This window comes from Suricata suricatta, chromosome 3, assembly GCF_006229205.1.
Source record: "Suricata suricatta isolate VVHF042 chromosome 3, meerkat_22Aug2017_6uvM2_HiC, whole genome shotgun sequence".
Classification (NCBI taxonomy): Eukaryota; Metazoa; Chordata; class Mammalia; order Carnivora; family Herpestidae; genus Suricata; species Suricata suricatta.
In genome coordinates, this window is record NC_043702.1 from 74340350 (window position 1) to 74412438 (window position 72089).

The 72089-nt window shown below is 35.8% G+C and overlaps 1 long non-coding RNA gene across 1 annotated transcript; it reads left to right on the forward strand.

Annotated features, from left to right (window-relative positions):
* The first annotated feature begins 39181 nt into the window (after positions 1-39181).
* On the forward strand, positions 39182-49772 carry LOC115286499. The gene is made up of 2 exons (XR_003906091.1): positions 39182-39274; positions 49352-49772. It is a non-coding gene; the product is annotated as an uncharacterized LOC115286499 (long non-coding RNA).
* Positions 49773-72089: the final 22317 nt, after the last annotated feature.

Below are 72089 nucleotides of genomic sequence, written 5' to 3' on the forward strand. Positions count from 1 at the left end.
ACTTGCTTTGATCATGTAATGTTAGCAGTTACACTAGGATTAGAAGCTTGAAATGTGTGTATGCAGTTGGGCTTGACTTCTGCTGTGCTTGCCTTTCCCTTTAAGAACAGGTTCCAGATAGCTGTCAGTCCAAGGAGAATAAGAGACATGCGGAACAGACCTGGACCTAATGTGTAATTTGGAGCCAAGTCCAACAAACCGAGCCTACATCTGCTGAGCTCCAACCAACTCACTTTATGGTTGTTTGGTACCAATGACAGCAGCTTCAGTATGTTGTTTAATACTGGGACCTTCATCAAAGAACAGAAATGTCTTCGTGAAATCTCCCGGAAATGCTGCCATGACTCTTATCAATAAACCTACTGACCCATTAGGGCAGATAGCATTATAACCTTTACTTTACAGGGAGAAAACATAGGCTGAAGAAAGTCAAGTGACTCTCCCAGGACTAGTTAGTGGAGGAGTCGGAATTCAAAACCATCTTTTATTCCCAATTCAGGGATCTCTTCCAAATCCTATTTGTGTTAGATATGTGGTGCAAGAACAAATTTCTGCACCAAATCGACATCAGCTGCTAAACCCACACATACAGCAGAAGATTTAGTACAATCTAATGTACTCGGCTGCTTTAACAAATGCTGAGGTATGCAGTGCTCCGTGGTTGACAAAACCGTTCCGAAATTAACTCAATCAGTATAAATGCGGTTCTCGAATTTCCCCCATAACTTTAGCTTTACTGTTAGTGTTTATCATATGACTTGTGAGTGCATCCAAGAGCTTATTCGGTGGCAGGCCCCTGGGATATGTTTGTTACACTTAAAAATATATATTAGACAGATAATGCTCTGTTCTGATGCTGCAATAAATCCCTTGTGTTGTTAATCTGTGTGAAAATATTTGAGTTTCTATTAACCAAACTGCAAGACATCAGCCCATATTTGCTATCTGATTAGAAATAAGTCATTGGTTCAGATGGCATTTATATCCCAGAAAGGAGGTGGTTGCTGTTAAGAAGCAGAAAAATGAAAATATTATTCCTTCCAAAATAGTTCTCCCAAGTTGCATGCATACACAAACAAAAGCCACTTTGCCTATTTTATTATAATTGCAGTAAGTTCCAAATCTTTAAGAAGAGATTTTTTGCTCCTGTACTGAAAACTGAGGTGCATTTTTACACTGAAAGGCAAGTGCATTGTATTCTCAATGAGAAAATTATACTCATGCCATTCATTGTGCACTGAAAATTAGAATAAAATTAGAGGTAGTTTTTGAAGGCATTAAAGGAAAAGTTAATATGATGCTTAAATAATATAGCTGTACTTCGTGTCAATCGAATGAATGGCTTATTTTTTAACTATAGTTTTTAAAAAGTAGGAAAAAAATCCTACTTAATATTCTACACATTTAATCATAAATTGTTGGAATTGAACCAAAAAATTATCTTTTATGAATCAAACTATTGAGTGATATATGGGCTTGAATGTTTTGGCAATAAGAAAAAAATCAGAGTTTTGGATACTATAATACATTATATGTAAAAGTCAGACATTCCCTATGATTCTTATTATATTAATATCTCTAGAAGTTGTTTTTCCTCAGGAAGAAATGTGTTTTTAAGACCTCACATATTGAAAAAATGTAATAAAACATTTGTGGAATTGGAAAAATGGAATATTTCATCCTATGTTAACATCCAAGGAAGATGTTTAAGTAATTAGAAACACAGTAATTTCCATCTGGAATGGTCTTTAGAAATAATCAAATCTACTGGCTGAGCCAGCCTGGGGAAAGCCAACAAAGGGGGTCAGATTTGGGTAAGCGTCAGTTAAAGCTAAAGGTAAAACCAAAGTGCAGGACCACGTTAGGGTCAAACCAGGTGGCTCTGATTGTCTCTTTGTTCATCTTCAGATGGGTAGGAAGAAAGCAGTAAAGTCCTGCCTACACCGGGAGTTTTATCTATTGGCTTAGCTAATGTAAGGGCATCTTCCTCATTTCTGTGTAGCTCTGTAACTCACAAGTCTGGCTTCACATAAAATCACCTGGAGAGCGCCACTCTTAGAAGCTGGAATTCAACTGTTCTCAGCTAAGGACTAAACAATTTTAAATCCCCCAGTGTGATTCTAATATGCAGCCTGAGGTGAGAATCACTGATAACCAGTCTAAGCCTGGGCAGAAAACAAAGTATAGTCAAGTATACTTTTAGCTCATTCATTAATTCATTTGCTTATACAATAGTAATTATTTTAACACTCAAAAAAATAATAGATCATATTGAATAAGTCTTGGCATATGCCAAGTTCTGTGTTAAGAGCTTCACTTATCATTAAAGCCTTTCACCAATTCCAAGTAGTTACTATCCTATGAATGAGACAATAGAGGCTCGGTTCACAGTGGGAGTATGGGGCGGTGCTGGGACCTAGATCGGCCAGAATCCAGAACGAGGCTCTTAATTACTCCCACTTGGCTGCTTAAATATCAATGGCTTCCAAAAACTCTGTTGAAAAGGCAAATTCAAGATAGTTTTCATGTCAAGACTACAACATGATGAAGGTAACTTAAATTCCTGGTTCTAAAGCTATATACATTTTGTCTTTTTGCATAACTTCAGTTTGACAAATGGGGCAAGTTGGGAGCTTGGGAGTATGGAGGAAGGCAGGGGCTCACTTGTATCTCTTCCAGGCCTTTCTTTCTTTTTTTTTTTTTTTTTTGAGACAGAGAAAGAGAGAGATGGAGGGGGAGGTAGATCATGAGCAGAGGGAGGAGATGGGGTGGTGGTAGGGGGGAGAAAAAGAGGGAGGGGGGAGAGAGAGAGAGAGAGAGAGAGAGAGAGAGAGAGAGAGAGAGAGAGAAAGAAAGAATCTTAAGCAGGCTCCATGCTCAACATAGAGACCAATGCAGAACCCAATCACATGACTCTGGGTTGATGACCTGAGCCCAAACCAAGAGTGGGACACTCAACTGACTAAGCCACCCAGGTGCCCCTTCTAGGCCTCTGTAACAAATGATGCTATTGCCTTTAACCAGTGGGTTAAGTTTTAAACAATAAAAAAAAAAAAACCTTAGCCTCTTAATCCTCTTAATAGTACTAAAGAAAAGAAAAAAGAAATAATCACGTCTAATACCTTATTTTACTCTGTAGTAGCTGTGCCAAAGTGATCGAAGTAACTTCACTGCTTCTGCTCCATGGTGGCAGAATCCAAATTCTACCAAATTCTCTCCATTATCTGATATAGTCTCTAATTAAGCAGAGTACTTACTGGTGTCTATGAGCTGTGTATTTGATAGTTGGTACAAAATAAAGCATAGGATGTAGATAATTCAATTCTGCTTTCAGTGTGGATTGATAATAACAAACCTAAATAAGGACCAGATGAGATAGGCAAAGAGGAGGCAGACTTCAAGCACCATTTCATCACCCTATAATTAGACAAATAGAATTTCTAACTAGAGGTGTCCATGATTAAGCTAAATAAAATGAAAAGCGACTCTTCAAAAATACTAAGAAGACAGGCAGAATGACAGTAAGGAATGACAGGAAGAAGAAAAGAAAAAGGAAAGATGAAAAATCTGTTCTAGAAAAATATATACCCTTAGGAAACAGAAGGAAAATATATGTAAATTTATATCCTCTAGGAATGGAAAACAATCAAAAGAATATCAAATGAGAATAAAAGAATGAAGAGGGGCACCTGGATGGCTCAGTCAGCTAAGCATCAGACTTCAACTCAAGTCATGATCTCAAGGCTCAGGAGTTTGAGCCCCTCTTTGGGCTTTGTACTGACAGCTCAGAGCCTGGAGCCTGCTTCAGATTCTGTGTCCTTCTCTCACTCTGCCCCTCCTCTGCTCATGCTCTGTCTGTCTGTCTCTCTCTCTCTCTCAAGAATGAGTAAACATGAAAAAAAGAATAAAGCAAATGAAAGAAAAACTTATGTCATTAAGAAATAATAAATAAGTGAGATGCAGTAAGGAATAGAGTCAGTAAACTGGAAAAATAATTTTTTTAATGAGGAAGAGAAAGAGAAGATAGTAAAGCCTCTTGAAAGTATAAAATGGCTATAGAAAACCAATATTACACTTTAACTCAAACTATCTCAGAGAAACTGTTATTATCACAATGTTTCACATTGTTGAAGCTAAAAGTCAGTTCCCAAACTTCTTGTTCCTTGACTAACAAAATCTCTTAACTCATACATTCATTCTCTCCAGTGAAACATATCCCTTATGTTTCCAGGATACCCTAAGCCTTACCATTCTCTAATTTCACTGACCTCTGCTTTTCAGGGTCTTTGTTGGTTCTTCCTCAACTCCCCAACTCCTTACTATTATGTCTTAGAGCTCAGTCCTTCTCTTTTACTTCTCCCTATCTACACTCACTCTCCAGGTGATCCCTGGTCTCATGCCTTTAGTTACGGTCTTCTATTTGATGACAGAATTATCATCTTAAACTTAACATGTCTAAAAACCAGTTCGCAATATCCTCTCAAATTGTTTGCTCTGAAGACTATGCCATTCAAGTTAACAGCAACTTTTTTCCTGTTGTTACTGAGGCCAAAAACTTGACATGATTCTTGATTCATTCCTTTTCTCTTACACAATATTTAGTCCATCAATTAATCCTCAAAACATATACAGAAGCTCATCACTTTTCACCACTCCAACTGCTATTACCCTAGTCTAAGCCATTAGTATCCTTCATCTGGATTATGGCAATAAATTCCAACTGCTTATCTCCTTGCTGGAGTGAAAAATGCAAGTCAATCTTAAAATACAAGTCAGATTATGTCATTCCTACATTTGAAACTCTCCAGTACATTTGCATGTTATTCATATTAAAAGCCAAAATCCTTATTAGGACTTTTGAATAATTTTGGGAGCTGACCCACCATTACCTTTGTTGACTTTATCCCCTGCTGCTTCCCCTCTGTCATTCAGCTTCAACCACACTGGCATCCTCACTAGTTTTTGAATATGCCAGATATTTTCCTGACTCAAGAGCCTCATAATTTAAATCATCCTTGTTTGGACTATTTCCCTCTAACACATAACATGTCAAACTCACAAACCTCTATTCTCATTCCTTCTTGATCAGATGGAATGTTATATTCCTGAGGGTCCCTGCAGTTTGTTGGGGTCATATGACTAGTTATAGGCAATGAGGTATGAGTAACAGGAAGATCATTTCTGGGCTAAGCCCTCTAGGATGCTCTTGTCTTTCTTTCCTCCTGCTATGGTGAATATGAAAACACTGTTGATTTGGGGAAGCCATAAAATTGCAAAATTTATAACAGAAGAAAACACAGGCAGAAAGCCAAGTAAAGCAGAAAGAACACTAGGTTTTGAAACCCAAAAGAATTTAATGTAGGAGATCAAGTGATTATGAAGCCGATACAAGTGCTAGGGGAGCAACAGGCAGAAGAGACCACTGCTAGCGTTGAGGTTCAGCACCACTGTGAAGGAAAGCACCACAGAGGAAAGAAATTGCTCTACTACAAGAGAATTGTGAGGAACTTGCTCAGAAATCACTGATACCCTGCATCAGTGGAGGACTTTTGCTTCAGGGAAACACATAATGGCTTCTGCAAATCCTCACAGTTGCAGGAGCCCACCAAGCTTTGTTATGACACTTAGAAAATGGCTTCTGACTTCTTTCTTCCTGTCACTTCTTACAAGAGTATGTCTCCTTGGCAAAATGTGGCAGAATTCAGATTCTTAGAGACAAGAATGTCTGAGACATGTAGATCTCACATTTTTGGCTCATCAAAAACGGAGGCAGATCTACAAAGGGATAAAGTTACCAAGACAAAAAGTTCCCTACCTTGGTTATTCAACATCCATATTCTAACCATGTTATCTTTGTGTAAAAAATACCAAGAACGTGCTTCTGCCTACCATAATGCAATTAACTCTTGTAAAAACAAAAATGTGCTTACTTCCTTTCAAAGTGGAGACCCAAGTCCTATCTTCTCTGTAATGATTATGCCTTCCAGTTTAGTTACAATTCCCATTTATAAAACTACAATTTAAGCTGTATATTAAATCAACAAAAACACTGTTCTAATGGTAGGAGAGAACACCAACTACTAATTTCCCCCTTTCTGAAATTGAAAATGGTTAGGAGGCCATAACTGGTATTTTTTCTTCCATCTTATACCATATGTTTTAGGTATCTTACTTTTCATCCATCACCTCAACTGGTCATGATTTTTACTTAGTAGACTAAATCAAATCTTCATTCTTAAAGTATTGGAGACTGGGGGCACCTGGGTGGCTCAGTTGGTTGAGTGTCTGACTTCACTCAATTTATGATCTCATAATTTGTGAGTTCAAGCCCCGCATCTGGCTCTGTGCTGTCAGCTCAGAGCCTGGAGCCTGCTTCAGATTCTGTGTCTCCCTCTCTCTCTCCCCATTCCCCACTCATGCTCTGTCTCTCAATAATAAATATTAAAAATTAAAAAAAATAAAAATTAAAAAATGAAATATTGGAAACTGTAGTGGACCTGTCCATATTTGTTTGCTGTGCAGAGAATAGGTAATTTTTAGGCATGGAACTACTATCCCTAGAAAGGCCTGCTTGTAATACTTGTCATCTAGTGTCTGGAAACTTGGATTTGGGGGAAGATTCAAACTATTTCCTAATAATAATGGCTCACAGTTCCCAAACTATTTGTACAATGTTATTTATGCTGAATTCTTGCTTTCTTTGTGGAAATCTGTAGTTTTGCTACATGTCTATAATGTGCATAAGCAATAAGCCCCCAATAAAAATTCTGGCACTGAGTCTCAATTGAGCTCTGGTAGATACTATTTCACATGTTCTTATAGCTCATTGCTGGAAAAATTAAGTGCATCCTGTCTCACTCTACTGGGACAAGATTCTTATAAGCTTGCGCCTGATTTCCTCTGGACTTCATTTTATGTGTCTTTTCTCTTTGTTGATTTTTCTTTGTATCCTTTTGCTATAATAAATCACATATGTGAGTACAAGTATATGCTGTGTCATAAGTGTTCTCCTGGTGAATCACTCAATGTGAACAGTGTCTTGGGATCCCTACAATGTTGCTGTATCTTTCATTATTTTTGAAAAATATATTTAAAGCTTATTGCCCAATAATAGTATTTTATGTAGTCCCTTTAAATAGCAATTAGACTTGTTAAAACTCTCTCTTATCTTTCACTATTATTTTTTTTTTACTTGAGCAAATCAAATGTTAAGTGTTTAACTCAATGACTTTGGTAAAACAGATCTCAATAAACAATGGAGTTGTGTTTCAATAAATCCATTGCAAGTGAAAAATGCATTTTACACACCTAATGTACTGAACTTTAATGCTTAGCTTAGCCTGCCTGAAATGTGCTCAGAACACTTATATTAACCTATAGTTGGGTGAAGTCATCTAACACAAAGCCTACTTTGTAATAAAGTGCCTAATACCTCATGTAATGTATTAAAAACTATACTGAAAGGGGAAAACAAGAATGATTGTATAGGTTCAGAATGATTAAGTATTAGCAGTTATTCACCCTTGTGGTCCTGTGGCTGACTGGGAGGTTAGGCTAGCCATCACTACTCAGCATCAGGAGAGAGTGTCCTACTGCATACCACTACCTCAAGAAAAGATCCAAATTCAAATTCAAAATATGGTTTCTACTGAATGCATATCATAATGCACCATCATAATGTTGAAAAATCTAATTTGAACCACTGTAAGTAGGGACCATCTGTGTATATGTAACTCACTCATATCAAGATAACATAGAGTTCTAACCCCTCAGAGGGTTCCCTTATGTGCCACTCTGTCAATACCTCTAAAGATAAACATGATTTTAATACCACAGATCAGTTGTTTATGTTTAAAAGTCATGTATGATAGAGAAAGTACCTTTCTGTTTTTGGCTTCTCATTGTATCTGTAAGATTCACTGTTTTCAAATATTTGTCAAGAGATCTTAGGAAATTCTCCTTAGGTCATATATGTAGTTTGAGAATATGCAGAGCAACAGACATAGATGCATAGGGTGCTATAAAAATCACCCACACAAACAACCTTTTTGTACCTTTAGGAGATGCTGAGGCCAATTTAAGATGCATTTGATCTTGGGCTCCTATATATGCCCAACTTTATGATGTGATAAGATAATACCCAAGGATAATAGACTTCTTGGAACTCCCAGAGCTCAGGAGTAAACCTAAATGTGTTTCAAAAAAAAAAAAAAAAAAGAATTATTACTTGACTAAGGCATGGACTTTTTCCAAATTCAAAGGATCTCTGTTGTGATTCTACTTTTGTGATTTACAAAAATGACAACATATCCAAGAATAATTTCCAAAAATTTCAATTATCATTAAATCTGCTGGGTCAGAAAATTCCAATGCAGAACATGTCACATGTATCTAGGACAAGCTTCCAAGATTTTTTTCTTGCTCTGGAATCTTCTCAAAGCTGGATTAAATATTAAATGGACTGTAACACACTCAAATATGCTATATATTGATTCTAATTTTAAAAAGTCCCACCAAGATTTTAGTGTTGGGAATATAATGTGCAAAGTAGCTTGTACTTGGAGGTAATATTACAACATAAGCCTTGTATTGAATCTCTAGAAACGTCTGTGGTAGTGGCACAAGAGTTTTAATGAGGCTTAATCTTCTCCACCCTCTAGCACACATGTGTCTTATACAAGCACCTAGGAAACCTGTTCATCATTTTTAAACAGTAAAATAGCTCCAATATAATAGACTGCACATGTGTCCCCAATATATGTGGAATAACATGTTGATCAACACTGCTGGGTACTAGATTAAGACAAACTATCACAAGCAAGGTGATGAAAGTGTAGCTGTCCTGCTAAATGAAAGCAAATTGCTTCTGGTGGTCTTTGCTAATCAATAAAGAGAAAACAGTTTTTTGCCAGATCAATAGCTGCATACCAGGAACGATAGCCTAAGTTGATTTAATGCAACTAGAGGAACAATGTCTGAAATAGTAGCACAAGTTAAACCCAAACCCAATTATGTTTATGAGAATGCATTTTCATTCTCCAAGAATGCATTTGACTTCAGTACTGACCAAAAAGGATCACCCTACACATGGCTTTCAAGTCTTTGAAGATGGAATCAATCTGATTTTTCCAGGGACAACACTGCTTTTTCTTTTTAAAAATTATAATATACAGCGGATCCTGGGTGGCTCAGTCAGTTAAGCATCCAACTTTGGCCCAGGTCATGGTCATATGGTCCATGAGTTTGAGCCCTGCATCCAGCTCTGTGCTGACAGCTCAGAGCCTGGGGTCTGCTTCAGATTCTGTATCTCCCTCCCTCTCTGCTCCTCTTCCACTCATGCTCTCTCTCTCTCAAAAATAAATAAACACTAAAATTTTTTTAAACTGTAATATACATAACTACAATGCTCAGAAATATGTTCTTGATACATTTCTAAATCCAAACTCATCAATTAGCTGCAGATAAATAGTACTAGGACTTCCAACACCTACTTTGTGCTCCCTTCTAGTCACTGCCAATCCTACAGGTAACCACTATCCTCACCTCGAAAAATACAGATTATTATTCCATGTTTATATAATTTATATAAAAGGAATTATATAGGGTGTATGCTTATGTATCTTGCTTCTTTTGCTCAATATTGTATTTGTGAGAATGAGTCACACTAGTGTGTGGAGTTGTAGATCTTTAACTTCCATTGTTGTTTAGCAGTCTCTTATGTAACTTTATTACATCTTATTTAATCAATCTACTATTAATGAATGTTTGGGCTAATTCCTGTTTTGGCTAATTCAAATAGCATTGCTGTTAACATTCCGATACATGTCTTTGAAGACCATCAGTATACATTTCTGTTGAGTATACACCTAGAAATGGAGTAGCTGGTTCATAGGGCATGTATATGTTCAAAGATATTAGACATTGTTATACACTTTTCCCCAAAGTGACAGCACTTTTACTATTCCCAGCAGTGTATGGAATTTCTGTTCCATATCCTCACCAACACTTATTTTCTATCAATTTCATTTATATTCCTTCTGGTGTCTGTACCATATTTCAACAAAAAGTTCACTAAAAATCTAAAAAAAATTAAGAAGAGAGTTAAATTATTTTGTGATAATGGTATTCCAGCAACTTGTTCAGATCAGTGAGCATGATGGCCCCGCAAGATAGTCATGTTCTAGAAAAAGTTTCTTCCATCAGAAGTAAACTTTTCTCTAAAGGACAAGATAGTAAATATTCGAGGTTCTGTGGCCATGTAGTCTTTCACAACTACTCAACTCTGCCACCACAGCATCATAGCAACCATGGACAACATGTAAATGAATGGATGTGGCTATGTTCCAACACAACATTATTTACAAAAACTGGTGGTAGGCCATGATTTGCTGACCTCTACTCTAAACTCAAGTAATATTCTGAAAAGGATTTGACAACTGTGCAGTTACTGTGGCATATTTTTCACATTGGGAATAGTAATATTTATCTAGGTGTCTCCTACCATTCTTTTTGTAGATATGAAATCTTGAAAAGGAACTGTTATTTTCCACAAGACAGAATGTAAAAGGATACGTCTAAAGGACATATTGAAAATGTACTTTTATTTCTACTTCTTAATTTTTGTAACTTTTAATGTCACAAATTTGTACTTTCAGGTGATATCTGAAGGTACTTATATTTGGAAGCTGACAGAGAGATTCTATATATGGTAAGTCATAATTTGCTTTTTACAGGTTTGGTGTTTTCTACATTGATCCAAGTTGTTACTGGATCCAAGAGAGTTACTAAAGCTCCAAAGCTTTGGTAAATTACTATTAATTATTATATAGATAAAAACAGTGTACTATTATGGGTGAATGCCAGGCTACATAAAATGTTTTTAAGGTGGAAAGAAATAAATTAACTCTGAAGAAGAGGTGAGTATTTATTCTTCTGACACTACCAACAATAAAATCCATCAAGAAAAAACAAACAATTTGAGAGAATCAGTGGGGCCAAAACAAATGTGTGTTCTAATGATGTTTCACGCCATTTGTCACCATTCTTCATGGTAGAATGCTTAATAGAGCTCCCTGATACCCAAGTTCAATATTTTAATATGTAACACAATGTGATTCTCAAGCAGAAAAAAAATAGGTTAATCACCACTTTTGTAGCACTTAGCTGGAATAAAATACTCTGCCTTCCCCTATGAAGCAATGAAGAGTTCATGCATAATGATAGTCAGAAGAGGCATAATACAGACACAGTAACTCACAACTGTTACGGAAAAAGACTAGGAACAATGAACAATGTGAAAACAATATGCAGAACACTTATCTATAAATTCACACTGATAGTTACCATAACAGATTTCATCATTTTCCTCCCACGAATATCATTTGTGTATTATCTGTGTCAAATTTTAACTTCTCCCAGGATATCTGTAAAATGATGTATAACTTTTCAAGTATTTTAACTATTTTACTGGCCTGAGATATGCATGCATTTTCATTCTGAAGAGGACATATTGAGGTAAGGCTTCAGAGCACGCTGCCAATTTCACCAAAAACTCCTACAGGTTGATTTTTTAAAATACGGATTTCTGGTTTCTGAAGGACGGTGGTAGCCAGATGTGAAGGGTAATTGTTTCCTGTTACACACTTTTATCCATTTATTTGCTTCATTCTAGCATCACTCATTTGAAATGAAAATACAGAAGCTCTCAAGAGATATCAAAGCATTTGCCACTGAAGATATACAGATCCTAGAAAAGTAGTTACTCTGAAAAGATTAGAAATGATGGAAAGTGGCAAGAGATATTTTTACCATTTAGTTCAAAGCCTACATAAGCAGATTGTACCTGGAGGCATAGAGGGCATCCTTGGAGCAGTGGTACAATTTGAGAGGTATCACAAGGTCAAAGACATTTCTCTCACTGGCCTTACTGTTCTATTTATTCCTTCCAATAAAATACTTAATTAGATTAGAAACACTAGAGAATCATGAGAGATTAGAATTATAACAGACATTAAACAATATACAGTACAATTAATTAATTCCCCTCCAAACACTGAAAGTTATTGAGATGAAGATCATTTTGAACTGGATCAACAGAAATTTCTTAAGCTGTACAGTTATGTGCATACAAACCGTACTATTGATGAAAACTGTATTTGCTTTTCTAATTTCCACTACCATTATAACTTATAATTGCTGACCACTTCCTATGTGTTAGACACTGTACCCAGCCCTTCACCTGTGTTTTATTTAATTCTTCCAATCACTTAATTAAGTTGTGGAAACTGAAGGTTAGGGAGTTATAAGATGTTTTCAAATGTCACACAACTATAGAATCTCATAGCCAAGATCTGAATCCAGGTTTGCTACTTGTCTGAACTTGGGCATCACTAAGTATGCTATACACCTTGATCTACATAAAAAGTATCTAAAATCAGTTAATGGAATTTTGTAGTTTTTCCTCAAGTTAAGTATTCTCAGTTTTGTTTTGTTTTTCTTTTTTCCTAACCATTTAACTGGCTTTAATAACATCCTTCTTTCCATTTCTGGAGGATCTCTAAGTGTAGAAATTGTAACTAAACATAATAATCCAGACATTTTCTAATTGGTTCAGCATAGAGCAAATCATGCCCTCCCTTCTGGCCACTTCATTTCTAATCAAATTAGACAGGAGTCTTCTTACTTTAGAACAATTTAAGCTATGCTCTTCAGCCATGGCAACATTTTTTGTAGGAGTATGTGTAAGAATCAAGAAAGGGACTTGGCTTTTTCTCTAATTACTTTTCATATTATTATGCACATCAAACAATTTTGATCTACTCAATATTTCAAAATAACAACTCAGCTGCATGTAACCTATGTCACATTATCCAGCAATCTGCAAATTTCATGAGAAAGTCACCTGAGGTCTCATCCTATCATTGATGCAAATGTGAAATATAAATTTCTAAAAACTACATTATCAATTTGTATCCATATTTATTTGAGAGCAGGTGTTTTGACAGTCTTTTGAGGATGGAAAAGCATGCATAGTTTGTCCTAGTGAATGTGGATACATCAAGTACAGTTGGAAATCTGAGCTGGAGTTCAGGAGGGAAGATAACATGCTGATTGAGGAATGCGTATAAAGGTAATGGCTGGGTTACAAAATGGTAAAGGAAGTGAGTATAAAATGAGAGGTAAATGTTACTAGAATATGATAAAAATCAGGGTAATCAGAAGTAACAAGAGAAGTTTAAAGAAAAGAAATTGGAGACTCAAAGACAATAGCATTAACACCTTCCACTATTAAACAAATGCCATAAATATGGCAGAAAAAAATAGAAATGTATAAGAAGGGGACCCATAGGCAAGTCACCAAACTATGCTTTGATGATCTCAACATAATTCTCCAAAGAAAAATAGCATATGGTGCTGATACTATATGAATACTGTATATGTCATAAAAGTAAACATTCAACATGATGCTTAGTTGTTAGGGCAGGAATGTGTATTAACCTTACTCAATAAAAAGTAGTTCACACCGTCCAAGCCTAGTAGATAGGAGAAACAGCTAGAAGACTTTCAAAGATTATCTCCTGAAACTGAAGATTGAGGGGTAGTGACTTACTTGTGCATATCTGTGTAGGAACTTCATGTTCTATGGCATTTTAAACCCAGACCATTTTTCTCTTGAAGAAAGATCTGACACCATAACTTTGGTATATATCTTCTAAATGTGAACTTTCAGAATGAGTCTCAGATCCCGGCACATGGCCACTAGATCTCACAGTGGGGAAGATCATGCTGACTGATAAAAGGCATTTTTAGTAGGATGTTGAGAACAGAAAACAGATTGCAGAGTGTCACAGAGTGGGTGATGGAGCAGAATGAGGAAATAGATAGTGAATCAAGAGTACTCAGAGAAGGGACACTGAAGGGAAATTGAAAATGGTATGATAGCCGGAAGAGGAATGTTTGGTTGTTTTTTTGTTTGATTTTTGTTTTTGTATTTTTTAATAATGGGAAATATGGAAATGAGCATATTTGCAGATCCAAGTGAATTAATACTGAACAGGAGAATATTAAAGAGAGGAAATAATAGGTTAAAGAACATTCCAGAGATTAGAGGAATGATAACAAGAAAACTGCAGAGAAGTAGTAGTTTAGTCTCCCAGATATCTCTGACTAATGTTATGATGACATAATGCAAGGTCATGATGAGGTCTTTTCAGAACAGAATCCAATATTTACTTGTTTTTTCTTAGAAAGGTATCATTTATCAAGAAAATTTTACCAGTTTATGTAATTCCTGCAGAACTGAGGCTTTGTCTTGTTTCCCCCTTTACAAAATTTCTCTATCCATGTCAGGTTGGAACATGTTTTTTAGCTGAATCAAGGATTTACTGCAGTGTGTACGTCCTTAGGGAATTTGGTGGATGTGTGCCATTTTGTGTGCGGACTTGTCTCTATGACCTTGTCTTCCCAGAATCAGAGGCAGGGTCTTTCCTGCATCCTTTAAGGTAGGAAAGAAGTTACCTAGCCTCGCTAAAGGCTATTCTTGGCAAACTAATACTAACTGTATCTGGGTTTTATGTACAATGTACCTCTAATCACTGTTTTAACTGTATGGACTCATGATGAAAACAGCAAAATGATAAATTATTCATATACAGCCACTTCTCATAGACTAGAAAAATATTATGGTCCTGTGTGAGAGAAAGACGCTGGCCTAGGAACATACTGAATGTGGGGTAAGTGGGCAGAAAGGTAGGAAAAAAAACACCTATAAAGCCAACTCAAATTTTCATGGTCACCCTTACTGACTCTGTATGCAGCAGTCTAGAAATGCATTTATTCATGTTTAAATCAGAGGTGATAACATTTAAGACAACCTATGGGCATTCTGTAATTCTTTGAAAGTGGATATATGTTTGTGAAAAGTTTGTGTGCAGAGAGGAATCTGTAATTGCATAGTCTTACTATCTGCACATTGAGCATATTTTCACTCTTTTATACTAACTTTGATCATATATATATTTGTACATTGATACCTGCTGTTTACTGTCTTCTACTTTTAAAAATTCTCATCATTTTTTTCCTCTGAGTAGGGGGTGAAAACTTTAAGATTTCCTTTGAGGTAGTAGAAATAGGCACATTTATTTTCTCTCTCTACAGGACAAGAGATAAAATAGCTGTTATCTTTCCATTCTTCATGTATCACATGGCATGACACAAAATTTACCCATTTCACAATGCACTCCACTTACACTATTTTTAAACTTCTCTTCCCATATCTTTCCCTGTATTTATTTATTCACTCATCCATTCATTCAACAAATAATGTTTTCTTAATGAAAGATGAAACATGGTCTCCACCCATAGTCTTATAGGATGTGGGTAGAAAAACAGGTAAAAAACACACAAAACAATAGCATCTAGGACAGATGATAAATTCTACAGATGAAAAAACAACTACATTGTGGACTTCAAAATAACAAAGGATTATACTGGAGTGGATTTGTTTTACACGTATGAGAGTATATCAAGGAAAGTTTAACCAAAGTTCATGAAAGAAGCTGAATTTGGACTGAAACTGAGGAATGAAGGGTGGGAGAAAGGGGATAATAGGAAAAGAAGGCACATGGTAGATTTTTCCACATTATATTCCAAATTCAAAGGATGTACATAGTAATATGCAGAATTACTGATCTGTTGAGGTCTAGATTACTGGTAAGAGAGTAGTATTATTAGCAATTATTTTTAAAAAGGAAAAAAGATTTATGGGGAAAAAAGACCTTACATTTATTTTTGGATATGCTGTGTCTAAGTTGTGGGAAGGTTATTGGATGAAGACAATCTCAGAAAAGGACCAGAACTGGACAGATTTATTAAAACTGAAGATACAAAAATGAATGGTATGTACTACTCATAACAAGTTCATGTTTCTGGAACGAATCATGTTTATATTCTTATTTTCCAAATGAAGAAATTGAGGCAAAGAGATATGCCATTTAGTGGGTCAGTGGTACAGACAGGAGAAAAACACAAATTCAGAATTCTCTTCATCAAACTACTATTGTCTGAAGTTTTAACAGTCAGGATTTGATCAAAGAGAGAGAATCACTATAAGTATTAATAGAATTAGAGATCTTTATAAAACTTAGACTTTATACAATCATGATAGCTGCTTAGGTAATTGTGTATAATGCCATTGCCTCTTTATCTCGTGTTTTCCTAAAGTCAGCAGGGCTGAAATTTGGGAAGGATAAATAAATTTATGGAAGGAGAAGAAAAGAAAAGCCAAAATCTGTGAGGACAAATGGGAACCTCCAAAGATAAACTGGTACCTATGCCTATTTCTCACAACCTCCAATTATGGTGATGCAAGTGGGATGCATCATAAGCTGGCACTCTTTCCCCCACAACTGGTCATACATCTGGCCCAGAATTGAGAGAAGCTAAAGAGATCCAACAGGAACCAGGAAGCTGCTAAAACAACCATTTCCCCACACAAACAAGGTGAACCAACAGATTATCAACAATGTGCATGAACTTCAACAGTGCCTGGCTCCGTCCTGACCTACAGAGCATAAAGATATGACTGTTCCTTCACTTCCATTTTCCAAACTCTGAGTTAATTCCTTTTGTGGTTTATTGAGAAATATAGCAAAGGGGGATTCTGGGAAACATAGTTCTTATTTAGCTAAATTGATATAACACAAAGCCACCAGTTGATCCCTTGGCAATCTAGCGCCATACTTGAATCACCTTAAACCATGTTCTTTGAATTGCACCTAAAAGTTCCAAATAAATACAACAGAAAAATTGTGTTTCTATTTAATATGATGCAAATATATCAAATACAACCAGAAGTGTGCTGGCTCTATCCCCCCGAAAGTGTATTAACTCCCTTTATCTATCTTTGGATAATGCAAATTCTTCTTGTAGCTAAGTCACTCTCTCCTTTTGGTATCTTATAGTTTAAATAATGAGATGTAACATTAGCTACTACAAATTTGTTCTATGTTAACACTGAGATGATAGAAGAAGAAAACTGAATCACATTTCACGTACACATTCATATGAAATAAGGAATACTTAAACTACTATAGATTCTGGCTTTTGCAACTGATCATGTGGATGAGCCAATACTTATAATTTTCTTTGCCTTCAGTAAGCACTTCCATTGAGCATAAGTCTTTGCCAGGTGGGGTGCCCCTGATCTTCATTTCTTAAGGGTTTGGGACGTTAGTAGCACTGCCTGTAGTGGATCAGGAAGTTGGAAAGGGACCACTAGGAAAATTTTCATCTGTTTGCAGCCAGATGTTGGCAGGGGTAGTAGTGAGCTGCAGGGTATTGTCCTGAAGAGGGTCTACTTCTAGAGACAGCAGTTGATACTGCAGTTCAGGGGGCTATCAACCCCACTGACTATCCATGACCTTCTTAGACTGCAGTCTCAGTAGGAGTGGGAGGTAATATTTTTTACATGGTGGCTGGCATCCTAGTGTAAACATTCTAATAGAACAAGAAGGAAACAGTATGGCCTTTGATAACCTGGCTCAGGAAGCTGCATGTGTCATTCATTCCACTGTACTCTGGGGCTCAAAGAAATTACCAGACTGACCTATTTCAGCGGCAACAAGCGCTGTTGTTGTCGTCGTCGGTTTTTTGTTGTTTTTTTTTTTTTTTAACATTTCCTTTTTAAAGCTATATTCTTGGCTGGAAATTTCTCCAGTTTGGTTTATTAGATGTCTCTGTGATCTTTGATATTCCTCTTTGGTGCATCAGGGGTTTATATGCAGCACTTTTTATCCTTGTTTCGTGTTTTCTTAACTTGGTGTTTGTCTATCAATTGCGAGCAATTACAATACCTTCCGAACGTCGAACATTTGACTAGACCCTAGCCAACTATTTTTTCAAGCCAAGCTTAACTGGAATCTTTTACAGCTTTTTAAGTTATTTTTATTTGGGGAAAGTGGGCTTCTTTGTGCGATAATCATTATTTATAGAAACCAAGATATACTATCACACTGACTTTCTATTTTAAACAAAATGGAAGTTACCAGTTAACATTGAAATGGGTAACCGTCTATATATTAGAATGATTGACAATAAAAAAAATTAAAAAAAATTAAAAAAAAAGATTAATCCTCGACAGGCACGGCATGGATGAACACAAACTCTTCTGGTATATCATCCCTAACTTCTGATGGAAGAATATTGGGTATATCATCCCTAACTTCTGACGGAAGAATATTGGAAAACCAGGGACCACATTTTATATAACTATGATAATGGTTTGTGAAAACTTCTGTTTACTTAGACCACACACAGTTTTCCAATTACCTGTATTTTTTTAAGTATGAGCAATAGTGCTTATATTGTTTTCTCCTCGAAGAACATATTAGGTTTGTATCTGTCTTTATCAAGATTCTGCTATTTTTTGATTCAGCTTTAATTCTAATTCATTTATTTCTTCATTCACTCATTCAACAAATCTTTATTAAGGAGATTTAGATTCCAAAAAGCATATCCAAATACTTTTTCTAGAGGTGAATTTTCCCTTTCTTGAGCCATCAAGTTATTTATTAACCTCAAATTACCCTTATCTGTAGTCTCCAATTATAACAATTTTATGTTGTTTTCCTTGCACCACAATTGTATGATATTTTTGAAATAGAGTGAAAATATCTTATATTTCCACTCCTAAATTTATAGTAGTTTATATAACATATTTCGTTGGATAGAATAGATAGCCAGATGGCTGACTAGCTGTCTTGTTTGGACAGGTGGACAAATAGATGGACAGGCTGATAGGTGGATGAATGAATAAGGAATATAAATGATTTCATTTTCAGTTATCAGAGTAGAAATTAAGATCTTCTTTTAACACTCTGATTATGTAAAAACAAAATTCAAAAGTAGCTTTGCTTTTGCTACTGTAGTATGAAGTAACACTTAGATGAAGTATATTAACCAGCAATACAGAGGCTACCGGCTTCCATAACTCCCTTTCTAGAACTCTCATCTCTTTCAGGGACATGGGTCAGAAAGATGAGGCTAAAAGATGAAATGAGAATTCTGAAAAAGTTGAAAGTCTATTATGGAAAATGAAAAAAATTCTGTACATTAACCTAAGTACAATACCTGGTAAGGAATTTTTTTATCCTTTTTCTTATTGGCTAAATCAATATATACTAGTCAAATGCATATTTTGTGTCTGGTACCAAAAGTACTCTTAAGGTTAATGCACACCTACATCTGGACAGGTATATGTATGTATATGTATGTTTTGTGAATGTCATCTATCTTAGGGTTTGCTAATGATGTCTATAAAAATTCAGATAACATAATTATAAATAATACATATCATGGAATTAATTTTGAATATCAGCTGGAATGAATCAGCTCAGCTTAAAGTGAAAAACAGAACTTTATTCTGCAAAACCAACATTTAAACCTGAAAGTAAATAAGCAAAAAAAAAAAAAAAAAAACATTGAAAACATATGTCCTATTAGTTTAAGACAATTTTACTAATAGCAAATATCTATCAGTTCCAACTAAATGACCACATAATTGTGTTGCATTTAGTGTATTATCATTTCAGGCCCAGAACATCTCTATGTGATCATTGGAGGCATCCAGTGAACACTTAGAACCCAGGTTCAATGAATCATATTATACATAAATGAATGCAGAAACATATGCATGTTTGGAAAATGTATTTATGTAGGCAAGCTTGCTCTGTGAAATGTTTGTGTTGTTACCTTCCTAAGAAATGCTTCCTTTAAAGATGAGATAGTCTGTGGTATGAACAATTAGTGATTCCAAATGAGTCAAATTCAAATTAATACTGACTTGGTATTCATCACTACACTTGTATGTGTGATGAACCGTATTGTCTGATTCAGAATTCTACTAAAGAGCTATGCGAGGCCCTGTTATTCTGGCTTGTTCCTAGGAGAACTCCATACACAGGGTAGTATTTAATTTTTCTAGATGATGAGTATGACATGCGGTCAGATAATGAAGTTAGGTGACCTTGGACTCAGATGCCATTTAATTCCTTAGAGTAACACTTCTTAGACGTGACTTAAAACCCCAAGCTGGGACTCAAGAAAAAAGTGAGATTTTGAGTGACTGAGTTGAGCTTGCAGAAGACCGTCTACTGTTTTAAAGTATCACACCTAATTTAATGCAATTAAGCCTGACTGACACTTTCTTTTCAGGAAGGAATTAGAAGCAAACTGGCAATGAGAAAGAATAACTTCCCTTACCCGGAACAGACAGCTCTCCCCAGGGTGAGGCTGAGCTCATTAGCAGGGCAGGATGTCGACAAGGAAGGAGGAGCACTCCATATTGTCAGCTGCTGCCGTTTACTTTATTATCCTAAGCACAACACTGTCCCTGGGTGTGGAGTGGGGAAGATTGTCCTTTGGGGGGAATTCTTTAATTTGATGAGATTTCTTGCAGCCATACTTCAAACTGACACACAAAATGTCAATCAGTTACTTTCAGGTAATGAAATCGATCTATTGTATTTCTGTGCAGCACACGGAATAGCTTAAAGCTCGGTAAACATTTTCTTTTCACTGTTTTTCTGACGCGGCCAAAATTAAATAGTGATTTATTGTCAGCACATTACAAGGAAGCTTACTAACTGAAAGTATGTTCTTTCCACATTGGCCTCTTCTTACCCACCAGATGAAACCTCGAAGAGTTCAGTTTTATAATATTGTAGTTACCGTACCATACCCCTTTGCTGATTTTAGTGAGCACATTTTATATGCCTCTGGCTACACCTATTTTGTATTATCTTTACACTTTTAAAAGTAAAATTAAATGGCTATTGAAACTTCTCAAATCAAGCAGGTCTATGGAAGATCAAATATTCTGACAAAATTATCTGTAGTCAATGTCTTACAGCAAAAGCAATCCTGGAGCTTAATTTTACTGTTGCTATGAAAGAGTTCCTTCTTCCCACCCTTGCTCTTGTCCTTGTACCTTCCTTCCACAAGTCTCCCTGACACACTGACGGGTGAGCTGGGGAGCCCTCAAAAGGGTTGCTATGGGAATGGATGGCTTGAAAGTTCCTACTTAATAGTCTCACTCAAAACAGTATTGACTTTTCAGACAAAATGGTAGAAATCCAGCCCTGCATAGAGAATGAGGGCATCCTCAAGACGTTGTCCTTTGCTTCTGCATACCTAATAAACATACTTCTGGTTTGGTAAATACTTTGTAAACATTTGTTTCACGTCTTATAAGTAGTAAACTCTGCTCTCTGAGCTCAGCTCAAATAAATGATTTAAATAAAGATCTTATAGCAAGGCACGTTGATTATGGAAGATGATTACTATTTGGACAAAATGAACAAATTATTCACTGCAGTGTATTTTCATGAGAGAACGCTCATTATAATTAGATAAACAAATTGCTGCTGAGGAAAATCTGAGTGACAGGATGCTCCATCCTATGGAAACTATACTTTGTTAAGTCCATAGAGCAATGTTGTTAGGCTTGACTTCCTGGTTATCAGAGAGATCTAAATAGTCATGACATAAATCAATCTGTCACTGTCACAGGCTGAATTCCCTAGGAAGCAGAGGTGGAGATTAGTGGGATTAATTTGCAATGGTCTAGTGGACAATACTTTCAGTAGAAGCACCTGTGGGGAAACAAAGAAAGCTGAACTGGGCAGACTGAATAGTTGAACTTTGGTGCAGTTGCAACAAAAACCCTGCCAATCATATTGAGAAATCTGGAGCTGGGGTGGCCTTTGAGACTTGTGCCAGTGTGGAGCAGAGACTAGACTCTCCTACCCCTGCATCGAGTCATTACACGTGCAGTGGCCTCTTGAAATGCTGGTGGGTCATGTCCCATTACTTTTCATAACCCAATAATCTTTATGTCATAATTTAAGAACCTTTGGGTTATTCAACTCTTTTCATTCAGAGAGTAACTCAGCTAAGAGAAGTTGGCCATCAACACTACTAGCAGTTGAGAAATGAGTGCCATAGTTCTGGAGGAGAGATCTGTGCAAGGTCACAACATTCACTACCTAAATAAAACTGAGTACACATATCCTTGGCATAGTAATCCTACTTGGGAGAATCTATCATAAAAAAATAGGGGGGTAATATGTAAAAATTTATATGTAAAAAATATATCAACAGTTTAATAATAAAAATTTTATAAAGAAACAGGTAAATCTATTTATTTACATCTATATCTATCTATTTGTATCTATTTATAAAGCTATTGAGATAAGTTAGATCTATGTATACTACTCTGGAAGGATCTTCACAATATACTGGGTATATTGTATAAATGAAAAAAAGTTGCAGAAGTATGTTTGTTACAAACGTATTTGCATTATCGTTTTTGTAAAAAGCAAGCAAGGTTTAAATTTTGCATTATTCAAGTGGCCATATATGCTTGTATGTTCATGGAAAATAGCATGGATGAGTTTATACCAGGAGCTAATATCAATTATTTACAGGGTTGCTTGGAGACTACTAATTGCTTATTTGTATTGTTTTTCTTATTACAAATTAGTATGCTTTCACTGAAAAAGGAGGGAAATTGAAAAAAGAGATTAATTAAACTTAGGGATTCTATGTGCCTCAAAAGGTATGTTTGAGAATTTTAACGCTGACTGTGAATCAAAGAGATTATTTTTTTTCTTTGTGTTTGTAACCTTCTTCATGTCCCACTGGTTTTGAGCAGCCAGGCATTCTTTCTCCAGAAAATGTACATAGTCAGATGTCATATTAAGATAAATATCTATTAAGTACAACATTAGGGGACATGGATCTCTCAAGAGCAAAGTTAATTTTCCCCTGTTCTAGTATAACTTGATTGTTTTACAGTTGAAGAAAATAAATATCAGGCAGGTTAAGTGAATTGCTCAAGTCACAAGTTTGTTACTGGCAAAGCAAGGTTAGATCCCAGACAGCTCTTCCTCCTGTCACATGAATCCAGTGCTGGGGATCTGTATTCTTCTACAGATATTCCCATAAACACTTCTATACTTGTCCATTTAAACCTATCCCCTTAATTTCTTGGGGTGGATTATATTACTGCTCCCAGGTGTTCACTCCCTCCTCTCCCTCCTCTGTAAAATGGTTACATATGCTTTTGTGTTGTTGTTTGACCTGCAGAACCTCCCTAATGTTAGAATGCTGGTCCTTCCCACAGTCACACTTGGCCGTGTGACTTGCTTTAGCCAATGGGAGTAATGTGACTATATCTCACCTGAGCAAAAACTTTAAGAACAATTTCAAAGGTAGGCTCTCTTAGTCTTTTCTGCTTTGAAAATAGTATGTCCCAAATAGGGTCTGCTCCCTTAACCTGGCCATGTGTTAAAAAGGCACACAGAAGAGACATGTGTCAGTTGAACTACAGCAATTGGCAGATAACATCAATGAGAAATGGTTTTGTAAACCACAGCCATTTGGGGGTTTGTTATCACAGAAGAGCTAATATACTCTATATCTGTTGCTCCCCCTAACCTTTTTTATCTCAGCAAATGAATGCCATCAACACAGTCCACTTAAGCCAAAGCCATCTTTTAAGTATGTAAATTACACAGCATTAGTTCCTTGCTTAAAACCCTTCCATGGCTGCACACTGCACTTCAAATGACTTCCAAAGTCCTTACGCTGGTCAACAAAACCCTGTGTGATTTGCCTTCACTTCCTGCTACTCTTCTCCTTGCTCATGCTGGTCCTTGTCCTACTTATCTTCTTTCTCTTCATAGAATATGCCAAGTTTGTGCCCTCTGCCTGGCTCCCTGCTAGTCATATTTCTGGTTAACTCTTTATTACTAGATCTCTGCACATATCATCTCAAAGAGAGCTTGTATGACCAACCTGAATAATGTTGCTTTCAGGTCTTATTGATAATTTACTGTTATGCTTATTTTCATATATTACAATATTTATGCTCTCAGATAACTTGTTATGCCCTTTAAGGAACCTACTATAGTGTCTTTATACTGTAAAGTATAAGTATTAAGTAAGTACTATACTTAATTGAGTATTTGTCTTGCCCCTCAACTAGACTCAAGAGAGGTTGGATAAGATTTGAGTTTTGAGGAAATAGGTAGAATTTAGATAGGCAGAGAAGATGTGAACAGAAGTGCAGAAATGGTAGAGCATTTCACTTATTTTTGTGCTCTCTACAGCATTTACCATAAGGTCTCTCTCAAAGCAGACATTTAATACATGTTGGTTGAATTAAACTGAAACCTAAATGCAGATTTAAAAAGAATGCAGAGAGCAATAATTATAGTTCCCTGGGTTTTCACAAAAATGTTTGATTTTTTTCAGATATAGACTCTGGCAACTGGAGTTAGGGCCTGGCAAATATATATACTAATACCTGTATAAATGCTACAGGAATTCCAGCTAGAATTGATGGTTGCATTTCACATCACAACTGCACTTTTATGCAAGAGAAGTTGTTCATCAAATCTTGTTGAAATATATATATACGTATATATACATATGTATATATATACATATGTGTATATATATATACACATATACGTATATATATGTGTATATATGTGTATATATATATACACACACACACACACATAATGGAATTTTGCAATAGGGCTAGGTCTTTTTCTATTTTATGTTACATTTTGTCCTATAGGAAAAAATAGTGTATATTAATACATTAAATTATGATTATCTTTGTTGTGAGTACAGTATTCTAAATATATTGAAATGACAGATACATGCTTTAGAAGGCACAAACATGGACCAACATATGGGTTTATTTTGCTTGCATGGTATTTAAAACTTGTTTCAGCAAATATTCAACACTGAAGAAATTTCACAAGTATGGATTTCTGGATTGCCATGAAAAATAAACAAGATCTGGTAACACTGAACATGCATTCCTACAGTGCCATAATTTGCCACTAAAGTGTTTCCCATTTTGGATAAGGCATGTAATCTCCAAATGACTTGCTAAGCTTTTACCTATCTTGTTTCTGAGTTTGGGACTCCAACAATTCATATGCAGTACATGCTATCATATTTAATAATAACTAAATAAGAATTACTTGATAACTTTTAAATATGCCAATCAAATAAAAATACTCACTGGAGGTTTATGAGAAAAATACTTTGGTGTATGGTTTTCAGAAATATAAATGAATGTTACAGCCAATACCTTGATGTAGCTGGGGCAGGAGAGTGACTCTAACGTACTGTGCTAAGACTAATATGGTCATATAAAAATATGATTAACCATGTAAGAGAGTCAGGGACAAATTTACTGATAAGTACTACATCTAACGGGAAGTACAAAAAGGAAACACCAGGGCCTAAATAATTGGCCACAAGCAGAGGTGGGATGTGATCTTGACTTTGAAGGAATGGGTGAGATTTACTCAGCCAGGACTGTATTAAAAGTGATGCATTTTAAAGAACAGAGGGTAGTTAGGTCAAGAGACAGGATGAAAAGTTTATATAAAATAACAGAAAAGTTGTGGCTAGACAAGTTCTATAAGACAGTATTTTAGGGTGTCTTGAATAAGATAGTGTCTATGTCAATTTATATATAATTTTATGTGAAAAGTCTAGAAATACAGCTGCCTTGAGATCACGTTCTTTAAAAATTCACTTCGAGCCTATGCTGCAGAAGGTAGACTTGGATATATTAATAGATCAGCCTGGATTTTCTACATCAATTGAAGGATGTTGGCAGGAAAATGGAATCAATACCCAAAGCCAGCCAGGGGCTGTATGTAAGGCTCTGAAGGGTACACAGGGAAGGGATAATAAGAGCCCAGGATTGTTATATCACAGTGAAATCTGCCAAGTTGGTCTCAACCATATGCCTAATTGGTTTATGCTATAAGAGACTAATTGGAGATTAAAAAGGAAGTTAAACTTGAGAAACTTGGTTCACAGAGCTATTTTAGTCTAAAATGTGTAATGAATATAATTCCGGATGTAGAATGTTGTCTATGGAAGTGATGCGGCTTGGTAACTGAGAGTTCAGTCTTTCTAGTCAAACAGACATTGCCTCCTGGCGGCATGCTCTCGTCTTCCAGCACTTTGACCTTAGCATGTCATGCAGTCTTTCTGTACTACACAGTCTTCTTTTATACATATAATTTTTAGTGTTTATTTACTTTGAGAAAGAAAGAGAAAAACAGAGAGCACGTGAGAGCAGGGGAAGGGCAGAGAGAGAGGGAGAGAGAGAACCCCAAGCAGGTTCTGTGCTGTCAGTGCAGAGCTTGATCTCACAAACCGTGAGATCATGACCTAAGCCAAAATCAAGAGTCAGGTGCCTAACCAACCGAGCACCAGATACCCTAGTAATTCACATTTTCCAACTATGAAACAGATAAAATTATTATCTACTTCATAAGATTGTTACGGAATTCACTAGGGACAATGCATATAAAATGCTTCGTACCACGCGTGCCATCTAAGAAAGCTCATTATTTTCACTTCTATGGCAACATCTCCCTATCATACATATCTTAATTCTCTCCCCTCTTCTGCTCATTCTGGACAGCGCCATAACACACACTTCTAATCTTCTAACTCTCCCCTTCAAAAATGTAAGAATTCCCTCAGTGCGGAACAATAATATTCTCCTTTATTTACCTTGGACTTTCTACTTGAAACCTGTCTTTGCTGTGTATTTTTCTAGAACATCCTCATATTACCAAATTGAGCATATTTTACATTTTCTCAATATGCTGTGTGTTTGCTATGGTAGAGCTGTTAACTTCATGGAGATATATCTGAAGGGTGACTATTTCCTGCAACCCTAGTGCAAGTTTCATGCATCCCCTTTTCAATGTTTCCTCCATTTTCTTCATCATTATCTGGTCATTATCCAGCTGAGAATCTGGGTTCTTGCCATTGCCTTCTTATTTTTCTTTCCCGCTGCTACAATAACAAGCCTTACTTTCTTAAAGCTGCAGTAGCACTTCCAATAATATTCCATCGGCACCTTCATGCTTTAGCCTCACATCTTCAACTTCACTCCAAAGTCTGATTGTTGCCCATTTCAAGAAATTTTGACCCAAGATTTGACATACTTCTCCTTCTCATCTCTGACATGACCACCTACCAAACTGCAGTAGCATATTCAAAAAACATTCTCCACCATGATGGAATTTTTTCCTTACTTTTTTCCCCTGACTAGTGGCTTTAAAGTTACCTAGATGACGGGGCACCTGGGTGGCTCATTGGTTAAGCACCTGACTCTTGATTTTGGCTTAGGTCATGATGTCACGGTGAGTTTAAACCCCTTAGGGGTCTGCATTGGTGGTGTGGAGCCTGCTTGGGATTCTTTCCCTTCTCCCACCCCCGCCCTTTCTCTCTGCCCTCCCTCCTCCTTTCTCTCTCAAAAATAAACTTAAAAAAACTATCTAGATGACATTTACAACAAAAATAATACAACCTTATTGCTTATGGAATCATTTGCCTTGAGGGTTAATAGAAGAATTCTATCACTATTCTAACAACAATTCATTTATTTCTCTTGCCTAAGATTCAACAAACATTGAGTGCCTAGCACATTCCAGCTATAGCATGGGTCACAGGAAAAACAGATTATACAGACTCTATTCTCACATTACCCACAGTTCTGTTTTCAGACAACTCATACCTAAGTGCACCATTTTTCAAACTTTTTGATTATATCCATTTAGAATACTTTTTTATGTGATGACCCCCCCACATATATATAAAGGAAGCACAAGTGGTCAGATAAACATGCCAAAAAAAAAAACCAGTTGCAATGTACTGTGACAGTTCCTATAATTGAAATGTGTGCACACTGCCTAGTTTTTGTATCCATCTTATTCTTTAGGATTTGTAGAGTAGGTGCTAAATAAATACGTGCAGAATCAATAAACCTGTTGGTAGGATTTTTAAATTAGCTCTTTATTACTAAGACATTTCAAATTTAATTCATAACCTAATTAAAATGTTGAATTGGTAAGACATAATCACCTTTTTTCAACATAGCAAGCAATACCTTTTGTTGATAAAGATTAAATGAAATACTGATAGAAAATTTCTATATATAAAAACACTACCTAAATGGACTTCTAGTGATCTCTTGAATTATATACCCTTGGCTGTAAATTTGCTCACGTTGTGGCATCTACCTTACGCTCACCTCCTGGTTTTCAGTCCCCTTTCTCCCTCTCCCAATCACACAAATCATACTACAAGTATATGAGCATTCATCAAGTATTCTATTAATAGGCCTGAGATTTTTCTTCTTATATGAATTAACTAAGATTTAAAAGCTGCCAGTTTCTACATGTCCCAGCTTCTATAAAATGTCACATTTCCTTTTCCTCCTGACATAATACACAAATATTCAATTCCCAAATCTTCAAGGCACCAATAATTCTAAATGGCTTTGTGTGCACTGTTCTACCTTCACTTCGGCCATTTTCCCTGATATTTAGGGTAGCAGTTTTCAAATACATGGCTACAATTCTTATGTTTATGATTTAGATCTATTTATTGTTAGTCATAAAAATCTCTCATTTTAGAGCATTTCAACATCATTTTGGCAGCAACAGGAAAAAAAAGGCATGAAAATCTCTTGAATCAAAGGATCAAAAGTGACTGTTAGAGAATACCAAACTTTAAAAATATAAATGAAAAGTGTATCTGTGGAATCATGTTTTAGTTAAGAATCAACTGAATACTTGAAGAATGAGAAAAATCCCTGCTTTCTATCTCTTAAATTCATCAACTAACACAAAAATGTTTAATGTCTCAAATATTTGGGGATGAGTAAATTACATGTGATAAATAAGCCAATTCTACAATCTAAATCTGTGCTATTCCTCAAGAGAAATCAGAGCTGTGCTGGCCTATATGGAATTCAAAGAATTTGGTATACAAAGTAGTTATTTCAATAATGGGAAACCCTAAAAAATTAGAGACTTCCCAGAGAATACCTAATTACCCTTATGAAATCAATCTATCCTCAAACTGTACTAAAGCTTGGAAAAGTGGAGGACAGTTCCATTATTTGGGGATTTGGGAAGGGAGCATTCTACGAGTAGTCTCTGGATAGCTGAAATACTGAGACGTGAGAACTTGGCAATGAGCTACAGAGGTAGTAAGAATAGCAGAACTACCACTATAAAGCAAACTCTTCTTTCCAACTCAACATCCACCGAGATCATCAAGTAAACTAAGACAAGTACTTTTGATTCGCAAAAGTGATGTAAGACATCAAGACAATGCACAAAATATGCTCAATAGACTCTATTTGAGATGATTGGAAAGCAAAAGATTTTTCAAGCCCATTAATTATATAACTAAAATGGCAGAACCCAGTAGCCTATTATCATGAAATAAGCATCCTCAGTAGCCTATTATCATGAAATGAGAAATAAGAAATACTTCTATGCTTCCACTGTTTAAAAACCCCTCATAGAAACAGTGTGATCCATTTCATATAAACACTGTGGGTTCTTCCTCAAAAACTTCAGTTACATAAGCTTACTTCTTTCTGACAATTTGCAATGGCATTTGTGTTAACTTTTATCTTGTGGGAATCAGCCTATAATGATGATTGTCAAGATGCCTTTGAATCCAGATTTGCCATTCAATGTATTTTCTGTAATTTATGACATTTTTGGGTATGCTGGTTTGATAAAGACGTATTCTATGTGTCCCTACAAACAATTTAGTAACTTAACAGTTATAGAAAGTCTTAACTATATAAAAGAGAGTACTATAATAAATTTCCATGTATTTATCACATAAAACTCAGTTTCAACACTTTTCAACCTTCACTAATTTCATTTCACCTCTTCCCCTACTCACCACCACTCTCTATCACCCTACCCATAAAGAACTCATCTAATACTTCCATAATTTGTATAATATTTTAATATAGCTGGAAAAATCACTCAGTGTACATTTCTAATAAGACCTTTTAAAAATAACCATGATGACATTATTCATATGAAGTTAACAATAATATTTTATTAACACTTATTCCATGATAAATTTTCTATATATAGTTGATTTTTCTTTCAAATCAGGATACAAACAAGATCCATACAATTGCATCTGGTTAATACATCTATAAGTCCCTTAAAATTTATAATAGTTCTTCCTTTTCCTCTTCATATCAATTATTTATTGAAAAAATGTGTCCAATAATATTCTCCATATTCTCACTTTAGGATTTAAATTTGACTGTTATTTATATTGTTTCTCCACCTCTCATATTTCCTCTAAACTCAGAATTAAAGACTTAATCAGAGGTAGGTTTAACTATTAGTGGAAATACAGCACAGGAGATGCCAAGAATGTTTTAGCACATCTTATCAGGAGGCATATAACATATAATATATAAATTATATATAAATATATAATATATAAATTGTCCAACTGGACAAGACTGCACAGTTGGTTCAGTTGTTCAACCCCATTCCTTTAGTTCTCCATCAATCTTTTGCTTAATATTTGAGCAGTCTTTGATGACCATTGCCTAAATCCATTAGTTAGTGTTGCTAAATGATAATTTCTCTATCATCCTTCTTCCAGGTGTTTATTGCCTGAAAATCTCTTTTCTCCTGGGTGGTTCAGTCAGTTAAGCGTCCAACTTCGGCTCAGGTCATGATCTCACAACTGGTGAGTTCAAGCCCTGCATTGGGCTCTGTGCCGATACTTAGGAGCCTGGAGCCTGCTTTAGATTCTGTGTCTCCTTCTCTTTCTGTTCCTGCCCACACTCCCACCCTGTCTCTCTCCCCCCCCCCTTAAAAATAAAGATTTATAAAAATTAAAGAATGTTTTCTCAAATATTTGTTACTATGAAATATTTTCCAAAAAATGTCAGAAAAAGTATTAGGTTGTTTCCCTTATTTATTTTCAAAGTAATGAATAGGTGCCCAATCAACCTCCTAGTATGATGCTATTTTAAAACATTATTGTGGAAAAATTATTATGAATACATGTATATATATTTTAGGTGTTTTGACACCTTGTGGTTTTTTATGGAGGGCATCCTCAAATTATCTCCTCTTTAGCAATTGGAAATTATTTGAAATCAGATCTCTTCTTGTTTTTCCAATTTTATCTTAATTTCACACAACACATAATTATATTCATAAGTATTTCAATAAGCAAAAATTTTGTAAAATACTTTTTCAAACATAAGCACAATATTTAGAGCCAAATAGTTTCTCAATAATTTTTACCCAAGGTCATGCCTTTCCCAGGGAAGCCAACATCTGATGACCAAGTAAGAAAGGTTTACAAAAGTCCACCTATTTTGTCCCAGAGTGGGACTCTCTAAAGAGAAATTCTGTCTTCAAAACTCCCCAGTGGGTTAATGGTAACTTGAATTAGTTTTTTTTTTCAAATGTTTTTTGTTTTATTTTTGAGAGACAGACAGCATGAGTAGGGGGAGGGTCAGAGAGAGGGAGACACAGAATCCAAAGACAGGCTACAGGATCTGAGCTGTCAGCAGAGAGCCCAACATGGGGCTCGAACCCATGAATTGTGAGATCATGACCTGAGCCAAAGTTGGACACTTAACTGACTGAGTCGCCCAGGCACCTCTGTATTAGTTTTTCCTGTCTAATCCTGCTTCTTCCTTCTGCTCATCACATGTGTTGATTACTAATAAATACTAATAAATTACTAATAAATAAATTTTGGCTCAATTGTTATTTTAGCAACCTCTTCCAGGAAATTCAATCCATGGCACAAATATTCCATGAATTTGGACCTCAAATTACTTGATTACCTGACCCAATTGCAAAGATAATCCTTCAAAGTTATATTCTACCTATTATATTTCTGATCCATAAGCTCACAATTATATAGATATATATGTGTATATGTATATTATATATGTAATTTAGACTCTTACTTTTATTAACAATAGCTATACCCAAAACTTTTAAAAAGGAAAAAATTAATGAACATCTGAGTTTTCTATTGCCTCTTGATGAATTCTTTGATAACACAGTATTAATCTGAATATAGCTGTTTCAAATTTTTGAATGACATCAGAATTTCAGATTCAAATGGTAAAAAAATAGAAGGAATTTCTAAATACATAGGGAGCTAATTACATTTGGAAAAACTGGTGACATTATTGTATTTTTTTAACCAATGGCAAAAATACAAAGGAACACATATCAATCATAAGTATTGGCCTTTCTACCTGTAAATTGTTTTATAAAATTATTATCAAGTTTGAGTCAACTGTAAAAAGCTTCTACACCTTTGATACTGGGTTCAGGTATATGAATATGCCATATTATAATAAAACATATCTGTTTAAACACTCAGAGAGATCACCAACATGAAAAATTCAGTAGATCTAACTTTATACATGACTTATGAGACACATACAACAAAAATTTTATTTATATGTAAACTGGAATAGAATTGACTAAAAGGAGGAAGAAAAAAATTTTGAAACGATAGCTCCACCTGCTTCTGTCTTTGGTTCTAACAATCTTTTTCACCATTTGGAACTTCATCAGCTAGAAATGCAGAATGACACCCCCTAGTACAAAAATAATTATGTAAATGTTATGTTGAGGTTGGCAATCAGAAGCAAATATACAAATAGCAGAATGCAAATACCATATCCTCTCTCTTGATAAAACTGTGTGATCACCACCTAATATATTTTAGGTAGTGGATACCATCAACCTAATGGCATTTATCTATTCTGCTCACCTTATCAGGATCCTAGCTTCCTCACACACTCCATTTCTCAACACTTGCCCAAATCTGTTATCCTAAAGGAAACGAATACATACATTATTTGATACAGTGTTTCGCCAGCACCATGGCTAGCACCAGTGCTCATTAGTATGGTCTCCATTGTCCTTCCAATGTACAGAATGCTTTCCATTTCAAGACTATTGTCAAGTTAAGAATCAAAAAAAAGTATTTAAGGGCTGTGTGCAGGTGAACTCGGGATATTCTCCACCAGGAAAAGAGAATGGCATATTGGGGTAGTGCTAGACAAGGTATTATCTATTCTACTGTAAGCCATTAAAGGATCTTTTCATTCACTTGCCATGGCCCTGTTACAATGCCAACAGATGTTCCATGTAATCTGTATGATCCCTGGCTTCTTTCACCCAATTTGTTCTTGCACATGTTCATTAAAATTTTTTCTTACCCTGGAAAAAGACTCTATCCTATAAATTGATTCTCACCCCTGGTGCTTATCAATTCTCCAGACTTGTCTCTTACCTTCTTATACCACAGCATTTCTGCTGGGTTTTTTTTTTCCCTTTAATTCTTTGTTTTCTCATATCAGACTCTTACTCTGAGCATTAGCTAAAAGCAGTCTCACCAATACAAGTTTTATTTTAGGAGATACAAATGTGCACCACACCCATGTTTCCATCTTAAAATTCTTTAAAAAAATTTTTTATTAACATTTATTTGTTATTGAGAAACAGAGACAGAGCATGAGCATGGGAGGAGCAGAGAGAGGGGGAGACACAGAATCTGAAGCAGACTCCAGACTCTGAGCTGTCAGCACAGAGCAGGATGCAGGGCTCAAACCCATGAGCATTGAGATCGTGATCCAAGCCAAAGTCGGATGCTCAACCAACTAAGCCACCTGGGTGCCCGTCCATTTTCTAATTCTTAAACCTAGATGGGAAACCTACCTTTTAAAAATAGTTTAAACACAGCACCTCAGTTAAGAAACTTTGTAATCCTAATAGTATTCATAGTTCTAAATTATTTCATTTCATTTTGTAAGTCTTTTTCTCCTAGTTGCTAAACATTTATTATTGGAATAAATAGTAATTTCATTAGAAACAAAGATGCCTCCAAAATCTTAAAATTGTAAACTTCTAGTGAATAATATTTTTCATAGTCTATTAACTTTTCTTAAAATTACTTACATATGCTTTAAAGCTGAGAGAAAATACTATTTTATTTTTATTCAATCTGTCAGCCAACACCTATGGGGTAGTTCACTGTGTGTAGTGAAGTAGAGGAAGAACAGATAAGGCATCGGAATTCCCGAGTCAAATTTTATCTTCACCATTTATTATCATATCCCAAATGCCCTCAATCTATTCCATACTTGGTACTATTACCAACAAAACAGAAATAAAGATAATATTTTTCTTGCATACCTCATAAGGCAGAGGTCAAATGTGATCATGTAAATGTGAACTCATTTTGTAAAGTGTAAAACTCTCTCCACAAATTTAAGATTTTAGTAGCATTTTGTGTAAAATGCTGGAATGGGTGCTGGTTGCCCAGATACCTAGTGTAACCACACGTCTCCTTGCCACTCCTTAATGTCTTTTCACTGCCTCGTGTTTGGGTGGGAAATAAAAAAGTACACATGAGAAAGGAAGGGAGAATTAAGATCCTGTGTGAGTCTTGGCAGGAACATTTGGAAACAAGTGTACTGTGAAACAAGCATTTATCCCACCTATAAAAATGCGTTCCCTAATCTAGCTGTCCCTGAAAACCCCTGGAGTCATTTTTTCCAAAATGTGCTTTCTCCAAACTATGATCATCTTAATTTAGAAATACTGATGAGTAAAAATCAACTCTATATGTACATATGATGATAGATTTAACAAGTCAATGAAAAGTATTGTGCTTGTGCAATTTTAGTCTTTCTCTACATTAAAAGAAACATACTATTCTGTTTGAAATCTTTTTATCTCAGAATTTTGTCATAACTTAAATGGAATTTTTGTGCTATTAAAGAAAAAGCTTCTAAAAATCAACAAAAATCAGTTCATTGTATACTGGGGAGAAAAAAAAAACCTGTCAACTATACTCCAGAATATTATTATTATAAGACTATGAAATTACACTATTAAAAAAGAAAAAATCTATTTGGTAAAGGCATATTACATTTAAAAGGCCATTAAATTTTAATGTGTAAAATTAAGTATATAACTCAAGCTTTGAGCGAAGACACATCCAGTCTCTTGCTCAGCAGAGAGCATTATACCATGAAGTACCCATTTTTCTTCATATTCTTATAGGATGTAATCTGAAGTAACCTTGCCTCTAACTCTTTACAGTTAATTTTTATAAATGTTTTTAATTAGGGAAAATGTTGCACTATAGTGAGGATCTAGGAACTTGCAGATAGAGTTTTCTCTGATATGAATTTTAAAAGCAGCAGCACAATGACAAATGTTTCAGAGCAGTGTTAAAACAGTACAAATGGGAATATAAGCACAGCAAAGGGGTAGGTAGGGTATCATTCCAACAGATTTTGCCCTATGGACACATTTGTTCATGAAGCAAAGTGGACAGAAAAAACAATATAAAAAGTTCAAGAAGTGGTCTTAATAGTACAAATTAGTGCTATCATTGGCTTAGCCCCAATCTGCATGTAGGATTTTCATATGCTTTGCCTGATCTTGAAAACACGCTTATAATACCATGTTGGATTTTTATTTTTTTTTAATGTTTATTCATTTATTGGGGTGGGGTGGGGGGAGAAGTAGAGAGAGAATCCCAAGCAGGCTTTGCATTGTCAGCATTGAGTCCAACACGAGGCTCGAACTCACAAACCATGAGATCACGACCTGAGCCAAAATTGAGAGCCGATGCTTAACTAAGCCACCCAGCCACCCATGTTGGCCTTTACTGTAGGAAGAACCTACAGGACTAGTGAGACTGAGGGTATAGCCAGTGAGCCAAGAAGTAGGCACAGCTTTGATGGTGGTGGTGGTGGTGGTGATGGGGCTATGAGGTAGGGGTGTCAGTTTTATACCTTCTATATGGAGGGGAGACCAGGACACATAATTCATTACATACAATTTTCCCTAAAGCCTGGATAGCCACAGTTGCGGGAGAAAAACAAAACTCTGGAGATCCTCCTTCTAGGGTTGTTCACAGCTCCATTTTCCTTCCCATTTATCTTAATCTGAACAAAAATTGAATTCCCACCCTTAAGCTTCAGAGATAAGGAGAGGATTTTATAAAATCTAATTGAACAATAAAAGGATCAAAGATGAATGCATTCTCATTGTTCAGGTGGAAAAAAGTTAGGGAACTGAATTCTCATTCAGAATGTTTATCTCTTGTGTTTTGCGTATATTAGATCAGATCCTATCAGCGTTAACAAAATTATTTGTATTACTTATATATTAAAACAAAATTTACATATTGTTCTTATATCCAAACTTACTAAAGTTTCCCATTTAAATAACTAATTTATATATGCTTTGCTCTTCTATTTAAAGTCATATCATCTAGAAATAATGATGGTGTCTTTCTATTTTCAATCCTCACAGTTTTTATTAGTCTTACCAGACTAGCTAAGATCTCCTGAACAATGTTGAAAATAAACTGTGACAATAGACATTCTTGCCTTCTGATTAAGAGAATGTTAAAATAATTTAAGAATAATTGTTCTGGGTTTTTGTTTGACATTCCTTATCTCTACTGTAGTTTACCAAAATTTTTACAAAAAGGGACTATTGAATTTTACCAAATATTATTTTCATCTACTGAGATGATATGCTAATATAATAAATTATGTTAAGTGATTTTGTAATATCAAATTGCCATTCCATTGTTGGGATGAACCAAATCAATTTAGATGTATTTATCTTTTGATATACTCCATATATAGTTTGCTAATACTTTTACATGTTTTTATCTACAGTCCTATTGAGATTAGACTAAAATGTCCCCGTCTTTTATGTTTTTCTACCCACTGTTACTTGATATTAATATCTAAGAGTAATCTTTAGAATTTTACTATTCTATAATTCAGAAATTTTGCATAAGACTGAAATTGCTTGTTCTTTGAAAATTTGATAAAATATGAAACTGATGGTTTCTTTGGGTTTTTTTCTTGGTGGTGTCTAAGATTTTAAATATAAATATTTAATGTTCATAGAACTATTTAGACTTTTTTTGAACCTTTAATCAGCTTTGTTAAATTATTTTTTCCAGAATTTTCCAATTATTCAAAGTTTAAATATTTATTGCTATATAGCTATATATGACATTCCTCTCACTCTTTACTGTTGATATATCTGTAGTTTGACTGCTTAAAGACCCGAATGTGTTGCTTATTTTTGCCTTTTCCATCGTTTTTCCAGGTCAGTTTTATTAGAGGTTTGTCTAGTTTACTAGTTATTACAAAGAAATCATTTTTTTTCTTTTCTGGGTCTACTTTTCATGTTTTATTTTCTATTAATTCCTGCTCTTAAATTTTGCATATCTCTACTTCTAATTGCTTCTTTCCTTACATTTTTCTGAATTATTTATTCAAACTTTTTTCTTTTTAAACATACAATTTAGCGTTTGAGAATTTAGGCCTCCTTCATCCCACAAATTGCACTAGTATTTAAATTACTAAATTCTAACAATTTTTATGTTCACTTGTTAAACTTATTGGCCTATTGCTAGATATGTGCTGCTTAATATATGGTTTTTATATATGTTATCAAGTTCTAATATAAATGCATTTAATTGGAGCACTGTTATGATCAAACCCACGTTTGAATTTTGTTCAGAAGTACTTTATATCAAGTTCATGAGCAATTTGTTTAAAAGTTTAGTTATACAGTAAAATAATATGTGTCTTAATTGTGGGTTCCATTAAGGTAAACTTATCATTGCGTTGCTCAATAATTGTTGAGTGTCTGTCCTGGGCTGCTGTTCCACACAAATGTGGAAATCTCCTGTACGGTAAATTTCTTTTCCTTCCTATAGTCGTGTAAAATTCTGCTTATAGATTTTTGAAGCTAGGTTATTAGGTACATACAATCTTAGAATTGTTGTAAATTTCTGGAGAATTAAGCCTTTCATCATTTTGTAGTGAAAATTACTTTTGATTTTAGAAATGACTTTTGTTGTTGGCATGTATTTTGTCTGAGCAAAATAGCTACTTTTTGTTTAGATAGTATTTGTTGGCTACATATATTTTCATTATTTATATCTTTCCATGTTCTTGTATATTAAATGTCTATTGTAAACAACTTACAAAATTGGAAATGTGTTTTATTACAATTAACATGTATAAATATGCAAACACAAAATAAGACTACCTGAACTTAGTAAAAAACTTGAAAAACACTGAAGATTAAAATTATTAAAAGGCAACAAGCCTAGGAATATGTCTCCTAGAGTAGCCAAGAAAAGATTAGAAAATATAGTAGTCCCCCTTTATCTGAGGAGGATACATTCCAAGACACTTCATGCATGGATGCCTGAAACTGCAGATGTAATGCCCAAGATTTCGGTATCACCCCAAAACCAGAAACCGCCAGGGAGACCGAGGCACGCATGTAAAAGCAAAGGGCAGTTTTATTACCGCTTAGGCTCGCCGGGCCTAAGTTCGGTCTCACAGCCTTCACCATCGCAGTGGATCCGCACAGAGAGCCCTGAGCAAGAGCTGAGTAGGGTTTTTACGGGGTTTGGGAAGGGGGAGTTACAAGAAATTGTGACACAGGTACAGTGATCCAATCATAATGGTACAACAGTATTGGCAGCAGCTCTAACCATACACATTGTTCAGAGCATTCGTTACTTTTAGCGGGACCCAGTCACAACATTTAGGGTATCTTTGAAATTAACCAATTACAGAGCGAGTTCAGGGTCTTGTTTGGTGACTATGGGGTTAACTTTAACACTAGGTAACAGGGTCCTATCTAAAGTTCCCATCTGCAGGTCACACCCTTAGGAATGTGGGGTGAGGTAGCTGGGCTTTCCTGATTGGATACCGCAGTGGTCTGCTTTTGCCCCCGGTAATGTATAACCACCAAATGGCCAAATGGTCCCGGAACCACTGACCTTAGGCCTTCTAGTTTAGAGGGGAAACAAAGCCTGTCATGGCGTGTTTGGTTCAGCCTTACACAGACAGTCCCAAACCCTACATATACTGTGTTTCCTACATATACATACCCATGATAAAGTTTAATTTATAAATTGGGCAAGACATTATCAACCATAAGTAATAACAGAACAATAACAGTGTACCATAATAAAATTTATGTGAATGTGTTCTTGCTCAGAATATCTTACTGTTCTGTATTCACCCTTCTTGTGCTGCTAGGAGATGATAAAATGCCTATGTGACAAAATGAAGTGAGGTGAACAATGTAGGCATAGTGACATAGTGTTAGGCTGCCACTGACCCGACAATAGTCAGGATGAGGATCATCTGCTTCCACGGTTGACTGCGGGTAAATGAAACCACAGAAGCCAAGACAGCAGATGAAGGGAGACTGCTGGAACAAGAGAGTCAGGGCTTGAAAATCCAGGCTTTAAAGCATAGCATGAAGATAAGGTAATTTAAAAAGCTTAGTACCCCCAGCAGGATAAATAATATAATTAACTGGAGAAAATAGAATAATCCAAATAAGTATATCCAAATAAATCTAAATAAGTATAAAAGATTGATATGTGATTGAAGTGAAATGTTAAGCCCTTTGAAAATGTTATTAAAGAGAATTTTATGATATAAATATTATAAATAGGATATTATAAACAATAGTTGGAATATACTAATATAAATAATTGGTTAAATAATTGGATAAGAAATACACAATTTGATTTGTAGTTTTTCTCATGCTATATTCTCCAAAAAGATTTTTTTTAAGTTTATTGTAGAGAGAGACAGAGACAGAGACAGAGACAGAGACAGAGCATGATCAGGGGAGGGACCTAGCAAGAGAGGGAGACACAGAATCTGAAGCAGACTCCAGACTCGGAGCTGTCAGCCCAGCCCATGAACCATGAGATCATGACCTGATCCAAAGTCTGATGCTTCATCGACTGAGCCGCCCAGAAGTTCCCCAAAAAGATTTTATATTAGAATGCCAACAGTAATAAGAAAATAATAGAAGTCAAAGAAAATATGAGTATTTTCTAGGCATGACAACAAAAGCAGAAAATCATAGGGTATGATAGGGAAAGATAAGGTACAATAGGCAGAGAGGAAAAGGTTAGAATCTGAGGTCCCTGGTTGGGAAAACCATGCACTTTAGAACAATGCTGGGAGTGGCTGACCACAAGCAAACTCCCTCAGGCTTAAGGTTCCTCTTTCGACACCAGGGAGCCTGGTGGCTCTGTCTGGAAAGCTTCACCTCAGGTCATGATCTTCCGGTTTGTGAGTTCCAGCCCCGTGTGAGGCTCTGTGCTTCTGTGCTGACAGCTCAGAGTCTGGAGCCTGCTTCAGATTCTGTGTGTGTGTGTGTGTGTGTGTGTGTGTGTGTGTGTGTGTGTGTGTGTCAAAAATAAAATAGTAAACATTAAAAAAAAAAAAGAATGTTAGCAGACACCTATTCCCCCTCAGTTTCCTCTAAGGAATTAGATAAAGACTTAACTAAAAATAAGTAGTATGCCATAGAACATATGACCTACAATGAATGGTATGGCCATAAAGCATCCCTCATATAATGGAAATAAGCCAATCAAAAGGGAGTGACCAGGCATTTAGAGTTACCTAGCCAGTAAGGGTAGAACCTGAGAAGAAACAAGGGAAAAGGAAAGAGGACCCCCAAAACCTATAAAATCGAATCCCTTGCCTACTGTGGTGGGTATTCACTTTTGAATGCCCCCTCTGTAAAGACAGCTTTTATACTATCATTACTTTCTGATGTTAACTCTAATAAACTTTTGCCTGCTGCCCTTTTTCTTTGGTGTTCACCTCTTAATTCTTCAAACCAGCATGACAATGAATCCAGGTACTGGGGTAAAAAAAAAAACAAAACCTCATGCAACAGAGTCAGCTAGGTGGCTCAATGGTTAAGCCTCCAACTCTTGATTTGGGCTCAAATCACGATCCCAGGATCATGAGATTTGAGGCCTTCTCAAAATAAATACATAAATAAATATTACAAAAAATGAAGCAGACAATCATAAAGGAAACTCACATAAACTATCAAGGTTGCTCTGAGAGGTATACTAGTAAGTATATTCTTTTAACATACTGTGGCCCTTGTTACAAGTAAACACAGAGCAAGCATTAACACCGAATTTAACAAAAACTGTAACTCTTCCTTCCTGGTTTGGACAATTTCAAAGAGGATGGAGAAAACAGGTGAGAATTGGGAAACCACACACATATAATGTCAACATTAGTATTATAGTAATAGTGTTTTTATATTTGACATACTATGTTACATTAGTAATGTCACATTACTTTTAGGTATATGACATAGTAATGCCACAAGTCTATGTGTTATGCTGTGCTTACCACAAGCATAGCTATCATCTGTCACCACAGAATGACATTACCATTGAATATATTTCACACCCTGTACCTTTCATTTCTGAGACCTACTCATTCCATTACTGGAAGCCTGGATCTCCGTCTACCCTTCTCCCATTTTGTCCATCTCCCACTCCCACTCTGGCAACCACCAGTTGGCTCTCTGTATTTATAGGTCTACTTCTGCTTTGCTTTTGTTTTGCTTTATAGCTTTCACATATAAGTGAAATCATATGGTATTTGTCTTTCTCTGCTTCACTTAGTATAATACCCATCCATATTACCACAAATGCAAAGATGTCATTTGTTTTATGGCTGAGTAATATTCCACAGTATGTGTGTGTCCATCTTCTTTATCCGTTCATCTATCAATGGACACTTAGGTCCGTATGTTGGCTATTATAAATAATGCTGCAGTATACATAGGGGTACATATATCTTTTCAAAATCAGCTTTGTTTTCTATCCATAAACACCTGGGAATGTAAGTCAGTAGAAAACATGGAGGCTGCTCATAAAATTTAAAATAGAAATACAAGTTATACTTGTAAGAGTTGTCATGGGAAGGCAACTGAGCGGCCACTTTGCTGTGGAGAGCTGCGAGCACTGACAACCCCCACCTGCAGACCTGGGATGACCCGAGCCATTTGAAAAGCACCAGCGGCCATTTTATTGCAGGTCAGATAACAGATCCAGGCACCACCAGGATTGACGACCCCCAATCTCAATCTGGACTGTCTCTAACTGAAATGCCTCACCATGGAATTCCAGCATCCCCCTCCCCACCGAAGTGGACAGCCAATTGAATCCTGCCACCGTCCAAAGATGCCCCTACTTGGCTATTGGCCAACCTGAGCTCAAACCCGGAACTCCTGCACCCATAAAACACCTTGCTCTCCCATACCAGGTGCGACTTCCCTGACTCCCCACTCCAGAGTCACGGAACCTCGCCCGGGAATTGCAGACTCCAATAAAGGCCTTCTTGGCTCCATAACGTGGTCTCTTTTTCCTCCCATCTCTGCCTCCATCTATTAAATCTTACAATACTGACTTTTTATCCTAAAATATAGTCAATATTTAAGTTCAGTAGAAAGTAATTCTACAATTAACTCTTTATAAAAACAGGGCAGAACACCGTGCTCTCTTGGGTGTTTCTCATACCACCTTTTATCCCTGAACTTGGGAATAGTCCAGTGTCTGAGAACGTGGCAATCCCACTTTGACCACCAGGTCTCCATTGGAAGGAGCCAGGCAGAAATGCCGGTGCTCTCTGAGGTTTGCCGCTTTCTCCAGCTTCCTCATATTCAAGAGCTAAAGATAAGAGGAAGCCATAGAGATCTTGATGCTCCATTTAAGTCCAATTTACTTCTCTCAACTTCTTTATCACCATTTCTAGGTAATCAGACCACCAGAACACAGTGTAATTTAGCAACAGCCTCATCTTACCCCTTACAAGCTCTCAAACTTCTTCATCAGTTTCTGCCTTGAAACCATCAGGACATTATCTCATTGTGAAATTTATCCCTGCATATATCATTACTATAAGAAGCTGATAATTTTCAGGCCATCCTTTTTCCTCAAGACTCAAATCCTCAGATTGCCTTCTATATCAACTCTTCTGACTCCTTCTTCCAAACCTGTACTCTCTGAACTGGTGGTCAGTAATCAGCAAACTCTACCACATCCTCAAACTCCTTTCTAAATTTTCTATTTTATGTTTTAACCAAAATACACTGAAGCCTATAATCCTCACAAGTGGGGAAGGTTTACCTCATCCACCTCTTTTATCACAAGTCCTTGAGACAGAGTAGATTGTTCTTCACCATCACTTTCCGAGCATTCTTTCTTTTCCCTATACTGTCCTCACTTTCCTATACTGTCCTCACTTTCCATCTTCTGCCAGAGCTGTCATGGCCACTTCCCCTCACTCCTTCATAATTTTAGTCCCTTGCACACGGCTGTCACTCTTTCCAACAACTCCTCTGTTTTATTCTTGGTGATTCTGATGTTCATGTGCATGGTCATTGAAATTCTCAGCCATCTCATTCTTTGCATTCTTTTCTTCTAAATATTGAGTTGTTCCCCCTCATCAAACCCTCATATTCGTAGAAACCTTGGCATTATTAATTACTATGTTCCCTCCAAAACTGTGATTCCTTGCATTTTGAATTCTTCCACCTACCAACTCCTTGCCTTCCAGCTCACACGATTTTGTTGTTCAACTCCAATAAGTGTTTAATTAAACCAAGATATAGACCTATTGATCCTAACTTCTTTTCTTTTAAAGATTTGAGGACATTCAGATGGCCAAAAGACACATGAAACGATGATCAGCATCACTCATCAGCAGGGAAATACAAATCAAAACCACTCTGAGATACCACGTCACACCAGTCAGTGTGACTAAAATGAGCAAATTAGGAGACTATAGATGTTAGTGAAGATATGGAGAAATGGGCACCCTCCTACACTGCTGGTGGGAATGTAAACTGGTGCAGCTGCTCTGGAAAACAGTGTGGAGGTTCCTCAAAAAATTAACAGAACTTCCCTATGACCCAGCAATAGCACTGCTAGGGATTTACCCAAGGGATACAGAAGTGCTGACACATAGAAGCACATGTATTCCAATGTTCATAGTGCCACTTTCAACAATAGCCAAATCATGGAAAGATGTCCATCAACTGATGAATGGATCAATAAGATGTGGTTTATCTATTCAATGGAATACTACATGGCAATGAGAGGGAATGACATCTGGCCATTTTTAGGAATGTGGATGGACCTCGAGGGTGTCATGCTAAGCGAAATAAGTCAGGCAGAGAAGGACAGATACCATATGTTTTCACTGATAAGTGGAAGAGGAGAAACTTAACAGAGGACCATGGGGGAGGGGGAGGCCGAAAAATAATTGGGGAGGGGGGAAGGCAAACCATGAGAGACTCCTAAATACTGAGAACAAACTGAGGGCTGATGGGGGAGTGGGAGAGGTGAAGGGGGGTGATGGGCATGGAGGAGGGCACTTGTGGGGATAAGCACTGGGTGTTATATGGAAACCAGCCTGACAATAAACTATAAAAGAAAAAAAAGATAAAATAAAATAAAATATGTTAAAAGCATTAAAAAAAGATTATTTGTTTATGTAAGTAATCTCTACACCCAACAAGGGGCTCAAACTTATAATCCTGAGATCAAGAGTCACATGCTCTTCCAAGTGAGCCAGCCAGGCACCCCTATCCTAACTCCTTTTCACTGGCTCCAAAACCCATCATGACACTTAGTAGGCACTCTGTGAAAGATTTTTGAATTCACGAATAAATGAATATGCATAGTATATGCCCAATTATTATCAAATGACACAATCAAGCCTGTCTCTTGTAAGCTTCCATAACACCTAAAGTCTATATCATGTCAGTTATCACCTAATTATAAAAGTTATTTTGGTCAATAGTTACCAGTTTAAACTCAAATGTAAAGACCATATTTTAAATTTATCACATTTGCCACTGTACTTTAATTACTTCTCAATTACTGCCAGGTGCTCATAAAACCTTGCATAGAGATTAAAATATTCTTTGATAACAGGGATCTAAAAGCTCCAAGACAATATAACAAATTTGATGATATTTCCCTCTCCTCCCTCTGCTATTTTAAACAAAGTCCAGTAAAAAGTAATCACGTTAGGAAATCTTTAATTCTCGGCTCTGTGTCTATGCAAAAGAAGAGTAAGTGAAGCAAAAGGAGAAAAAAAAATGCAGAAGAGGGGAAGCCAGAATTGGAATTCCTCCTGCATGAGCAGATCTTTTGGATTTACCCTCAGGTATTGTTGTTTAATTAAACATCATGTAATAGAAAGCAATATCTTGAGTTTCCTTCCAGTTAGAATATTTTATTCAATAGGGATGAGGCAATGAGGACTTCAAAGGGAATTAACACATCATATAGATTATATATAAGATATGAGCATTTTAGAAATTCAGCAACATGCTATATGACCAGAGAGATAATACTATAACCTTGAATAATCACAATGTTATAATACAAAAAAGCAAAAAGGATCCTAAGAGTTTATTTACTTCAACATAAAAAGGAGTTTCACCCATTTTGTTGCCTATTCTTGAATTTAATGCACTCCTTGCCCATAAATGTTACCTTATATCTGACCCAGTAGTTCATCACTGTAACTTACACCATCTCCTTGACAGAGATATAGAACATCTCCTCACAGGAACATTTTACTCAAAGACACATATCAAGTCACCTTTCAACCTTCTCTTCTCCAGGCTAACTATCTCAACTGCTCTATCTTTCCTTCACAGATTCTGCTTTCTTACTGTAATAATTTCTGTAAGTCCTCTCTGTTATTTCTTTCATTCTTAAATGCCTAGAAATTTAGGAATCAATAACTGGACACATTATTTCAGAGGACTTAAATGGTGTACAATATGAGAGAGAAGCAGTAAGAACCCTGACCCAAGAAACGAAAAGCCTGGATTCTAGTGCTATTTTAATTACTCATCATAGCTGCATTGGGCAAAGGACTTACCACCCTGTCTCGGGCAAAGGACTTTCTCCAAATTTTAAAAACCAGAGAAATACCCCATTTTATTTAATGGGGTCTTTGATTGGAGTAGGAAAATGCATCATGAAATGGAAAGCATTTTGTAACTATACATTTCCTGCCAACCACAGTCTAAGAGGAAGTTTTCTCCATTAAAGAAAAGCTACAGGAGGATTTCCTTATGCACTAATATCATTGAGAAAATCAAATTTCTGTTTTTTAGGAGAGTTGAAAACAATTAAATATGACTTTTTGAACCTGTTTGGCAAGGTGTATTTAATCTTTTACAATGTATACTGTGCTACTCATGTCTTTATTAGATTATAATAAGGAGCAGAGGATGATATAAAAAAATAACTAGGTAACTGCTTGTCTTGGTTTAAACTCCTTTTTTCATTCAAAATGTGACTACATTTTGACCATGTAGAATTAAACATAAATGGGTATGTATTCAGCAGGGTGCAAGGGATATTGGACAGAAAAAATTCTTCTCACATCATGAGTGTTTTGTGCCTGACTTCCTTCCCAGCATGCTAAAGATGTAATCACCAAATGTGATTTAGAAATGCATGGAGTTTGGGATTTCCTCTTAATAGTCTTCCCCATCACACATCAACACACCTACAACTACACACACACACACACACACACACATCCTTTCATGTTTACACGCTCAGTTTTTGATCAATGTTATTCAAATGAAGCATTTTCTCTTGTTTCTTTTTTTCTCCCTGACTTAAGGCATCTGAAATTTTAAAAACCCATTTTCTAAAACATAAAATATGATACTAGAAACAAAGACCCAGAATAATTTGCAAGGCCTTTGAAGTTTACTGACTTATGCAATAGAGAAAGTACAAAAGCAGTCTTCAAATATTTCTAGTCTGTACACAAAATTAGTAAAATCTGGGGCAAAACACAGAACCACCAACTTTCCATGTTGAAGACAGGAATGATTCCTAAGGGAGAGGTACCTCTTCAACTCTGCAAATTTCACCTTTTGGCCAAATACCTTGCTATCCATTTTAAAAATATCTACAATTCCAACTTCCTGCCCTAACTTACTTTTAGTGTCATGGAATTTCTTATAGTCAACTAAATAACAGTTTCCTTTAATCTTGAAGACTGAAAAGGTAAATTGAAAACAACAATGCCCCCCCACCCCCAAAATTCTACTAGGTTGTGCATAGGCAGTTATAGAAAAAATACCTCTGCATTCAGTTCTTTGGTTGCAAATGCCAGGTACTCCCTTCACACTACCTCAAGTAAAAGAGGTATATTGTGAAGATATTGTGCTCTTCCGACTACCACCTGAGAAGCAGTAATAGTTCTCAGAAAAGAAAAGTTTCAACTGAGCAGATACCCAGAAATGCATCCATTAAAAGAACTAGAGAGGGGAAGATAATAAAGCACATGTTTTATTCCAAGAGTCTCACCCCTTTACCTCTTTTTGGAAAGTTCTTTTTCCTCTCTTTGAACATCCACTTTCCTCCCAAGCAATTGTCCCCTGCTTCCTAGGCAACCTGCTTTTCAAAATCACTCTTTTTTAAAAGCACCTAATATTTCCCAACTTCAATTTTCACATTTCCACACTGGACCTAAAGATGCCTGCCTTCCAGAGGTAAGACAGAAAATCTAAATGAGGCAGTATGTGAGAAAAAAAAATCTATTGTAGTGCTTAGTGTGTAATTTATGCTCAATAAAGATCTTTATTTTTGTTATTCAATCATTAAATTAAATGTTAGTGACATAATGTGTCACTTCTCCCATGGCTATATAGATGAAGAAAAGAGTCTCTAGGAGTAGTGGATACATGAGTATCCACCTCTTGGAGTAAATATCATAAAGAACAATAATAAAAATATCCCAACAAAATATTATCAGAGGACAATACAACCTCCATGGTCAGCCACTACATTCTGTTACTTTCAACACATTCATATTGTTTCCAACAAAAATGCTCTTTCAGGGATGTCTTGATTGGCTTCGTTGGCTGAGCATCTGACTCTTGATTTTGGCTCAGGTCATGATCCCAGGAGCATGGGATTAAGCCCTGCATCAGGGCTCCCACCCCCACTCATACTCTCTCTTAAAAAATAAAATTTAAAAAAATGCTGTTCTAAATATAGGTAGCATACACCTTAACAATTTTAGTTTGATTATTTATTTATGCTTATTTAGTTATTTATGCTCAACATGTGTTTCTTCTGGGTAAAATCATAAAACTCAAAATTATGTATGACTCTTTTATTGAAGAATTTTCCCAGTGGTTCTGGACTACTGAGTCCCTGTGTAACTTCTGTTTATTTTCCTGACAATTTGTCAATATACCACACAAAGTTATGGAAATTCTTCTACATTGCATCTGACATCTTTCAATGAAATGATGGAACATCATGATCTTTGAGTCAACAGCACTCAAAAGGTAGCTAATTAGATTTTCAAATATTTAGGGTATGTAAGATTTAAAAGTCAGACATTGGGAATTATTAAAAGGAAAGAGATTGACAGTTCTGTCCACAGACTTTATTGATCACAAAATGATATTTATAAAGCCACATTAGAGAAAAGAAAGTAATATAAATATTTTGCTATGAAAAAATCCAGGGGGTTTTATATAGAATGCCAGATAAATATTAAAGGTTTTCAGCATCAAAATTCCAAAGATTAGAGTGTTCTGAAAATAAGCTATGAACACCATACTTACAAATAGATTACCCACTGGACCCATTAGTCACCACTCCTTTAAAACATGGCAAAGAAGACCAACTTCTAAAGAAAATGCATCAGGTAAGTCACCACCAGATGATTTGTTTCCTGGTGAGATGGCTATGGAAAGGATATTGAAGTAGGGAAACAAAGAGATGACTTTTTTGGAAGAGACTATGGTTTTAGAGTATCTAAAAATATCAGGAAGACTCCAAATATATTTCTAGTCTTTCTATAATTGGAATTTAAGATTTTTAAAATCTTGAAGGGAAAAAGACTTAATATTTACTCAAGTTTATTGTTATCTTCAATGATGAAAGGAAGTAAACTGAAATTTTTTTAAAGGCCACTTGTTGAGAAAATGTCTCATTTTCTAGCTTGAGCACATTTCTCCTAGGAAGAAGATTTTATATTCTCAGCTGTGCAATTCACAAATATGAATTGAACAACGTGCAATTTCAACCTTGTGGGGAAGACACAGCTTAAATGTTCTTTTTGTTTATCTATGTTAGAAGTTAAAAGTATATTTAGCAATTTCCTTGAAATTTGGCTGGACAACTTGATGAGAAGCAAAAGCCATGACCACTCTCAAATCTACATAGCTATTCTATGCCCTGGTGACTTTCTTGCAACTCTATAATAAATAGGAGTGAAAAGTGCTATTAATAATAGAATCAAAAGCCTCATATGATGTTTCATTAAGCATGAAACTAACACCTAGAAAGAACGTGAGCCATACCCATTAGATATGTGGATATAATGAAATATTTTTGGACTTGTTTAGATACTAATATTCGTAGCAATCTAAATCCAACTGAGTGTTTCAAAACATCCTCCCTCTTTCACCAATTCTAATCCTCTTTCATTTCTCATTTTTTGTTGCAGCTCAGACATCTGCCTTGTTCAGAAAGTAAGTCTTCTCTCTGTTGGTAAAGCCCAACAACAAAAGTCCATCAGGTGCAAACCACATATATGGTAGAGGACTTTCATGTAAAATATGCAAAGAACTCTTAAAACCCGACAATGAGGGGAAAAAAAACAATTAAAAGCCGAGCAAAAGATCTGAACAGACACCTCACAAAAAGATGTACAGATAATATAAACATATGAAAAGGGGCTCACTATCATATACCAGTAGGGAACTGTGAATTAAAACAGTAATATACCATTCCACATCTACTAAAATGGCTAAATTCCAGAACACTGGCAACACTACGTGCTGATGAGAAAGTGGAGCAACAGGAACTCACTTGTATTGTTGATGTGACTGCAAATTAAATGGTACAGCCACCTTGGAAGAGTTTAACCGTTTTTGTGTTTTTTTATTTGTTTGCTTTTTACAAAGCTAAACACCCTTGTACCATACTATTCAGCAATTGCATTCTATGGTATTTGCCCAAATAAGTTGACTATGTCCACACAGAAACCTTCACAAAAATAAAAATTATTTATTCATAATTTACAAAACTAGAAGCAGTAAAGATATCCTTTAGTAGGTGAATGTATATATAAACTGATACATCCAGACAATGGAATAATATTCACTGATAAAATGAAATAAGTTATCAAGTCATGAAAAGACATGATGATCCCTACATGATCCATTATCCATATTCTTAAGGAATCAGCCTGAAAGGCTCTATGCTGTATGATCAATTGCATGACCTTTTGGAAAAGGCAAAACTAGAGACTGTATAAAGATCAATGCTTTCCAGGGCATGGGATAGAAAGAATAAACAGGTGGAGCACAGGAGATTTTTAGGGCATTAAAATGGTTCTGTATGATAATTAATGGTGGATACAAGATACTATACATTTGGCAAAATCCACAGAACTGTGCAGTCAAAGTAGTGAACCCTAGCATAACTAGGGACCTTAGTCAATAATAATGTCCATTTATATCGGTTCATCAATTATAAAAAATATCCCACACCAATGCAAGATGCTAGTAATGGTAAAACTGAATGGAGAAAGTATATAGGAACTCTGTATTTTCTGTTCCGTTTTTCTGTAAACCTAAAACTACTCTTTAAAAAATAAGTCTATTAATTAAAAATAAGAAGTTAAAGACCACTAGGAAAAAGTTGAAGTAAAAAATATTAGAATTACTATGGTTTTTACGGCAAGAATAGCATAAACTAGAGGAACTTTGGGAGATTATCAACATTATCAAGATTACAAGGAATTAGGAGGGCTTTTAATAACATTTTGATTTGAACTTGATAATTTTTTAAATTTTTTAATGTGTATTTATTTTTGAGAGAGAGAAATAGAGACAGAGCGCAAGTGGAGGAAGGGCAGCAAGAGACAGAGACACAGAATCTGAAGCATTCTCCAGGCTCTGAGCTGTCTGCACAGAGGCTGATGCAGGCTGGCTTCCGTCGCCCTTCACGCGACATGTATCCTGCAGGGAGGCTGTGGCTGCATCGGAATTCATCAGCTCTCCAACACAGTCTTGTTCTAGAACCTATTCTGGAAAATAAACCCCTACATAGGACATTTTATTTTTATGTCAGAGCCATGAGAAAAGACCAAGATGAATCAAGCAATCATACTTAAAGATTCTCCATTGCTCTTTTGGGGGGATAATAGGAAAGGAAGAACTTTCCAGACCATGGAGCCAAAAATCCATGGAGAACAGTGAGCAGAATTGTAGAGCAGAGGCCCAATGAAAGATCATTGCCCACTCCAGCACAAGAGCTTTTCACAATGTTTTTCCAAATTTCAAAAGTGCTGTGACTGGGGCATCTGGGTGACTCAGTCAGTTAAGTGTCAGTCTTCGGCTCTGGTCATGATCTCATGGTTCATGAGTTCAAGCCCAGCGTCAGGTTCTGTGCTGTCAGCTAGCTCGGAGACTGGAGCCTGCTTCAGATTCTGTAACTCTCTCTCTCTCTCTCTCTCTTTCTGACCCTCCCCTGTTCATGCTATTTCTCTCTGTCTCCCAAAAGATAAATAAAAACATTTAAAAAAGTGCTGTGAGTGTGTGACTTCTCTGGGCTTTAAATTATCCAGGATGAAACCGCTTTCTCAACCTGCTTCCCAAGATGGAAATAAAGTCGGAGGATTAAGGGTTTTCTAATACCTTGAACAGTCACAATGTCTTTGTTTTAGGCTCTTGTTACTTTTGTTACTACAAATTTCCCCAAAACAGCCTTATTTAAAACTCGGTTTTATGACAGCTTCACAAGAAATCACTAGCCCCACAATTCCTGTTGAAAGTGGCTTTTTCTCCTGATTTAATTTCAGGTTGACTCAGATTTTTGTAGAATTATGCCCTTCACTTTACCACATTTTGTCCAATGGAAAGAAGAGCTGAATCCACTCAGAAATCTTAACATGGAATGTGGTATGACCATGTTTAGCATTCACCCTAAAACTGTAGACAGAAAATTTCCCAATTTTATGTTCTGATGATTAGAATTGAGAAACGATTCCTTTTCCCAATTCTCCAAGTTCTAGGATTACTGGGATCCCCATCTCCTTTCATCTCTACTTTCAGACACACCAATTCTTTTCTGATCTCAACTTTCTTATAGTGCGTTCTCAGGCTCACCTAATGACAAGCAACCCATGCTAGTAATGTATGGTTTTGAAACATTTTTGCCCAAATCCACGACCCTTTATTATACATCAACTGCCTTCCAAACTGTCTCAAACAAAAATGTTACAAAATATTTTGCCACCATATAGTACTTTACTTTTCTAGTTTCTAATAACTGTTTCTCTTCCTCCTGGTGTCCAGCAAAATCTCTGTCACATATATTTGGCATTTTTGTTACAGCAGCCCACAAGATTTAATAGCTATTTCTCAAATGGACAGTTTTGCTGCTGTAACAAATAACCCCTTAGCTCAGTGGATTGCCTCAGAAAGCATTTTATTTCTCTCACATTACATGTAAACTGTGCTTTGGCAATGACCGCTAAGTCAGTGTTCAGCTCTGCTTGGCTCTGCTGTGAGTCTTCTCATTCTTACTCAGTGTGGAGGTGGAGTCCGTTTCAGACATGTTGTTTTTATGGCAGAGGGCAAAAGCAAGAGGCTCAGATGAATTATGAAATCTCTTTCAAGGCATATTTTATATTCATTGATCATTTGTTCATATTTATTGATCAAAATGAAAGGGCAGGGAAGTATTTCCCACCAGAGGGAGGCACCAGTCACAAAGGATCAGTGGAGGGGGAAGGGAGGAAGGCAGTATAACCAGAAATACAGTCTAAGACAAACGCTCTACAGCGAAAGGCTCCTTCTAAGATTACATTTCCTGAATGAGTTACTCCTTGGATCACAATAAAAGCCCTTCAATAGGATAGAAAGAATCATAATAAGTCCTTACATTTTTTAAATTTAACTCTGGAATCCTTAGGGATAATGTGTTCAAATAATCAACATAGAGTCTGAAATAAGTTAGGTATCTCATTTCCTTCTTTCAATATTCGAACGAACTGCTTTGCCCATCCTTTCTATACTGTCTTCTTTAGATGAGATAAAAACATTTTCACATGTAAATCAGAAATTTGGGGACTGGTAATGAAAAGAGCTTTTCTAAATGACTTCCACATAATATTGGCAGGCGTTATTGTGTAAGCCAATCTGTTTATTGGCTCCTTGGAGTGTATGTACCATCTCTAAAAACTTCCTGTCATTCCTCACTTATAAAACATGTACCTGGCTCACTGGATCCTAAATGAAAACGACCCTGGTAAAAATGTTTTAAAAAGCAGGCAAGAAGTTAATTTTTAATGATATATAAAATTTTATCTCTGATCTTTAAATCATCCCTTGTATTTACCTTGTCCTAGAAATTCAAGTGCTTCTCTTTTATAGGATTTCTCCAAGTTAAACAACATTTTAAATAAACTGATGTGCATTATTCTTTATCACAGCCATATATTTCCATAATAATTATATTATATTTAGTACTCTTCTCCTTGTATAATCATGCCGTTTTTATTTTACTTTAAAGACCTAAACAATATTTTCCATTATTTAGAAGGAACCTACTTAGGTTCGGCTATTGTTAGAATAAAGGCAGTGTCCTCTTTTGTAGCAGAATAAACTCCTTTTCATTTGTCCTTGGAAAGCACATTTATACAGAGAGGCATTTATAAAGATTTGAAAAGATTTGATGCCAAGTGCCATAGTAAAGCAAACTCCACCTGAACTACAATTTTATACTTCAAGAAGCTAATAGGTTTTTAATAAAGCACATTTACTATTGAGATAAGTACAGCTAAGTATTCTTATTCTACAGTTGAGAGAAAGCAAGGTTGAGGAAGAGTATAAAGTAATTTGCCCAATGTCAAAGGAGTCAGCAGATCTTGGACTAGGGTCCTACCAGGTTACAGCAGAAAGGAGAATTCTAGAAATTACAAACTACTCACTCATATTGCAGCATTTCTACTGCAGGAATAAATAGCCTCCATCATAGGAACCTATTTCAATGAGGAATGCATATTTAAATAGCTGAGCATCAAAATTAATAAAGAATAATCACTTTATCTATATATTTCAGGATATATAAAACATAAAAACTAGCAATTTTGGGGTTTCCTAGGTTGCTCAGTCAGTTAAGTATCTGACTTTGGCTCAGGTCATAATCTCACAGCTCTTGAGTTTGAGCCCCACAAAAGGGTTCTGTACTGACAGCTCAGATCCTGGAGCCTGCTTCAGATTCTGTTTCTCCATCCCTCTCTGCCCCTCCCCACTCACACTCTAAAATAAAATAAACATAAAAAAACCTAGAAAATTTATATTATCACAGAACTTACAGGACTTCCCTAAGCTCTTCTATTTTCAACAAGGGTGCACGTCATTCTTTTATTCACCAAGAAATAATTCTTAGTACAGAGTACATATGTATTACTTTTATACATATCATTAAAAAGTCTTTCACTACTTGTCTGCCATTTAATGCAATTTTAATATTTGGGATAAATATCAAAGCAGAATATAGTTTTCCACAAGGTCATTGTGGAAAATTGTAAAGGATGAGACCTTCAAGCACCACCTATAAAAGATAGAACTTTCACTAATAAGATCTTTGTTTATTTTCCAAAAACTTCTGAGCACATATAATAAATAGTGAATATGATTATCAGGAGGGTGATACAGGACACTGTGCTTGCATTTTCCTGAGACATTTGGACTCCTTTTCTAGGAAAATTTATGGAATGTCCATTACCATATCTATTATGTGTATCTTTGGCACCAATAATCATAATGCTTTGACCCTCCAGCTAAACTATAAATTAAATACACAAATCATCTTTGCTTCGCCTTAACCTTGAGATGGCATGCACACTCAATTTCCGAAGAAATGCCATAAAATGTGCTTTTGTGGCTATTTCAATGCCTCAGGATTCAAGCAACTACATTAGCAGATCTCAGGAATAAATATGACCTTATTCTCACCTCTTAGGTATAAATTTATATTACTCAATTCCCTGTCAAAATCACTTAAGATCTTAGTAAATAAGACCTTTTGATCGCTGTAAAATTTAAATCATTTTTATACTTACTATCAGTAGAAAATCCAGTTTGTTCACAGGCAGTGGTGAAGAGTACTATAAAATAGTAGTATTTATTTATAATTAACATTCTAGGACTTAAATATTCATGGAATGTTCTTCAAAGTTGTACTCTTGAACACCTTAAGTGATTCCAGTGATGTTACCTATTTCAGAACACTCCAGATATCAGTGTAAATATTCCCTAGTGTTGTCCTTCCTTTAGAGTTATACTTTTCTTATAATAAAAAAAAGTTATGATCCAATATGTTACTCCCCTTTTGCAAAACTAACTTCTAATAGATGTTTTTTTTTTACAAAAATTTAGTGTTACTCTGCACATTTCACTCATTTATGACCCAAGATCAAAGTGTTCAAGAATTGATAGGGATTCCAAAATAGAAACTCAAAAAATAATTTGAGAAAATATCAATATAATTAGTATAAAAAGTAAGTAGAAATAAAGTCCCCAATAGTCCTTGGCACACTAGTCTCCAAGTCCTTGTGCCTGTGTCAGCTAGAGGTGGGGGATGACCCCGACCCAAAACATCAACTCAATTCTGCTTGAAGACTCTAAACTACTTCCCATAATGCTCTAGGAAAACCTGCATTCTACTATTTTTTCCATAACATGTTGATTAGAATAGTGGTAATCATCTCAATAATAATTACAATGCATATTTTCAATGGGCTAAGTACTTTATAAATGCAATACTTCCTTAAACTTCACAATAATCTTCAGAACAATCCTATAAAATACTGTATGAGTTCCATTTTACATGTAATGTTTCGAAGATAAAATGGGACTTCACTCAAATGCTATTATTGATTTGACATTGGTCATCTGTTGAGTTGTCTGAGACAGCGAGTATTTACATTTATAATTCACTGCCAAGGAATAATCATACTTTCATCCATCCTTCACCCCCATGGAGAAGCCACTCAGATAATTCCTAAAATTCCTTCGGTGATTTAACCATTTCTCAAGTTGAGAAATTCTTGGTTAAACACTTTTCTTGTATCAAGACTTCATGTTTTTTTAATAAAATAAGAATGTTTTAAGATTTTCCTGAACTAATTTGATCATAAAATCTGTCTCCCTAGAATATATTTTAGGCTTATAATTCAAAAGGAGAGATTTCCTCTTCTAATCAACAGCCCTGGTAAAGCTGGTGTCACTCTTCACATGGTGTTACCTCCAACAAAAAGACTAATCCAAACTTAATATTCAGAAAGTAATGCACAACTTTATGGAACTCTCAAAGCATAGACATAGAGCACATCTTCTATAAAACCTTCATACCCTGTTGTATACTCTGACAAATCCTTATGCTATCTGCTAAAACATCTATAGCTTTCTTGCCTTCAAGGTGCTATAGAAAAACTCAAATCTGCACTAATTATATATCCGTCTTCTATTTCTCCTTCCTGTCAGCTTTCAAATTCTTTCCATAAGTATCTCCCTCTCTGTATCAGAATACTTCCAGTAAACAAAGTTAAACAAAAGTCATATGGATAATGAAAAGTGTATCTTCCTAAATAAGAAGAATAGAGGCATGGTGAGTTTGGGGCAGTTAGCAGCTCAAAAAAGTGAGGTCTTCAGTTTGGTCATTCTTCAAGTTTTGTTCTCTTTTAATGGCAATAAGATAGTTGGTTGCAACAATTCCAAATATCACATTCTAACCCTAAAACATCCAAAGCAGGAAGAAAAAAAAAAGATCCTTACTTACACATGTTCCTTTTTAACAACGAAGAACATTTTCTCAGAACCACCAACTGATATTCTAATGTTCCACTGGTTAGCATTTTATCATGTACCTATACATCTGCCAGACGGACTATGATTAGCTGATAGGATCAAGACTCAAATCATGAGGTTGGAGAGGAGCCCATGAAATATCTGACAAAATATTGGTCTGTTTAGAAAGAAGAGGCATAATTTTGAGTAGGAAACCAACAGTAGTTATTACATGTCCTTTCCATTTATCTTCTCTCTTGCTATTTTAATACTTATTACCATTATTCCCATGAGCCCTACAAAATCATCCATAAAGAAACAAGAAGAGTTAAAGTTAAAAATAACTATACATTAAATTTTCTATGCCACATATACATATCCAACATGGAAAAAATTAATGTAAGGATATTATGTTGTTTCTGTCATTTTTTAAAGCAGTAGATTATTCACCTTTCCATAAAAATGAATAGACTTATGAGATCATTTTTATTGACTGGACTGGCAATTAATTTTGTGACTGCCAAAATCATTAACCATTTGTGTAATTTTGTGAGTGTTTGCCTATTTTTATTCACTTACTTTTTCCATAATATTTTTATTTATATAACATTTTATTTTTAATATTTAAAAAATTTATTTGAACTATTATTGTCACATAGTAAGTTAGCTTCAGGTGTACAACAGCAATTGACAATTGCATATATTATGAAATGCTTACAATGATAAATGTTTTATGTTATTGACTATATTCCCTATGCTGTACTATTTGTTTTCTTGTTGATATAAGACCTCTAATGTACCACAAATATTAATTTTTATCATATGTATTTCAACTGCTTTCTTGGTTGACTTTTGATTTTTGTTATGTTTGTATTTTTCACTTTGAAAGGATTATACTTTTCAGGTAGTCAAATCCATCAAGTTTTTTCTGTGAAGACCCAGTTTTCCACAAATGCACTCCCCACCCTAGAGTTATATATGATTTCTTTTTCTCTGTTTTTTACCCATGGCATACATTAAATGCTTTGCCCTAGAGCGCGTTTGTTGAGGTTCAAATTCAAGTCATCTACATTTTAGGTACGTTACTTTGTGCAATCAAATCATACGTATTAGGTTAACAAGAAGTTAAGTCATTTAGAACCCACAATACTTGGCTATTCTTCTAGTATTTCTATTACATTTTTTATAGGTGAAGTTTCAATTGTTTTGGGTTTAATTTGGTATATAGTACAATTTAAGGAGTTAACTTTATATTTTTAATGGTTAACCAGTTGTCTGAAAAACCATTTAATTAAAATAATTCTTCTCTGATTTGAAATTTAACCTTTATAATTACTACATTCCTTATCTAACTTGTGCATTTCTGGGCTGTTTTGTCACATTTCTTTCTATTTCCTATAAATTCTTTATTTTTACTGTGCTTCTTGGTACAAAAAATTCTTGAGCCTCAATGTAAACTCTTATAAATTTCCTTTTCCTCTTTTTCTCATTGGAAAGATTTGCTTTGGCATCAACATTTTCTAAAATTAATAACACAATTCATATTTTCTTACTGTTGGTGTCTTCCTAGTCCGTTTTCACTTTAATTTGCTGTTCCTATGTCTGAAACATTTCATTTACCTACATTTATTGTAAACAAATATGGGTTTTAGTTTTTGAGCCAATCCATTCGCAAATGTTAAAATGCTTTCTTTGATGTCATGTTCTGCATTTCTAATCCTTTATTTTCTTTCCCTTAATATTTTTTTTTCTTTTTGGTGTGTTTGTATGTGAATGTTTCAGTATGATACTTTAAATGGTTTCCCATCTGCTTTCACTATATTGCTAACTTTCCATAATATGCTTAAAATCCTATTTATTTATTCATCAACTTTGATAATTTTAACAACTTTCACTGCAAATAATGAGATGTGATCATATTCTCTGGAACGTTCACCTCACTCCCAGCAGTCAACAACAGACAGCAGACCAGAAGTCTGACTCTGTTCCCAAACTGTAGCTCAGAACAGCTTTCAAAGTACAGGCAGTAATTCTGATTAGTAGTTAAATCATCACCTTCTTCACCTGAGCACTTCTCCCTAGTTAGGAAGAGTGACCCAACACCCAGAAGTTAGTATGGCTTAGAGAACATTTTATTGTGCCTGTAGTTTCCTCTGGGATTCTCAGATTTTATATATGTTATATATACATAGCTGATTATATATAAATATTATATGTCTTATGTATTTATATATAATTTTATGTTATATATAAAAATTATGTCACATATAAATATAATTTATACCTATGTAAATGTGTGTGTGACTACCTCTGGGATTCTCAGAGGTATATATATTTATATATGTGTGTATATATACAACTATCTACTATATATACCTTCATATTTTAAGCACTAAAATGATAGTCTTTAATTCCCTTCAATCTCATCAAATAATTGTTGCTCTTAGAGCATAAAGCACTATCATTGATGGGTACGCAGGTATCATTTTTAGAATTTCGGAAGCAATTAAACAAAGCAGGTCTGTGAATATGCTTTTAAAAGGAAAATCAACAAAATATTTTCCTTTACTTTTCTACCTGTTTCAAGATTGCCACATAATGTTCTTTCTTTCTCAATCTATATTCAGTACAGTGTGCCACCATGGTGGGATACAGGATAGAAAAGCTGTGGGATGTAAAAAATAACACTTGTCCTTAGGACTTTTATTAAGCCTTCAGAGAAACGAAACATCTTTGAACAGGTTATAGAACTGGATACAAGCTTAAATACAGTTTGTTAGAAGATACTTAAAATGTGATTCATCTGCTATTAATCTCTTGACCTCCTCTGCAACATGTTGTCACCAAACAGGAAACAATCTAGAAGGCTTTCAGAATCTAACACCTCTGCTGTAAACATTTCAAAGTCCCTCCTGCTCTTTCAAAGAAGTCCTTAATTCTCCCAGCGGCTGTCTCTCCAGTTCAAGAACAGAAAGAAAGGTGATAATGGGCTATGGGAGGAACTTATTTGTAAAGGAGAAAAAATATATAGATTAGATACAAACAAAAGAATCTAGGAAATTTTGGGGGGAATCTCATTCCAGGGAAGTAAGTTCTTAGCATCTTAAGTTTAAATAGGAACTCATATATGTAGGACTTGAAAAAAAAAATCTGCTTAGCCTGATTAAAATTAGATAATAACATTACCCTCTTTCATTTTTATACTTTTTTCTGGAAGACCCTCATATGTGCATCTGTTTTGTATGCTTGTTTTCTCGGTCTACAATATCATTTTCTAAATTGTGATGGAAATTTCTATAAACATTTCCAAGAAAATTTTTGGATATGTCCAAGAACTATGGGGACCATAGCTACACAAGTTACAAATAGCTGTTTGACAGTTTTATTAATAGCAAATACCACCACGTTTTCCTACTAAAATTACCTTATAGCCATGTTTGTCATATTAAAAGAAACAAAGAGAAAACAGAGCCTAGTCTATTTCCAAGCAAATATATACTTACATTCAACATAGGCTCTATGTCCAATTTTGTACTTCCTAGGAAAACATATTCTTTTAAAAATTTATGTAACAGTTTATCATATATTATTTCATTTGAAATGAAACATAAGGGTAATTTAGTTAGTCCTCCTTTGGTGGGGCTAAGAGTTATGAATACAAAAGATACTTAATTGGATACTTTCTGCCTTTAGTCATACTTGAACATTTGCAGTAATTTTTTCTTATTATTGGCTTAAACCACAGAATAATTCATTTAATATGAGTTTTCTCTGATAACATATTTAGAAAACAAGACTATACAAACCATGAAGGAAGTCTGCTTTACTGTCTATGTTATCTTTTATTCATCATTGTTTCCCCAGCTCTTAGAATGGTTATGTGTAGAATGTACCAATAAATATTACTCAATGATGAAAGAATGGAGTCACCCTTAAATTTATTCTAAAGAGTGTGCCTAAACTTTGATGTCACTCACCAAGTAAGTACTGGACACCTGCTATGAGTTAATTTTGAGACTTTAATGGCAAATATGTCATGGAACTAAGGCCCCAATGGATGAAAATTAGACAAGCCACTTCAAAAAATAGCTCATCCAGACATGGTACCAAGTGCTACCGGGGCTGCTGAGGGACACCTCACACAACGTGCTGAGAGAAAATGGATATATATACTGAAATATGAAGTATAAGTAGTTATTACTCAGGCAAGTGGAGATGGAGAATAGAAGTTGTTGATGGAAGGCATGGAGATAGAACACATCAGGCAAAAGATACAGTGTGTGAAAATAACCCAGAGAAAGGCATCCCATGGAATTTTTAGAGAAATGTAGGAAGCTCAGGAAGTCTGGAGACTAGAATGTGAGGAGACAGAAGTGAGAAGAAACATAGCAGAGGTAAACAGGGGCCACATCTCCAACTTTATGAAGAAGAAAAAAGACCTGACTCTGGGCCATGTGGCTAGTCATGCTACTTTGTTGGTCGCTAACCCAGGCTTCACAGTGGGAAATTTATGAGCATTTGGTTTATCTTGAGAGTTCAAGGTTATGTCTCCTTGGTTTCCAAAATACAGTCTTAGATTAAGGTGTATTGATTGGATGATGTTGCAGAGCTCTCTTAAAGCCTTTGCTTCTAATAGTCAAAAATAACCTATAGAACCTATATCTTCCACAGATTCCCAAGGCTTCAACTGCCCACAAGGCAGTTTACCTATTCCTTAACACATTCTTGCTTTGGATCAAATGGGTGCTCACTACTCTTGCAGGAAGCTCCCTCTCTATTATTGCTTTTTACAGATGGATATGAAAATGCAAATATGGGAGACAGGGTGTTGAATATCACCTTGTTTAGAACTTGGCCTCTGACCTCCTCCTCACTATATTGCTCTATTTATAAGGGTCCTCATATCATCCCAAGACCCTCAAGTGCCAGAATTTATGAAGTCCATGAATATTCAGGGCACTGCATGAAATCTCAGCATGGGTGCAAATTTGGCTCTCTTTTCTCCTCTGAGCTTAATCTTTCAAAGTGGTATGACTCAGAACAATTCATCAAATATAGCAATAATATTTGCTTACCTTATCCTTAAAACTCTGACCAACCTCTCTTACAGACATTTTTGCTTAAATGTGTGGAAAAAAGCCAGTTTATTTTTAAACAGAAGTCGAAGCAGGGCCAAGAACTGATAACCATTTTTTTTTTTTTTACTCTGGGTAAAAGTAAAGTCTGACACACGTTCACCCACATTGCTAAAATGAAGACAAGAAATGACAAGTGGCTCCAGAGGAATCGATTTTAGACTGTTTAAATCTGGATCAGTCAAGGGAAAAAGTTCTACTAAAAAACTTTCATCGAATATGCCACGGTCTCTCAAAGAAATCCTTATATTTAAGAAGTTAAAAATCATTTTTTCCTTGAGAGCTAGTAGCTCACTGCAGTATGCTGAAGCAATGTATAATAATAAACAAAACAAGATGATTTAGGAGCAGGTATGAGGGTCTTAGATAATTGAAAAGCCTCTCTATTCATAAAGCCAGATGAGCTTGCTTAGCAAGAGTTTAATTTTGGTCTTGAGTCAATCAAGAAGTGATTACCAGCTCTGAGTAAAAAAAAAAAAAAAAAAAAAAAAAAAAGCCTATCTATTCCCACTACCTGAAAGCACAAAGAATGAAGGTTAGACCAAGCAGAATAGAAGGCAGCCAGAAAACTATCTGGAATTTCAAGAATGGAGGAAAATGGATTGAGCACATTGAGTTTTTCTTTTCCTGTCCCTCAACACACCCAGGTTGGACAGAGGGAGGCAGAATATTATCATAAAAATCACCCTGGGCAGATAGACTGTCAGGAGACCTGACTTCTGATCTTGGCTTGGATTCTAACTGCATGATCCTAAAACAGTCATTTAACTTATCTGGGCCCTATATTCCTCCCACATGTAAATGAAAAACTGAACTAGTCTCTGAGCTCTAGTCTATGAGCTTCAAGAAAATAAAAACTTTATGTTTCTTCTTTGCCTCAGTAATGAGCCTGGTACACAGTAGGCATTTAATAAGTGCTCCTTTGTGAATAAAAAAACCTATTTGTTACATTTCTCTCAATAGAAAAACATCATACATGTATATGCTCAGGGGTTAAAATAATTCATAAAAGATATATATTGATAATGCATATTGATTAGAATAACAAATTACATAACTGAGGAAATCACATATAATTTGAAATATTAAGTTTCATAGACACAGCACTTGGACATATAATCCAACTAATAAGTATGACCAACATTTTATAACATTTGTCTGGATATCACTTAAAATAGTTCTCTTGTTCAGGAAGCAATACTTGGTTCTGCTGAGATTGTAAGGATAAAAATGTTCAAAGCCAATTAACTGAAGACTGAAACCAAATCATTGGCTGCAGTGAGGTCTAACTGCAATTCTTTTTATTCTGAAAGTCCTATCTGAATATGAAAGAGAGAGAGGGATTGTGAAACACAATAGTTGCATAAAATTTCCACATGCCTTTAATACTCATGCCATTTATGTTCCACTTGCAGGTTACATTTATGTCTTTTTCAAAGAGATGAGGTATGGTGCTAAGTCCTTTGTGACTCTTAATACAACCAAAGGGCCATGGACATAGGGTGCTGGCCCCCAAAGCAGTCAGAACACAGCTTGGCAGGGGAGACGATGACAGGACAGGGAAAACCTTCAGAAATGCTACAGCTTCTCTAACTACTTTCTCTGGTTAGTAATATCTTGACTACTGGCCATCCATCAAAGAGATTTTTAAAGATAAACATAAAAGGTATCTGTGGGGAAGGGAAACTCTCCTAACAAAAATAAAACAGATAATGATGTATACACATTGAATTTTTCTATATGCAGAATTTTAACTGTGAGTCGAGGGGTCTTGGGGTGGCTCAATCAGTTAATCGCCAATTTTGGCTCAGGTCACTATCTCAGGGTTCATGAGTTCGAGTCCCACTTTGGGCTCTGTGCTGACAGCTTGGAGCCTGGAGCTGCTTCAGATCCTGGGTCTCTCTCTCTCTGCCTCTCTCCTACTCATGTCCTGTCTTTATCTCAACAACAGATAAACATTAAAAAAAAATTTAATGTGCATCTACAAGTTGAAACAAAACTCTAAACAACATGATTACTTTCTTGAGATCTAAGCCTGAAACTATTTCACATGAAGTTTTACTGTTTCTACATCATGTATAATCTCACTTCAAGCCTTTTGTTTTTAAAATATTAAATCAGCCTAAGGGGGGATTTTATTTGCAAAGATTCAGTAAAATGAAACAGAGGACATACTTCACTCTTTGCTCATAGGAAAAGTTGAAGAATAATTATTTTTAACTTAAAGACTACATTAACTTTTGCCAAAAGAGGCTGAAAATGAAATAAATAATGAAAATTTTTAGTCTGTAGGATAATACTATGCCCCATGTATACCAACATAAATAGAATAGGGTTATGATCACCTTGAGTCAAATCATATTTTCTTTTCCTTAAAACGTTTATTTATTTTTGAGAGAGAAAGAGCGAGCACAAGTGGGGGGACAGACACAGAATCTGAAGCAGTCTCCAGGCTCTGAGCAGTCAGCGCAGAGTACAACATAAGGTTCAAACTCATAAACCATGATGAGTTTGGGCTGAAGTTGGACACTCAACCGACTGAGTCACCCAGATGCCTCATCACTGTTTATTTTTAAACACATTATATATACAAACTTATGGTAACATCTGGATATTCTTTCTAGAATGGATCTGATTCAGTTAGAATTAGTCTTGATATAGGCTGTCTACATATGGCTACTGATTCGTAAATTCCTCAAGATCCCAGCTTTTCTCCTCTTGTTTCTAGATCATGAGTGGCTGTCACTCCCAAGTTTACCTGATGTTCCAAAATAGCTTTTGTTGAGTCATTATATCTGTATGGCATGTAAAGAGAAGAATATGTCCCCTCCTAGAAGATACTTCTCAGTACTTAGAAATACTTCTTATGTCCCATTGGCCAAACCTTAGCTGTAAGATTACACCTGACAACTGTCAGTCTTACTGTAAAGCAGCCATATGTACTTGAAAATGTAGTCTGAAAAATGCAGTCTTATTGTAAATAAACACATATCAGTGTAAAAATGTAGAATAAAGAGAAAACTGGAATGAAATACTTTTATTTTTTAGATGAATGGTCAATATATCCTGTTATTAAAGCTACCCAGGACATAATAACTTCATATGGCAACGAAGTTGTGTTGAATACAGACCTATCTTTTAATCATAAACATCTGAATTCCATTCCTTGAATGGAGTGTTGTACTGATGACACTAATGCCCAGACATCATGCCTCTTTAAAGGTCAGTATCTTTGGTTCTATTTATAAAAGAAAAAATTCCCCCAAATCCATCTTATAAATGCATTCCATTAATCATAAAGGAAACCAGGTCAGAATTTCAAATTTAGCACAACCACAAAGCCAACCATTTCAAAATTAATATTCTTCTAACAAAGAATCAGTAAGTCCATTCCATTCAAAAGGGCAACAGGTGTCAAGTTCTATCATTGTGTGGTATATCAGCAGTATTTAGTACAGTTGATTATTCTTTCCCTCTAAGAACATTCCTTACTTGTTTCCCATGACTTATACTGTCCTGGTCAGTTTTCACTCCTTGGCGTGTGTGTGTGTGTGTGTGTGTGTGTGTGTGCACGCACGAGCGTCGTGCATGTGCACATACATTCCCATCTAGTTTCTTGACTTTAAAAATAACTTGTGAGTGACTCCAAAATATATATATGCAGTCTAATTCTCTCTTAAATTCCAGACTTAAATATCCAGTTGCCTTTTCAGTATCTCTATTGGCTTTCAAATGAGTATCTCCTACTTACATGTCCAAACGCAGACTCCTGGTTCTCCTCATCCCAGACTACTTCTCTAGAATCTTTCAGTTTATATGAATGGCAAGACCATCTTTCAGTATCTCAGGCCAAAAAGCTTGAAGTCCTCCTTGACTCCTCCTCTTTTTTTCTACTATATCTAATCCAATAGCAAATTATTTGGGTTCTCCAGCCTAAACATCCAGAGACTGACCACCTCTCACTGGCTCCTCTGATACCATCCTCTTCCAAAGTCCCTAGCATTTCTAACCCAGTTTATTGCAAAGTTAAGAGAGATTTGTTGATCTTTCAATGCACTGGCTTGCTCTCTTTCCTTTTCCTGTTTCTCTGTCATTGAACCTATAGTCTCTCTCTACATAGCAGTCATAGCAGTCTTATTAAGGCAAATCAGATCATGTCAGTCCTTTGTTATAAATGTCTATTGTTTCTTACTCAGAATTAGTCTCCATTAGGATATCCACTGCCTTATATAATCAAATTGCCCCTTATAACTTCTCATCTCACACCTGTTTACTTGCTCTTCCTTATTTATATGAAAAATGTTCTTCCCTCAAGGATTTTGTACTTGTTATCCTGTTCTTCAAAATTTCTTGCCCAGATAGCCACATGGCTAACTCCCTCAGCTCTTTCATGGCTTTCTCCAGTGTTACCTTCTAAGTAGGGTATTATATGACCCTTATTTAAAATGAACCCCCTTACCCAACCAAAACTCTAAATCTCCCTTTCCTGATTTTTCTCCTAAGCTCTTTTCACTAATTTCTATTGATGGTTGATTGTCAGTCTCAAACCAAAATTAAGCACCAGGAAAGCAGGGATTTGAGGCTTCTATTCACTACATGTTTGGTACCTAGACCAGTATTTAGAATATAGAAAATGCTTAATAAGTATTTGTCAAAGAAATTAATGTTATATCCATAAAACATGACCTGTGCAAACTCCTCATATCTGTTCTGTTTGCTAAGCCAGATGCATGGTTAATGGGAGTTTGCCAATCCATAAATCCTCATGGTTTGTTCTTGGCTCATTCTTATTTTTGTTTTATTTATGCAATAGCAACAGATCAGTTGGATAAGGAGTCACATCAGACTAAACATTTGCTCTTTTGAGAATTTGCCAATGTACGCATTTTAATTGACCTATTACACATGGCTGAATGAATCGAGTGATTCACCATGGCTAGGTCCCCTTTGATTACATAGGAATACTGCAGCTTTCTATCACTCTTCCTTGCTTAGACATTTAATATTATTTGGTGTATATTCTCTTTCAATTTGCAGTCCATCTTCCATTTGGTGGAGCCCTTTTTTCATTTTTCCAGAGAGGTCCAACTTTTGTGTGCCCATATGAGATTAAAACATTATATGAGGCCTAAATACACATAGCATCTGCTTCTGTGCATTGAAATCATTTTCTGGCATTATAGCACACATAAGGTCTATTGTACAATATGCTTTCATTTCATCTATAACCAAACTGAACAGGAGTGACAATGTGGAAATGAAAAGAGTTTACTCCTGTTCAGCTTGAGAAATTGCATCTGACACAAAGTGAAAGGAAATATGTGGGAATGTTGAAACCAGAAAAGAAAAACAGTGAAATTTGTCACGGGAAGAAAAATGTCATCCTTTGCTCCTCTCCTCAAGGAAAAAATATATATCCTGATTTTTAACAATTAAAAGTGCCAGCATCATTTGCAAGTTATTTCTTATAGTTTACTTAATAGAGTTTACGTTCATTACATTGTATAGTCTCAAATCACTAAAGACAATATTTTCCCATCATTACTGCTATAAACTGCTTCAGGAACATGTAATATTAAAAATCATGGCAGGAAAACTCATCAGTGGGTAAGGCACTTAACATAGCTCTTGATTTAGAAATAAATTTCTAACCAACACTGCACTATAAATTGGAAGAACAAAAAAGCTTACAAAAGAAGTAAATTTAAAGATAGTAAGTGTGTCTAAACATGGTGCAGTTGAGATTTATTATTCTATTTAGCCTCTTCTTCTCTGGTTAACAATGCCTTCTATTTCTTTCCCAGTACCATCATTTCCCCTTTCCATCTGTATATGAGTTGACTCCTTTCCTGACTCTTATACACTGAAGGTTTGTGCTCCCAACATTCACATATTAAAGACCTAAACCCTGTATAAGAGTATTTGGAAGACAAGCCTTTGGGACATAATTAGGTTTAGATGAAGTCATAACGGTGGAGTCTTTTTTTTTAGTTTTGAGAGTGAGAGAGTGTGAGTGGAGGAAGAGGGGCAGAGGGGAAGAGAGGAAAGAGAGAGAACATACATGCTGAGCATGGAACTTTACACCAGGCTCAATCCCATGATCCTGGGATCATGATCTGAGCTGAAATCAAGAGTCAGATGTTCAACCAACTGAGCTACCTGGGTGCCCCAGGCAGGTCTTCCATATGGAATTTTGTGCATACAGGAGAAGAGAGGAGAGGGAAAAATATCTCTCTCTACCATGTAATAACACAGAGAAAGGGAGGCTGCCAGGCAGAGAGCTTGCACGGGAACCCAACCATGCTGGTCCCCAGATCTCAGACTTTAAGCCTCCAGAACTGTGAGGAAATAAATTTCTGTACTTTAAGCCAACCAGTCTGTGACCTTCATGCATATTTATGAGTTAGGTCTGGACCATCTGTGTATTTCATCCTTCTAACCATACTAACTGAATCATGGGAGATTATGTGGCCTAACTCAAACCATTAAGAGTTAGATCCAGATATTTTTAGAATTCCCTCAGCCTTTCACAGCTGGGGTTCCTCACCCAAATCACAACACAGAAAATGGTTTCATGACTGCATTCTCAGCTGCCCCAAAGATAGTACCTCACTATTACCATCCAAAATGCCAAGGGAAAAAAGTTAATTGTGTGTGATACATCCATTGCCTTGAAACAGTGAATGTACTGAGGCATTAGAATTTAACTCTCTCATATTTAAACTCCAGTCAAGAAAGTCTCCCTCATTGGGGAGTGTGAGATTGGAAGGATGTAGAGCTGGGGCTCCTAGAGACCCAAGGAAGCACACATGAAACACCAGCAGAGCCCGGGTTGGAAGCGTTGCGTCATCACATGGGTCATGTGATATTGCATCTAGCACCACACATATAGTACTCAGTCATACAAACCAAACACTTCCTTTTAGTTTACATCCTTCTGAGATCGATTTTCTGAGACTTGCAACAAAATCCTGATTGATTGTATTTATATATTTCAGTGGGACTCAGGAAGAAAATGAAATTGTATTTTATATTTCAATTATAAAGTGTTACTTTTAGAAAGTGTGAAATAGAAAAATGTTCTACTCCACAGTCTATCAGAAATAGACAACGAGAAATTGGGAAAGAGAGATACAGAGGCGTGGGTTTATGGCATAAACCAAACAAATGCATAAACCACCTCACTTTGTCCCTTCTTTTTGATTCTGGCTTCTCTAGTTCACACCAGACAAAAGAGAAACACATTTTCTAATGACTGGGACAGAGTTTCCCTAGTCCTCTGTGCCTGAAGGGGTTGGGGTGGTAGTGATGTGGAGGTGGGGTGGGTGACTGTGGACATTAAGACCAGCTGTGGACACCTCAGTAAGAGGTGGATCAGCCCTGGAGCCACTGCTATAATCCAAAGTTGTTGAGACCGCTTCAGTGCTTTAGTGACAGCTCTGAGAAGAAGGAAAAAGTGATCCATTCAAGAACCTGTTTACAACTGATTTTGTGAGATGAGAACAAAACCAGGAGACATATATAAATTATCCTTTCTTGGTCATACCAGTTGAGCAACTAAAAAGAAAAGAGTCATAATAATGTAAATCCAATCTTCACAGTTCAGCATCCAGCCACCCTCAGAGCCTCCTCTAATTATATCTGGGCATCTCCTGAGGGGTTTCACATCTTGATCTTCACTTCTCAAAATGTGGTAATGACTATGGTAAAACAGAGCAGTAGTTAAGAGATCTACCTTTAGGTTCAAAACCCAGCACTACCATTAACTACAAGTGTACAAGTATACCCTTGGGTCAATTAGCACAATGGAGAAGATAGGACTTTTCTTATACAAAGTGACTCAGTAAGATTTTAAATGTTAGAGGCTTCACACAGTGCTTTGCACATTTACAAAGTCAACTGCAATTTCTTAAAATTGCTAATATAGTGAAATTGACTCCTGGCTCAATGTTAAATACTAAGACCTCAGAAGACTGAACTTCCTAAGAGCTACTGAAAGTGCTACTTAAGAAGCCATTATGTAGAAGCAGATGAGAACTACCTGGGTGAGCCTTGTCAGATGTAAAATCATAAAAAAATATGTTGTCTTAGTTCACTAAGTTTTGAGATGCTTTATTGGCAGCAGTGTATAACTGGAACACTTAGTATTTGTCTTTTCTCTGCTAATGTAAATAGAAAATTTTCCATTTCTTCCATCCATGTTATTTGCTCACTTGTTTACATGAGAAGACTATTTTTGTATATTATTTATTTATATATTAACATTTTATTTTATACATTAAAATTTTAAGCACCCATTGATTTTTTTTTTTCTTTTTTGAGAGAGAGCACAAGCGCATGCCAGGGGAGGAGAGGGGCAGAGGGAGGAAGGGAAAGGGGGAGAGGGTTGGGGGAGAATCTTAAGCAGGCTCCATGTTCAGCACAGAGCCTGACATGGGGTTTGATCCCACAACACTGAGAAAGAGTCAGATGCTCAACCAACTAAGCCACCCAGGTACCCTATATTATTTTTAATTGATTTAAAGTTACTTTTTAGATTTCTCATATATAAATTCATATGATTTACAACATATTTCTGTACTACTTTTTTATTTACATGTCTATTTATATTGGTCAATACATCTAGAACAACGTGAAAATACAGCAGCAATATTGCGCTCCTTTCTTATGGCTAAAGTCAGTGAAAATGCTTCTTATCTGGATATGAACAAAACCACTGTAAGGAAAGTTCCCTGTATTTTTACTTTACTTTTTAAATGACTTTTTAAAATATTAGAAATAGGGGGCCTACATGAAAGGATGCTCAGCATCACTCATCATCAGGGAAAAACAAATCAAAGCCACACTGAAATACCACCTCATGCCAGTCAGAGTGGCTAAAATGAACAAATCAAGAGACTATAGATGCTGGCGAGGATGTAGAGAAATGGGCACCCTCCTACACTGTTGGTGGGAATGTAAACTGGTGCAGCCGCTCTGGAAAACAGTGTGGAAGCTCCTCAAAAAAGTATTGATAGAACTCCCCTATGACCCAGCAATAGCACTACTAGGGATTTACCCAAGAGATACAGAAATGCTGATGCATAGGAGCACATGTACCCCAATGTTCATAGCAGCACTTTCTACAATAGCCAAATCATGGAAAGAGCCTAAATGTCCATCACCTGATGAATGGATCAAGAAGATGTGGTGTATATATACAATGGAGTATTACATGGCAATGAGGAAGAATGAAATATGGCCATTTGTAGCAAAGTGGATGGATCTTGAGGGTGTCATGCTAAGTAAAATAAGTCAGGTGGAGGACAGATACCATATGTTTGCACTCATAGGTCTAATAGGAGAAACCTAACAGAGGACCATAGGGAGGGGAAGAGGGAAAGAGAGTTGAAGAGAGAGAGGGACACAAATCATGAGAGACTATTGAATACTGAAAATGAACCAAGGTCTAAAGGGGGAGGGGGGAGAAGGGGTGATGGTCATGGAGGGGGGCACTTGTGGTGAGAAGCACTGGGTGTTATATGGAAACCAATTTGACAATAAATTATTATAAAAAAAAAAAAGAAGAAGAAGAAATAGGGGTGCCTGGGTGGCTCAGTCAAACATCCAACTTTAGCTCAGGTTATGATCTCATGGTTCATGGGTTCAAGCCCCATGTCTTTGGATTCTCTGTCTCCCTTTCTCTCTGACCTTCCCCTGCTCAGGCTGTCTCTCTCTGTCTCTCAAAAATAAATAAAAACAAAAAAAAATAATATCAGAAATAGCTCTTCAGATTTATCAAATTTTCAAAGCATCTTGCTCAGTCATTCTGGAATAAAATTTCAGATGAATTATTTTCTGTAACATGTAATTGGATTTGTTTTGTTACACAATCTGAGAACCTTTTTCTACACAGATGATTTCTCTTAATGTCATAAAATGGTTGAATTTAATCATTTTGTGCTTTACATTTTTAATCTTGTTTTTCCTAATATTTGGTACATGGTCAATATTATCCCTTTTGAGTGTGATTTTTTTCCTATCAAATTACATAGAAGATTTACAGACTGTGCCTAATTTTCTAGTAAGTACTATTAACACCTAAAATTATATAATTAAACATTTCTTAATTTATCAACTTTAAAAAATTCTTTAAACCTAAAACTATACAAATAAAAATATATTTTCTTAACTTTCTCATCCTCTCTCCATCCCCCAGTATGTCATACTAACTAGCATTTGAGATTTTGTCTAGACTTATTTTATA